The 72,089-nt window shown below is 32.7% G+C and overlaps 2 protein-coding genes across 2 annotated transcripts; both read left to right on the top strand.

The window, feature by feature from the left end:
- Nucleotides 1–45,726: 45,726 nt before the first annotated feature.
- LOC139897764 (uncharacterized) lies at nucleotides 45,727–46,545 on the top strand. The gene has a single exon (XM_071880459.1). It carries the CDS (start codon nucleotides 45,727–45,729, stop codon nucleotides 46,543–46,545), a length of 819 nt encoding a protein of 272 aa, XP_071736560.1.
- Nucleotides 46,546–51,294: 4,749 nt separating this feature from the next.
- On the top strand, nucleotides 51,295–52,113 carry LOC139897749 (uncharacterized). Its single transcript, XM_071880445.1, has one exon. The coding sequence runs from the start codon at nucleotides 51,295–51,297 to the stop codon at nucleotides 52,111–52,113; it is 819 nt and encodes a 272-aa protein (XP_071736546.1).
- Nucleotides 52,114–72,089: the final 19,976 nt, after the last annotated feature.

The raw sequence follows: 72,089 nt of genomic DNA, 5'->3' as shown, positions 1-72,089 counted from the left end.
ATAAAAATTATCGGAACTCCGATTGATAAACGGCCAAAGATAAAAGTTACACATTACCAAAAAAATTAAGCATAAATATTACAGAAGTAAACTAAACCTAGACAACTCGTAGTTGCCAACGCGTTTTCGGCGTTTCAAAGTTAATTTTTCAGCTTTAATAAATTTACAAAAGTGACCGAGTAGCCTACTTTGGAGATTTTTAGAAAATTCCTCAAAACTCGTATTGACAAACGGTCAAAGCCTGCAAATTCTCGTTACCACAAAGATATAACATGATTTTTGGCAAGAGTAAACACATATCAGGCCGACCATGACAACTGATACAAAACTGACATTTTTAAATAAAAAAGTTTCAGCTCTTTTTAGAATTTTAAAATGTGACCAAACTGTCAACTTTGATGATTTTTAGAAAAATCGTCGAGACTCGAATTGACAAACGGCTAGAGTTGTTTATTTGACCTTACAGCAAAGAATTCAGTGGTATTTTTTTTTTATATGAAACAACGCAGATCAGCGAGAATTTCAGTTCCCGTTTCGACATTTCATCAAAATTTGCAAAACTTCTTTTGTCCATAACTTGACAACCGTTCAACGAAACGAGACGTGCTTTATATGAAAATTCATCTACTCGACGAGTAGAATCCAAATAATCACTTTTTATAACCCAGAAAATTAATTCACTAATTATCATCAGCAATTTTAATTACGAAATTAATTATGCAATTTGTTTATTTCATAACTTTCTAACCATTACTTGGATTCAAGTGATTCTTAAACCAAAATTCAACTATTTTTCGCTAGCTTTCTAACGACATGCATATCTTATACCTTATCTCAATCGTATATGTAACTAATTCATTAATCAACATAACCTATCTAATGGCAATATCAAAAGTACAAGCATGCATAATCCTATATACTCGAGCACTAGTCAGGGATACACTATTAGTATGTAAAAATTAAATTATGAGTACTCACATATCAATATTGAGATTCAATATTGCAGGAAAGGTACGTAAACGCAACGAAGATGATAAACACTATATTGACCTCACGTGCATACCCATGAACCATACTTAATCACCTCCATAGCTATAACCCATAATTTCCTTAATCTTATCCTACTCGAAAAAACAACTTCGAAATCACTCGGACAGCACTCCGTCGTAATATTTTATGTATACTAATAATATCTTGAGATAATACGGAGTAAATATATATATGTAAATCGATTGAGAGAGTTTAGAGAAAACTATTTTCAAGTTTCTATGAAATAATGAAACCTATTGAATTCTATTTATAATAGATTTTTGAATTATTAAAGTGAATTATTAAAGTATGAATTATTAAAGTGAATTATTAAAGTATAAATTATTAAAGTGAATTATTAAAGTATGAATTATTAAAGTGAATTATTAAAGTATAAATTATTAAAGTTAAAGTAAAGTAAAAATAAAGTAAAAGTAAAGTTTAAGTATAGTAAAAGTATAAAACTATGTACGTATAATACGCGTATAAATATATATAATATTAATTTAAATCGTTATATATATTTAATAAAATAAAATATAAATATCGTTATCTTTATCATACTAGTTAAGTAATGAGTTGTCAAAAGTGGTTCTAGATATTTATAAAAGTTATATACGTTTTAATAATAAAGTTCTTTTTAAACTGAAAACGTTTTTGTACGTTTGAAACTAAATAGATCAATCGAGTCTTTATGAGATTCAATCTTCCACTATCCTTTGTCTAGTTCTCAATGATTGACAATTTGTTCATATTTATAAATCACTTTACCATTTTCCGAATATTGCTAAAATGAAAAGATTTCTCAAATCAACGTGGGCCTTTCAACAAAGACTTGTAATCATAATTCAATATATCTGATAATTCAATCATTTGATCTTATCTTCTAATTCCATTGATAAACATTTTAAAACAGATACAATCATATAAAGTATTTAATCTAATATTTTGTTTACGTTTCAAGTTATAATATATATACACATATACATATATAATCATATTCGTTTAATGGTTCGTGAATCGTTGGAACTTGGTCGAGGTTGAATGAATGTATGAACATAGTTTAAAATTCTTAAAATTTAACTTAACAAATATTGCTTATCATGTCGGAAACATATAAAGATTAAAGTTTAAATTTGGTTGGAAATTTCCGGGTTGTCACAGTACCTACCCGTTAAAGAAATTTCGTCCCGAAATTTGAGTGGAAAGGTCGTGAATGATAATAAGTATGTTATCATGATGCATACGGGCTGAAAATTAGAGTTTTATCATCAGCGAATAATTTGGATAAACAATCTATTTATATGAAGAATACGAATGAAGCTAACATAGAAGAGTGAAATGAGTAAGTGTAGATTCATCTTATCATTTGACGTAGATATGATTGATTCCCAGATTTTAAGGGATTTGAAGAAAATCTTCTTAATAAGATTTGACTCTCCGGTAATCAAGGAAATTAGGATCCGCTTTAAATGCGATCGTCCATTTTAATTGTTCTGCGGAGATTTTCTTATAAATTCACCTCCTTCATTTCCTTACAACTCACACCATCTGTTGATGCATTTTATGCAAGTCCCTAGACATCTACCCACGTCCATTGCAGGTACAACAGCTTACAGGCCACCATGATTGCTCGTTATTATCCTATCCGTGGTTGTATGTGGTTACAGGAACTACAGGAACGAGATTTAGATGTTTGACTATGTTAGACTTAGTCAGACGTACGAGTGAAGCCTCACTAGTACGGCTGACAGGCTCATACGCATGGTTGATGCTGAGCTAAGTCACAATTACAACCTAAATGATAAGACACGAGTGAGTGATCACCCGTACGGTTGATGAAGCCAACTCGTACGTGTGATGAATGAATCGTATGGGTGTGTCAACAGCAGGGGTATATAAAGTCTTATGTTCTTCATTTTAGGTTAAGCCTCTCATTTGTTACACACACTCAGATCTAGTGAGCTCCTTCGATTCTCTCTCAGTCCAAATCACCCAGGTGGTGAATAATAGCTCTAGGTGTTGATCTAATCACACTTGATTTAGTTGTGGTTTGACTAAATTAATCAAAAAAAAACTTAACCTATTCACTAGAGGGTTTGATTCACTTATTCTGCCATTGTGTGAGTTAAATCTGTTGATTTCTAAGTTCCTAGTCATGTTTCATCACCTTCTATTGTTTCCCCCTCAACTCATATTTTAAAGTATTCATCAATATGCTCCATCCAGTTCTGATTCTCGATATACTTATAACTTTCATATCGGTCATTCTTCTTTTTTTTCATCTACCGCTGGAAGAATCTATTTACTTCTACTATACTCTTGGGTTTATAGTGTTCCTAGTTCTCCCGTGTCTTTATATTGCTATATGCATCGATATATATGGTTTATAATTTCTGGTTTGTCGTTGGGCTTTATATGTTCCCTTATATTTCAAAGTCTCTGCTTCTGTCTTCTATAATCATTATCATTCACAGTTAATGCTCTCTTTTATTTGCTGCAATTTATACCCCAATTTCTATTTCGAAGTTTTGTCCTTTCGTTTCTTCTTCTTGCGATTAAGCACCGCTTGTAATGGTCCAGAATTCACAGATACGAATTTCGAAATGAACATTGTTAATGTTCTAGGAATGAAATTGTGATGGCACGATCTTGACTTGTCAAATTACTAAAATACCATGGAAAAGGCCGAATCATCAAGAAATATTTTCTTGATATTTTAGAGGTTAAATAGAATACAAGAGTCGTATAACATGGCACATGATGATGTTATGATCTGTGAATCATCACGTTCCATTTAGAAACTCAGCATGACTTACTGTAATATAATCACATTGATCAAGTGTCATTATATTATACTAATTCATGCTTCAGTTCCCAACACTACTTCAAAATATTCCTATTTTAAACTTGAATGTTTCAGAATTTAGAAACTAAAATAGTTTCTTTTATGATGTAATACAGATAGCGCGAAGAGGTAAATGATTTCAAATAAGAAAAATTAATATCTTCAGAAATATGGAGGATATTTATAATGAAAGATATGATGATATTTTAGAATTTCTAATATCAGAGGATGATGAAGAATATTGTCGGCAGGGGTTTAGAGTCAGGAGCAAGGTATTCGTTAATGACTTCAGCAGATACTGAATTATTTGGATCATTTGAAGTCAGGTTCAGTCTTTGTAATTTGTCCACAGCCTCCTTCCTACTTTGCTCAATCCATTTTCCAGTTCCAAGACTTCTCTTTTTCTACGCTTTTCCAGCACACCTATTCATTATCATCAAACTTTTACTGTTAAGGTCGTTTATAGTTTTTTTGCTGCTTCATCAGTATTTTTCCATTTTCGGAGAACCAATTCGTAGTTCGAAGTTTTTTCAGAATCTTCACATTCAAATTAAGTCCAGAAGATAGACGTTATATGTACACATATAACTGTTGGAGTAGACATGCTGCGAGATTTCAAAATACTGATTGCTAATTCCCAATGATTCGTATGGAAATTCTAATTACAAGATGCGAATGAGTAAATGATGGGGTTTCAATGAATAATTATAATGACTTTTTGGAGAGGCTAAAGTCAAAGGGTAATGAAGTTGTTGATACATCTGTTAATAATGTGGTGGAATGTAAAAGGTTCCCTGGTAATGATGGTGTATATCTCAAGGTTATAATAAGGTTAGTCTGACTGAAAAGTCGAAGTTGACTTGCTGGAGCTGTGACAAAACTGACTACTTTGAATTGGAGTCGCAAAGTTATTTTTGCTAATAAATGCTAAAGAATCTGACGCGGATACGTTGTTTAAACTTTTACTTTGGTTTCAAGAGTTTTTCAGGTACATAACTGTGGGTAACATGTGGTTGGATCATCATCTCGATTGCTCATCATTCGAAGTGTCTTCAGAAATTTTCGAAGGGTTTGAACACAAATTGTAATCGTTAACATACATTTGATGTTCTAACACAGTTTTGAAGTCAAAATATAGCTTGTGAAAGATGTAAGGATCTAAGAGTGATGATTTTGGTCATATCTCCAGTTGAATTTTGAGATTTCAAAATCAGAATATGAAATTAAATTTTGAATGAGTATGGTTGTTTTGATTTCTATAAAAGAATGTATATTGTTGTGAAAGTAGGGAGTATAATGAATGATTTGCTGAATCAGATTCGAAGAATGTAATATATTAATTGTGAATTTATATATCTCTCGGGTATTACCTACCCGTTAAAAAAAAATTCACAATTAATATTTTGTACAAAAGAATTTTATTACAGTCTTTATGAAAATATATATATGTATATTTTCTTCAGATGTAACATAGATTTAATGAGTTAATGTTAAATTAAACTCATTTGATTTACGGTTGAAACTAGAATTGAATAATCCCTAAAGGCTTTAAAAAGTACATAACTTTTACGCAGTATTTCTTTAATGACATTGAAATTATGAATCAATACTTCGTTATTTGTTGATGTATGATGTTCGGTTCGTGGAATTCTTGTGAATTTCGCAAAGTACGAATGATGTTATCTGAAAAGTTTTGAGTACATCGATGATGAAAGTGAAAAATCAAATATATACTTGATTTATTATGAATTAGAATTTGTTGAATTGCGACAGAGATTGTAGTTAACGCTGGTTAAGTTACGGCCGAAGGACGTACATTATTGCATATTTGTAATATGAATTAACCGAGTAGTTAAGATTCATACACAATAGCTTAGCACGGAAAGATTTATTTTTATTTCAAAATATATAAAATATACATATAATTTCTTCAAAGGGAATGAGTTAATTCTTCATAACTCGTTGATACAATATACGGGTTATTGATTCGTAATGATGTCCATAGTGATTCTTGAGCTGACGGAGTTTGTGATGTTATAGGTGTTGTTGATTCTGATGTTGACTGTACTGATGATGCTGGGGACGCTGACGGTACTGTTGATGCTGTTGGTAAAACAAGTTTAGCTTGTTAATCACACACCATTTTTGTCAGGGTTTCTACTCTTCCTTCTATCATTTTGGTTCGCTTAACTGATTTATGGTTAGGGCTAGATTAGATAATCTCTAAGACTTTAGAGATTACATAATCTGCGCGGAATGTTTCTCCAATGAAGTTATGAATTAATACTTCGTCGGTTATTATTGTTGGTATTCCTTGGTATCTACAGGGAGTATGACATTGGTGCTCGTGGGACAGAGTGTAAAGTTGAGGTTTACGACGTGGTTGTGGTTGGGGTTTTTAATGGTACTATTGGCGTTGATGATGGTGTTACTGGTTATGCTGCTGATGCTGCTGCTGATGTTTGTAATCTTTGCACCATATTCTCCAAAGCCACTACCCGAGCGCGAAGCTCGTTGACTTCTTCTATTACACCGGGGTGATTGTCGGTTCGGACGAGCGGATAAATAAAATCTAAAATTTGATGTAATATATAATCGTGACGAGATACTCTGGAAATGAACGAGAAAATGGTGTTTCAGACAGGTTCGCCGGTAAGTGCTTTAGGTTCTTCGTCAAGAGGGCAATGTGGTGGATGGAAGGGATCACCTTCTTCTTGTCTCCAATGATTGAGGAGGCTACGAACCCATCCCCAATTCATCCAGAATAGGTGATGACTGATTGGTTGATCTATTCCGGTCACACTGCTTTCGGAGCTGGAGTGGGATTCCATTTCGAAATCCAATAAGGATTTTTTTTTTCCGATATGAAATGATTTTCGGTTATCGGATGGTATTCTAATTACATAGAATATCCATATATAGAACAAAAGATTTCATAAATTACGGAGGAATTTACGGGATATATCAGGCAACGTTTATAGTAATAGATACGATAAGATATGATTTAGCAGATACGCTAAGATATGAATTTTTGTCTATACACTATTCATGCAATCAATGCAGCAAGACGTGTCTTAGACTAAAAATGATAAGCAGGTAATTTCCTGAGGATGATAAGTAGTTAATTTTTGACACAAAATGATAAGTAAAACTATTGACATGCAGATACGGTCGAAGTCCAGACTCACTAATGCATCCTATCCACTTATCTGTTAGACACATTAATGCAGACCTGGTTCGCTAAGACCACCGCTCTGATACCAAATGAAAGGACCCGTTCATATACATTATAAACGATTCACAATAGTTGATTACATTGCGATGTATTTGACCTCTATATGATACATTTTACAAACATTGCATTCGTTTTTAAAAGACAATCTTTCTTTGCATCGAAAATTGACAGGCATGCATACCATTTCATAATATCCACTATCCAAATATAAACTGATTTAATAATAATCTTTGATGAACTCAATGACTCGAATGCAACGTTCTTCGAAATATGCTATGAAAGACTCCAAGTAATATCTTTAAAATGAGCAAATGCACAGCGGAAGATTTCTTTAACACTTGAGAATAAACATGCTTTAAAGTGTCAACCAAAAGGTTGGTGAGTTCATTAGTTTATCATAATCATTTATTTCCATCATTTTAATAGACCACAAGAATTTCATTTCCAATTCTCATAAATATACGTCCCATGCATAGAGACAAAAATAATCATTCATATGGTGAACACCTGGTAACCGACATTAACAATATGCATATAAGAATATCCCCTATCATTCCGGGATCCTCCTTCGGACATGATATAAATTTCGAAGTACTAAAGCATCCGGTACTTTGGATGGGGCTTGTTGGGCCCGATAGATTTATCTTTAGGATTCGCGTCAATTAGGGTGTCTGTTCCCTAATTCTTAGATTACCAGACTTAATAAAAAGGGGCATATTCAATTTCGATAATTCAACCATATAATGTAGTTTCGATTACTTGTGTCTATTTCGTAAAACATTTATAAAAATTGCGCATGTATTCTCAGCCCAAAAAATATAAAGGGTAAAAAGGCAAATGAAACTCACCATACTGTATTTCGTAGTAAAAATACATATAACGTCATTGAACAAGTGCAAGGTTGGCCTCGGATTCACGAACCTATATTAATTATATATATTTATATGTTGGTCAATATTTGTATAGCAATTTAGGTCAGGTCATAGTGTAATCCTATCCTATAGCTCGAGTCTAACTCTACAGTATAGTAACATGTTATATTACTCATGCTCAATTAAGATTCTAGTAAAAGGTGACGTGTGAAACAACGTAACACAAATGGTTTCATAATCATAAAATAGTATTTTAGGTTTTTTTTTTTTTTTTTTTTTTTTTTTATAGAGAAAATCAACACAAAAAGTTAACTGAAAAGTTAACAGGAAAAGTCAAAGTTCAAAGTCAAAAGTCAAAGGTAAAAGTCAAAAGTCAAAGGTCAAAGTAAAAATGAGGTCGCATGCAAATATATAATAACTTATACAAAAATGATTTTCGGTCAAACATGACTAAACGGGCCACTTCAGCTATTTTTAGAAAAATTATCGGAACTCCGATTGATAAACGGCCAAAGATAAAAGTTACACATTACCAAAAAAATTAAGCATAAATATTACAGAAGTAAACTAAACCTAGACAACTCGTAGTTGCCAACGCGTTTTCGGCGTTTCAAAGTTAATTTTTCGGCTTTAATAAATTTACAAAAGTGACCGAGTAGCCTACTTTGGAGATTTTTAGAAAATTCCTCAAAACTCGTATTGACAAACGGTCAAAGCCTGCAAATTCTCGTTACCACAAAGATATAACATGATTTTTGGCAAGAGTAAACACATATCAGGCCGACCATGACAACTGATACAAAACCTGACATTTTTAAATAAAAAAGTTTCAGCTCTTTTTAGAATTTTAAAATGCGACCAAACTGTCAACTTTGATGATTTTTAGAAAAATCATCGAGACTCGAATTGACAAACGGCTAGAGTTGTTTATTAGACCTTACAGCAAAGAATTCAGTGGTATTTTTTTATATATGAAACAACGCAGATCAGCGAGAATTTCAGTTCCCGTTTCGACATTTCATCAAAATTTGCAAACCTTCTTTTGTCCATAACTTGACAACCGTTCAACGAAACGAGACGTGCTTTATATGAAAATTCATCTACTCGACGAGTAGAATCCAAATAATCACTTTTTATAACCCAGAAAATTAGTTCACTAATTATCATCAGCAATTTTAATTACGAAATTAATTATGCAATTTGCTTATTTCATAACTTTCTAACCATTACTTGGATTCAAGTGATTCTTAAATCAAAATTCAACTATTTTTCGCTAGCTTTCCAACAATATGCATATCTTATACCTTATCTCAATCTTATATGTAACTAATTCAGGAATCAACATAACCTATCTAATGGCAATATCAAAAGTACAAGCATGCATAATCCTATATACTCGAGCACTAGTCAGGGATACACTATTAGTATGTAAAAATTAAATTATGAGTACTCACATATCAATATTGAGATTCAATATTGCAGGAAAGGTACGTAAACGCAACGGAGATGATAAACACTATATTGACCTCACGAGCATACCCATGAACCATACTTAATCACCTCCACAGCTATAACCCATAATTTCCTTAATCTTATCCCACTCGAAAAAACAACTTCGAAATCACTCGGACAGCACTCCGTCGTAATATTTTATGTATACTAATAATATCTTGAGATAATACGGAGTAAATATGTATATGTAAATCGATTGAGAGAGTTTAGAGAAAACTATTTTCAAGTTTTTATGAAATAATGAAACCTATTGAATTCTATTTATAATAGATTTTTGAATTATTAAAGTGAATTATTAAAGTATGAATTATTAAAGTGAATTATTAAAGTATGAATTATTAAAGTGAATTATTAAAGTATGAATTACTAAAGTTAAATTAAAGTAAAAATAAAGTAAAGGTAAAGTTTAAGTATAGTAAAAGTATAAAACTATGTACGTATAATACGCGTATAAATATATATAATATTAATTTAAATCGTTATATATATTTAATAAAATAAAATATAAATATCGTTATCTTTATCATACTAGTTAAGTAATGAGTTGTCAAAAGTGGTTCTAGATATTTATAAAAGTTATATACGTTTTAATAATAAAGTTCTTTTTAAACTGAAAACGTTTTTGTACGTTTGAAACTAAATAGATCAATCGAGTCTTTATGAGATTCAATCTTCCACTATCCTTTGGCTAGTTCTCAATGATTGACAATTTGTTCATATTTATAAATCACTTTACCATTTTTCGAATATTGTTAAAATGAAAAGATTTCTCAAATCAACGTGGGCCTTTCAACAGAAACTTGTAATCATAATTCAATATATCTGATAATTCAATCATTTGATCTTATCTTCTAATTCCATTGATAAACATTTTGAAACAGATACAATCATATAAAGTATTTAATCTAATATTTTGTTTACGTTTTAAGTTATAATATATATACACATATACATATATAATCATATTCGTTTAATGGTTCGTGAATCGTTGGAACTTGGTCGAGGTTGAATGAATGTATGAACATAGTTTAAAATTCTTGAAATTTAACTTAACAAGTATTGCTTATCGTGTCGGAAACATATAAAGATTAAAGTTTAAATTTGGTTGGAAATTTCCGGGTTGTCACACTGAAGCACTTAGCGGTGAACCTGTTCGAGACACCATTTTCTCTCTCATTTCAAGAGTATCTCGTCATGACTATATACTATCTCGAATTTTAGATCTTATTCATCCGCTCGTCCGAACCTACAATCACACCGGTTTAATAGAAGAAGTCAACGAGCTTCACGCTCGGGTAATGGCTTTGGAGAATATGGTGCAAAGGTTACAAGCACCAGCAGCATCACCGGCATCAACAGTACCACCATCATTAACACCACAGTACCATTACCACCACCACTAACAACATCCACATCCCATGCTTCAACATCACAAACTGCCCCATAAACATCAACGTCATACGCACCATAAATACCAAGGAGTACCAACAACAATAACCGATGAAGTATTGATTCATAACTTCATTGGAGAAACATTCTGCGACAATTATGTAATCTCTAAAGTCTTAGAGATTATCTATTCCAACCTTAATCATAAACCAGATAAGTGGGCAAATAGAAATGATGAAATGAAACCCTGATCGAAATGGTACATGATTTACAAGCTAGACTTTTTTTACCAACAACATCAACAGTACCGTCAACATCACCAACACCGTCAGTGCCGTCAGTATCACCAGCATCAGCAGCACCTACAACATCACAAGCTCCACCAATCACCGTGAACAACATCACTAATCAATAACATGTATGTCATATCAACGAGTTATGAAGTATTAACTCACTTCCACTAAAGAATTTATATGTATATCATATATATAAAAATTTTGGAAACCATAGTATATCTTTTCGTACTAAGCTATTATGTATGAATTGAATAAGGGTAGATACTACTCGGATAATTCATATTACTAATATGTAATGATGTACATCCTTCGTTAAAGACTTAACCATCGTTAACTACAATCTCTGTTTCAACTCAATGAATCCCATTTCATAATAAACCAAGTGTATTAATCAATTACATGTTTGATTTTACACTTTCATCTTCGATGTACTCAAAACTTTCTAGACAACATCATTCGTACCTTGCGAAGTTTACAAGAATTTCACGAACACCAACATCATTCACTAAAGAAATATCAATAGATGAATAATGAAGCATTAATTCATAATTTTATTCAAGTGGAAGAAATACTCAGCAAAGATTACGTAATTTCTAAAGTTTTAGGAATTATTCAATTCTAGTTCTAACTGCAAATCAAATGAGATTAAATTAATATTAACTCATTAAATCTATATTACATCTGAAGAAAATATACATACATATATATTTTCATAAAGATTGTAATAAAATTCTTTTGTAAAAAATATTACTTGTGAAACTTTTAACGGGTAGGTAATACCCGAGAGATATATAAATTCACAATTAATATTTTACATTCTTTGATTCTGATTCAACAAATCATCAACTATACCCACTACTTTCACAACAATATACATTCTTTTATAGAAATAAAAACAACCATTCTCATCCAAATTTGATTACATATTCTGATTTTAACAAATCAAAATTCAAGTCAAGATTTAATAGAAGACATCACTCTTAGATTTCTACATCCTTCAAAGCCATACTTTGAATTCAAAACTGTGCTAGAACATCACTTCTATTCATAACAACCAGAAAAATATTCATGTCGTTCAAAATTCAAAGAACATCATATGTATATTGACGATGACAATCTGCGTTCAAACCCTTCAAAATTCTTGAAAACACCTCAACTAAGGAACAATCGAGATGATGATCCAACCACACGTTAACAACAAAAAGAAGGATTACGCGTATAGCGACACACCTAGAAACTCTCGAAATCAAAGTCATAGATTAACACATATTTGTTTCAGATCCTTTGGCATTTATTACCTAAAATAACTTTGCAATCCCTTTCCAAAGTAGCCAGTTTTGTCAATGCTCCAGCAAGTCAACTTCGACCTTTCAGTCGAAACAGCCTTATTATAACTTTGATATATACATTTCCCTTTTACCATCGTTACCGGCAAACTTTTTACATTCCACCATATTAACAGTAAGCGTATCAACAACTTCATTACCCTTTGACTTAAGCCTCTACGAAAAATCACTATACTTATTCATTGAAACCCTATCATGTACTTATCTGCATCTTGTAACGGTAGTTGTCATACCAAAAAGCTTAAATTATTATTCTTGAATTTCACATCAATTCTACGCCAATAGTTATATATATACATATAACGTTTATCTCCTAGATTACATACTTTGAATGTGAAGTTTCTGAAAAATACCCTAAACTACGAACTAGTTCTCCGAATTCTGGAAAAATGCTGATGAAGCAGCAAAAACTGCAAACGACCTTAACAGTCGGAAGTTTGTTGATAAAGAGTAGTGTGTTGGCAAAGTTCAGAAAAAGAGAAGGTTGGTACTGGAAAACGGATTGAGCAAACTATGAAGGAGGCTGTGGATAAATCACAAAGACTAAACCTACCTTCAAAGAATCCAAATAATTCAGTATCTCCTGAAGTCATTAACCAACACCTTGCTCCTGACTCTAAAACTTTACGGACAAATCTTCTTCATCATCCATCGTTATTAGAAATTCTAAGATATCATCGTATCTTTTATTATAAATATCCTCGATATTTCTTAAGATATTTTCATAATTATTCTTATCTAAAATCACTTATATATTCTTGATATCAGTGTTACATCAGAAAGGAAACGATTTCAGCTTCTAAATTCTGAAGAAAAAAAATCCGAATTTAAAATTTGAATATTTTTGAAGTAGTGTTAGGAACTGAAGCATGAATTAGTATAATATAATGACACTTGATCAACGTGATTATATTACAGTAAGTCATGCTAAGTTTCTAAATGGAACGTGATGATTCACAGACCATATCGTCATCATGTGCCATGTTACACGACTCTTGTATTCTATTTAATCTCTAAAAAAAAAATATCAAAAAAATATTTTGTTGATGATTCAGTCTTTTCAGGATATTCTAGTAATTTGACAAATCAAATCGTGCTATTATCTTTCCTTTCTACTTTTTATATTATGATAATTCGAAACTCCATACCTACGAATTCTGGACCATTACTTGCGAAAAGAAAACAAAAGCATGAAGCTCCGAAATAGAAAGGGGTTATAAATCGCAGCAAATAGAAAAGATCATTAACCGTAGATGTCAATGATTATAGAAAAACAGGAACAAGAACTCCAAAAAATAAGGAAAGATATAAGGCCCGACGACAATACATAAATTACAAACCATGTATATCAATATGTATTGCAACGAAAAGAAACGGGAGAACTAAAAACACTATAAAACTAAGAGTGTAGTAGAAGTGAATAGATTCTTCCGGCGGCAAATGAAAAAGAATAATGACGGATATAAAAGTTAGGAGTATATCAAGAATTAGAACCGGATGGAGCATATTGAAAAATGCTTTAAAGTATAAGTTGAGGGAGAAAGAATAGAGGATGTGAGCTGTGGAAAATAAGGAAACGAAGGGAGTGGATTTATAGTGAAACATCCGACAGAGCAATCGAAATAGATCATTGCATTTAATCAAAGAAGATCCTAATTTCCTTATTTACCGAAGAATCAAATTTTATCAAAAAGATTTTCTCCAAATCCCTTGAACTCTAGAAATCAACCCTATCTACGTCAAAAGATATGACGAAACTTTACTCTTCTCATTTCATTCTTTTGCGATATCTTCACTCGTACTCTTCACAAAAATCAAATTGTTTTATCCATATTACTCACTGATGATAAAACTCTAATCTCCAACTCGTATGAGTCATGAAAACATACTTATTGTCAGCCATGACCATCCCAATCAAATTTCAGGACAAAATTTCTTTAACGGGTAGGTACTGTGACAACCTAGAAATTTCCGACCAAATTTAAGCTTAATCTTTATATGTTTCCGATACGATAAGCAAAGTTTGTAATGTTGAATCTCAAAATTTTGGAACTACATTCATGTAATCAATTACCCTTTGACCGTGCTCGACGATTCACGAACATTTATGTGTATAGATATATATATATATATATATATATATATATATATATATATATATATATATATATATATATATATATATATATATATATATATATATATATATATAATAATATATGGTTAAATTAATTGAAAATGTTAACAAAGTATTATATGTATAATACTTTACATGAACATATTTGTTTCAATATAAGTTTATTATAATTATCAACGAGATTATAAGATGATATCAAATGATTGAATTATTAGATATATTGTGATATGATTACGGGTCTCTGTTGTAAGGTCCACTGAGAATTAAGAAATCTATTCTTTTTAACGGTATTCGAAATAATTGGTAAAGTGATTTACAAGTTAGAACAAATGTGTCAATTAACGGGGACTAGAAAAGGGTTAGTGGAAATTCCTGTTTAAATTCCAATTCATGTTTTATAATATTTTTCTCGTGACCTTGATAAGATAACCATGTTAACTTTCATTTTATTTAATGTGAAAGTAAGAATGTGGAGTGTAAATAACTTAGATGTTGGATATCGACAAGTTAAGTAACTCGACATTTTTCATTAAGATGATTTCATATATTTATTTAACCTTTGGACTTTATTCCATGCTTCACCAACAGACTTTAATTTAAAAACTTGAGACCTATTATGAATATAGATAGTTCTACTTTTCTAAAACGTTTTATGATATAAGGATTTCCATTATTTTAACTTTTTAACAAAATGATTCTTAAATATATTTAGTTTTGGATAACAAAATTATCATATTTATTTGATTTAGTTTTTAAACATACAAAAACGTTTTCAGTTTAAAAAGAACTTTATTATTAAAATGTATATAACTTTTATAAAAATTTAGAACCACTTTTGACAACTCATTTCTTAACCATTGTGATAAAGATAACGATATTTATATTTTATTTTATTAAATATATATAATGATTTAAATTAATATTATATATATTTATACGCGTATTATACGTATATAGTTTTATACTTTTACTATACTTTAACTTTACCTTTACTTCACTTTTACTTTACTTTTACTTTACTTTTACTTTAATAATTCTCTTTAATATTTCATACTTTAATAATTCACTTTAATAATTCATACTTTAATAATTCACTTTAATAATTCAAAAATCTATTATAAATAGAATTTAATAGGTTTCATTATTTCATAGAAACTTGAAAATATATTTCTCTAAACTCTCTCAATCGATTTACATATATATATTTACTCAGTATTATTTCAAGATATTATTAGTATACATAAAATACTGCGACGAAATTATGTTCAGGCGATTTCAAAATAAGTTTTCAAATGGGATAGAGCTAAGGAAATTATGGGTTATAGCTATGGAAGTTATGGGTATTGTTCGGGGGTATAGCTCGTGAGGTTAACCTAGTGTTTATCATCTATGTTGCGTCTACGTACTTTCCTGCAATATTGAATCTCAATATTGATACGTGAGCATTCATATCTTATCTTTTATATATTAATAATGTATCCCTGACTAGTGCTCGAGTATATATGATTATGCATATTTGTATGCTTAGTTTCGTCGTTAAATAGTTTATGATAAATCATGAATTTAATACATATGCTACTAAGATAAGGTATATGATATGCATGTCATTGGAAAGCTGGAGAAAAATTAATAACTTTTCATTTAGAAAGCTTATGGTTTTGATGAACGTATTAAAAGATATGATCAACTGAATTATTATTAATTTTAGTATCATTATTATTAAAATGATGATTATTATTATTATTATTATTACTATCGTTGTTATGATTATCGTTATTATTATTATCTAATAACGATTATTATTATCGTTATCATTATCAATATACGTATTATCATTAAAATTGTTATTATTATTATTAATACTATCGGTATGATCACTAAAATTGTTATTATTATTATTATTATTATTATTATTAATACTATCATTATGATCACTAAGGTTATTATTATTATTATTATTATTATTATTATTATTATTATTATTATTATTATTATTATTATTATTATTATTATTATTATTATTATTATTATTATCATTATAATAATTATTAGTATTATCATTATTATTATTATAATAATTATTATTAGTATCATTATCATTAAAAACTAATATTAGTATCATCTAATTATTATGATTATTATTATTATCACTATTATAAATGCGATATAAGAGATGACTAAAAGCATTTAAACAAATCGATTTAGGAAATAATGAGTATAAGTATCATGATGAAATTAAAATATTGTAAGATATTGAATTAGATAAAAATATCGTTTTCATTATTTTTATCATTATTATTATTATTAAAAGTATCATTAATATTAAAACTATCATTTTTACTGAAATTATCATTTTTAATAGAAATATCATTGTTATTATAAAATATCATTAATATTATCATTTTAGTATTATTATAATTAAAATTATCATTTTGAATAGAATTATTATTTTTATATAAAATATTATTATTACAGTTAAAATTAAAAAGTATTGTTATTACTAAAATTATCAAAATCGGAATTATCATTTCATTATTAGTAAATATAAATATTGTTATTATTATTATTAGTAGAATAATAATTATTAATATTATTATTACAAAATAATACAACCTTTAGTCATTAATATTATTATCAATATTATTTTATCTAATAAATTTGTGATACAAATATATTCTTACCACATGTAATATAATAATACATACCACTATATTTTTATGATATTAACTGAGCTTTATAAATTTTATTTGAGATATATAAAAGAATATTTTTATCATATATAAATTTTAATATAAATTTTTATTTATTAATACATGACTTGTATTATTTACTTTAATAAAACCTGATAAATATATTTAAATATATATATAATGACTATATTTAAGTTATATAATAAACATGTATAGATTTTGGAAGTCATTTTGGGTCAAGATGACTTTTGTTAACTTTTGCATATCAGTCTCGAGCATTAGGATTGTGATACACTACGACTTGACCTAAATTGTTAGACAGATATTGACCTAAATCGTGAATTCGAGGCCAACCTTACATTTGTTCAATGATGTCATATGTATTTTTACTACGAAATACAGTATTGTGAGTTTCATTTGCTCCCTTTTAAATGCTTTTGCAATATATATTTTTGGGAATGAGAATACATGCGATGCTTTTATAAATGTTTTACGAAATAGACACAAGTAATCGAAACTACATTCTATGGTTGAATTATCGAATCGAATATCACCCTTTTTAGTCTGGTAATCTAAGAATTAGGGAACAGAAACCCTAATTGACGCGAATCCTAAAGATAGATCTATTGGGCCTAACAAACCCCATCCAGGTTACAGATGCTTTAGTACTTTGATTTTATCATGTCCGATGAGAGTCCCGGAATGATGGGGATATTCTAGACGCATTTTGTTAATGTCGATTACTAGGTGTTCACCATATGAATGATTTTTATCTCTATGCAGTTTTTGCAAAATGCCTGATATGAGATGATGTTTTTGAGAAATGGAAATAAAAATCTTGTGGTCTATTAAAATTATGGAAATAATAGATTATGATAAACTAATGAACTCACCAACCTTTTGGTTGACACTTGAAAGCATGTTTATTCTCGGGTTTGAAAGAAATCTTCCGCTGTGCATTTGCTTATTTTAAAGATAATACTTGGAGTCATATATGACATATTTTAAAGGACGTTGCATTCAAGTCGTTGAGTTCAATAAAGATCATTATTAAGTAAATGACATACTAAGTCATCTATAGTTTGGATATATTATGAAAGGGTATGCATACTTGTCAACTTTCGATGTAATGAAATGTTGTCTTTTAAAAACGAATGCAATATTTATAAAATGTATCATATAGAGGTCAAATACCTCACAATGTAACCATATGTTATTGTATTCGTCCTTATGGATTAGGATGGGTCATCTCAGTCGAAGTCCAGATCCACTAATGCATCTAAACAACTATCAGTTAGACACACTAATGCAAGACCTGGTTCGCTAAGACCACCGCTCTAATACCACATGAGACGACCCGTCCTAATCCATAAGGACGAGTACAATATCATATGATTATATTGCAAGGTATTTGATCTCTATATGATACATTTTATAAACATTGCATTCGTTTTTAAAAGACAAACTTTCATTACATCGAAAGTTGATGGCATGCATACCATTTGATAATATATCCAACTATAATTGACTTAATAATAATCTTGATGAACTCAACGACTCGAATGCAACGTCTTTTGAAATATGTCATGAATGACTCCAAGTAATATCTCTAAAATGAGCGAATGCACAGCGGAAGGTTTCTTTCATACCTGAGAATAAACATGATTAAAAGTGTCAACCAAAAGGTTGGTGAGTTCATAGGTTTATCATAAACAGTAAAATTCATAATTTTGATAGACCACAAGATTTAAATGTGCATGGTACAATTGGGCCCGAATCCTATACCCACCTGTAATGTACATGCGATATCTTTTAAATACAGTACACATATCTCGTGTACAAAATCATTTTTCAATAATTCTTTATAACCGTACACATATCTCGTGTACAAAATATCATACACATAACCTGTGTATAAAATCATTCTCTCGATACATAACATTCGCCTTTCTTTGCTTGCTTTCGTTGTTTGGTGTGACAACCCGGAAATTTCCGACCAAATTTAAACTTAATCTTTATATGATTTCGACAAGATAAGCAAAGTCTGTAATGTTGAGTCTCAAAAATTTTGGAATTTTAGTCATGTAATCAATTACCCTTTGACTATGCTTGACGATTCACAAACATTTATGTGTATATAGATATGTATATATATATATATATAATATATAGTTATAGTATTGAAGATGTTAACAAAGTATTAGATGAATAATAATTTACATGAACGTATGTATTTCAATATATGTTAATATATTTATCAACGGAATTAAAAGATAATATTAAATGATTAAATTATCAGATACATTGTTATTATAATTACGGGCCTCTGTTATGAGGTCCACTATGATCTAAGAAATCTGTTCCTTTTAACGATATTCGAAAAATGGTAAAGTGATTTACAGGTAAGAACAAATGTATCAATTAACGGTAACTAGACAAAAGTTTGTGGAGATTCCTGTTTGATTTTCAATATATACTCTACAATAATTTCCTCGTGACTTTTGATGAGATAACTATCTAGCCTTCATATTATTTAATGTGAAAGTGAAATTACGGAATGTAGATAATTTAGAAGATGAATATCGACAAGTTAAGTAAATCAGTGTTTTATATAATTTCATGCACTTAACTATCCATTGGACCTTTCCCGGCGATTCACAAACTATTGTGTGTAAATAAATATCTAAATATATATATATATATATATATATATATATATATATATATATATATATATATATAAGTGTATATATAAAATTTTGAATTAATAAAATACACTTTAATCAATTGGAATTATATATATATATATATATATATATATATATATATATATATATATATATATATATATATATATATATATATATATATATATATATATATATATGTATGAATTCTATACATAAGTAATATTAAAAATATTGTAATATATATAGATATAATTGATAAATATTAAAGATTCAATATATTATATAATTGGTAAATATGATATAATTAATAAATTATAATATAATTATAAGTTGAATATAATTATTATATTAATATTATTATAATAATTATTATTATTATTAATATTAATATTTGTATTATTAATATTATTTCTAATATATATATATATATATATATATATATATATATATATATATATATATATATATATATATATATATATATATATATATATATATATATATATATATGTGTGTGTGTGTGTGTGTGTGTGTGTGAAATTTGATATGTATAAGTTGTTATATTATTATTATTAATATTATTATTATCATTAATAATATTAATAATATTATAACTAATATTATTATTAGTATCATTAATAATATTATATTATTATTATTATCACTTTTATTATTATTATCAATATTATTAATTATGATTAAACTTAGTAAGATTATTATTATTAAGTATATGTGATATCATTATATTATTATTATTATTATTAATATTATTACTCTTATTAATATATTATTATTAATATATTATTATTATTATTATTATTATTATTATTATTATTATTATTATTATTATTATTATTATTATTAATATTATTATTAATATCTTTATATTAATTAATAAAATTAATTATATATAAGTATATAACAAGGACAGGTAACAAAATTTATTTGATTGTATATGTCTGTTCTATTCTTTTTATTCGTTGATTGAAAACTGAGTACTTCTTGTCTATAAATCGATTCCTGTCAATTTCACAAGTCAATTAGGATCTAGTTTAACAGTTAAATCATGTACTAAACACATTATATATAATACTAATCTTCACTGCAAATCAAAAAGAAAAACAGAAATAAAAAGGAAATAAAAGTCGACCTCTATTCTTGATGGATTTTATCAAAACCTCAAATTCGAGTTCCATTTCAAAATCTATTAATGCAAGATTGTTAGGAATCATCTAACTAAACTATCTATAAGTTTCCAATCATCGATTCTTTCTATTAAAATCGAATTTTGAAATCAAAGTTTATTTACAAAAAGTCAAATGATTTGTTCATCTTAAAATTCGAATTCAGTTTGATGTTTAAGAATCAATTGATGATTCATAAATTTTCTATTAATGATTTCCAACATAATTCATGTTGTAATTATAAACTAAAACACTCAAAAAGTTAAAATTCGATTCAGTGTTCATATATACTCTTGACTGTGATGAGTATTAGCTTGAAATTGAATGAATTTTTAAAATGTAAAAATACAGATACATTAGGAATCTTTTATTAAAACTTTCTTCAAAATCCCAAGTACCAAATCTCTATATCGAGCTCTAATTTGGAAGTCAAAGTTAAATTTTTCAAAAGTCAATGAATGTGTTCATCAAGAAATTCGAACTCTGTGTGTTGTTTCTAGATCAATTAATGCTTCAGAAATTTTCTAAGGGTGATTTAGGACCTTTTTTATGTTATAAGTATAGTCTAAAACTTTCAAAAATTTTGAATTTGATTTAGAGTTCATACGAGTTCTTCAGTACCTGTTTCCAGCTTCTGTTTTCCTTTATTTGTTTTAAATAATTCCAGCAATCACATAAAGCTTCTGTTTAGATTTTAAATCCAAAAAAAAAACAAATTCAATACGTTATGGTTGTAGTTGAATCGATCCCTGGTCGACTAGAAATTTAAGAAGAAGAAGTGTATACAGAAAGATGATAGATATACAGATAAAGAATGGATATAAATTCAGGAAAACATGAATGGAGTAATGGTTAAGGGGTGTTGTGGGTAAGCGAGAGGTCTTGGGTTCGAGCCCGGGCAAGGGCATCTATTTTTTTTTTTTTGAACTCTCTCTTTGTGAGGTATTTTTCTTATTATTTCTTATTATTATTATTATTATTATTATTATTATTATTATTATTATTATTATTATTATTATTATTATTATTATTATTATTATTATTATTATTATTATTATTATTATTATTATTATTGTTATTGTTATTGTTAGTATTGCTATTTTTAGTATTGTAATTATTATTAGTACTAATATCATATTTATATTTATAAGTATTAGAAACATTATTATCATTAGTATTTTCATAAGTATTATTAATATTATTATAAATTTTATCATTTAAGTATTATTATTATTATTATGATTATGATTATGATTATTATTATTGTTATTATTATTATTATTATTATTATTATTATTATTATTATTATTATTATTATTATTATTATTATTATTATTATTATGAAACTAATAAAATTTATTATTATTTTCATTAATATTAGTATTAGTATCATTTTATAGTTATTAGAATTATTATTAACATTATTAACACAAGTATCATTATAAATATTATCATTATTATTATTAATATAATTACCATTATTAGTATTGTTATTAATAAGAATTTTTATCATTATTAACAATTATCATTTTATTATCACTGAAACTATCAGTATTATTATTATTAGTATTATCAATATTATTAACATTAAAATTATTATGAAAATAAAAGTTTTAAAGATATTATTAATGTTAGAAGTATGTATTAATCATATTAACAATTTTTATATAAATATTCATAAATAACAAGATAGGTATTTTTAAATATAATACTAATCAGATATATATATTAATATAACTATATATTTAATATATATATATATATATATATATATATATATATATATATATATATATATATATATATATATGTATATATATATGTATATGTATATATATATATATGTATATATATATATATGTATATATATATATATATATATATATATATATATATATATATATATATATATATATATATATTAAATATGATAGGATTGAAGCTGAAGCTAAGGTTGTTGCTGCTGCTGCCAATGCTGAAAAAGAAGGAGAAAGCAGCAGTAGTAGCTCAGATAGTGAATCTGATTCTGAGCGGACAACGGACGACACCACTACTGAGCAAGAAACAACTGGCTCAGTGGATATTATTGGTGATACGCTCCCCAGCCCTCCTGTGATCAAAAAGACACCCAAGAAAGGTAAAGCCTCTAAGAGTGCACAAAATGTGGAGGGGAGCCCTAAGCCAAAACGTCGAAGACGTATGCCAACATTGCCTTTTCTTAATATCGTATATACCTTTATTCATAACTGTTACGTCTGTTCATAATGCTAACTTATTTGATATGTTAGTGCGCTTAATAGATTCAGATGACGGCCAAGGAAAAACCGTTGAAGGCGGTGAGCGGAGGACGGAGGAAATCCACGAAAGTCAAGTGGAGGAAATTCTGAAAACCCCTGACCGGAATTTTACTCCGTTTGATGAAACTGATTTTCAGGAGCTGAGGCTGAAAGACGACTCCTCTTATCATTCTCCACCCCCTATTACCACTATCCCTGCTGTCACATCCACAAATGTTCCAAATCCACCAATTCCTGCTCATGTGAGCGCTCTGCAGGCGTTTATTGATGACCCTGCTACTAAGTGCACAGATTTCTTGACTCTACTTCAGGCACTAATGATAAAACAATTTGTACTTTATGTGCTTACGCATTTATATGAATTGTTGATATTGAACGTAACGTTCTTCTTTTGCAGGGTTGTGCTGTTCAAAGCTGAATCTACAATTCACCACTCTCCGTTCTGAACAACTTAGGCAGTCAACTGCTGCAGCTGCTGTGTTGTTGATGAACCACCTACGGTCTTCTTTGCAATTGCACCTACATCATGAGTCCATTCTTAAGATAGCCCGTACTGAAAGGGCTGAAGGTGCAAATGCTCGCAAAAGAGCTACTGAAGTTGAACGTGCCTTGACCAAAACTCAAGAAGCTTTGAAAGCTAAAGAAGCTGAGTTAAAAGGTGCTCAAGATGTTACTGCTATCTTGCGAGAGGAGAAGGAGAGAGTGGTAGAAGTTGAGAAGAAGAAGGTTAGTGAACTGGAGAGTCAGCTGAATGCCCTAAAGCTAGAGTTGAATGTTGAGAAAGAGAAGGCTGCTGAACTCCTACGCAGGGCAGAGGCCGGTGAAGGTAATTTTGTTGAACTGAAGAAGGGGATACCGGGTGTAATAGCTAAGGTTCTTGGATCTCAACTTGTTGGGAATCCTTACAATGATTATGTTGATGCTATGGTCACTCATTCCATTTATGATGTTATCAACAAAGTAACCAAAAGCCTTGCCCCAAACCAGCCTCTTCCTCCTGCCATTGCTAACCTGATGCGTCCCGGAATCCTGGAGAGAGTCAATGAGACAAGGGATAAACTGATAAACCTTAAGATTGACATTTTTGATGATGTGTGTAATAGGGAAGAATCGTCCGCCAAGGATGTTCTTGGTGTTGAATTTGCATGAACTCTTGTAATAACTTATGAACAATGATTGTAATAAATTTTTCTGTCTTATGTAAACCTTCTATGTTGCCACTTTTATGATTATGTTTGGCTTTATGCTCACCCCAAATACTTGGATTTTTCTTGCTAAAAAATAAACCTGTTGTGCACCAAGCATATGATAAATTCTCTATGTATGATTGTGTATTGCATAACTTAATAAGATATATGAAAAAGTGTTTGATATAAATTTTATGAAGATGCCTTGCAGTGTTAATTTCTTCTGAATTAACAACATATACAATATTGAATTTATGCTTTGCAAATATCATGCCTTCAACTAATTTGCAGGACATTAGAGTCCATCATACGCTTTCCGTCGTGAAATTAATGATGAACAGTCATGAAGTATTTTTGAAGAGTAGTTGCAAATTAATGACTTTTCCGCCATACGCCTTCCGTCATAAAGTTTATGAGGAAGAGTTGTGAAATATTTTTGCCTTCATATAGTATAGGAACTTCTTTCGTTTTGTGAAGTAAGTCTTTATAATATTTGTCATGACAAGTATCTAGTTTTTCATTTTGCCTCGGTGCGTTCTAGTAAAATCTTAACATTTTCTAGCCGATCCCTTGCACCTTTTGCTATCCAGCACAAGAGCATCCGCCATCAGAAGTATAAAAATACTTTCCTTCTGTGGGCACGATATAAATGCAATGTTTTACATTTGTCACAGGCAGCACTTTGTATAAGAAAAAGATAAAATTTTATTTATTGATAGTGCGCATTACATAAACAATTCATTATGAATTTAGGTGGATCAGGCCTAATTAGTACATTATGAAAGTTTAATGTATGCTGTTGTAAACATATGCATTGTAGCGTAACTATAATGGTGTACAATAAAATGATAGAATTTGCTCTTCATAAAATGCTAAAATTTGCTCTTCATACGCCAAGCGCCGAGCGCTGTCTGAACTGAATAGTTGATTACGGTATAAAAAACTCCTAAACTTCATCATCTCTGAACAACTGATTATGCCTTCTCTGATTTGCCCTGTCCTCTGGCAAATTTGCAAATGTAGACCGTTCTCTAGTTGGGGCTACATACTGTGAATGTATGGCAGCCACTCCATTAGGAGATGGAAATCTGATCTCCGCATGAGCAGTTGATGCAATTGCTCCAAACTTTGCCAACGCTGTCCTTCCGAAAAGGACATTAAATCGAGAAGTGCCTTCCAAAATAGTGAAATCAATTGTTTTAGTTCTCAGCAATGGGAATGTTCCCATAACAACCTCTAAACAAATTCGCCCCATGGCGTTCACCGGTGTTCCTGTCAATCCTGAAACCTTCAAATTTGTTCGCCGAGCCCTATTCTGTATGTGCCTCGGGAAAGTTCTCAAACAATGCCAATAGATGATGTCGGCTTCACTGCCTGTATCCGTGTAGATACGGCTGATGAACTTGTTTGCAATTTCTGCTGATATGACCACTGGCTGGATGGATAAAGTACAATTTTGAATTGGTTGAAAAATGATTGGAGCATATCTCCAGCCTTCCACATTGTTTTTTGATTGCTCACCATCTTCATAGCAACTATCATTGAACCACACCATTTTGATTACCACTTCTGGAGTTGGTTCACATTCTCCGTATTGGTTTCTATTTTCTCTTCTGCCATGCTGTTCCCTTCTTCTATGATGTCCTCTTCGACCATCACTTTTCTGCCATGCAAATTTCTTTTTAGGATCATTTCTTCTGTATTGCTTTCCTGGTAATAAGTAATTTAACTCCCCTACCTTAATCTTTGCAATGATTTCCCTCATCAAAGACTTCCAATTATCTCTGTAATGACCCCACGCCTCATGAAAGTCACACCATAGTTCACTTCTTGGTCCATCTCTTTCCTCCATAGGTGCTGGAAGATTGAAAGCAGGCCGAATAGGTTCAGTGAAAAGAATCACCTTAGGAGTTTTGGTTAACGCCATTATCAATGGATGTCTCTCTAAGGGCCTCCTGGTATGATGAAAATCATTGGGATGATTGTTGCCTCTCTACCTGCCATTAGAATTGTCATTTCTCCTTTGGTTTCAATCAAAATACCGTCCTCTGTTGTGTGGTTTGGAACTGTTGTTACCATCAAACTTGCCTGGTCCTCTCGCACCGACTCGGACATGCTTTTGTGCAACTTCCAATGCTTGGTACAGAGTTTTTGGCAGGTCATACCTTAACGTATGAACAAGTGCACTAAACCTTCGCTGATCCAAACAGAAAATAAAACCAGATACTAGTTGCGACTCTGGACAGTCAGGTATTTTTTGTGCTTCAAGCGTGTATCTCTTCATGAAATTACTCAAGGATTCATGATGATGCATCGTTATTTAATGTGCATCAAGATGTGTCAAAGTGCAGCTACGAAGATTTTGATATTGCATAACAAACTTTGCACGAAGGTCCAAATAACTTGTTATACTTCTTGACGGTAAACTAGCAAACCATTCCCTTGCCATTTTCTGCAACACCATAGGAAACATATGACAAGCTACCTCATCATCCCAATGCTGCAACCTCATTGCACCTTCAAACATGGTAAGAAAATTTTCCGGATCTGTAGTACCATCATATACTCCAATTGCCGGTATGCCAATATTTCTGGGTAACAGATAGTTAGCAATTCGATCAATGAAGCATTGAGTGGATTGTGCCATAGCTGGTGGCTTTGTAGCTTGCTCTCCAGTAATTAGAGCGAAAAAATTATCTACAGCCACAGCGCGGACGGCGGGTTGCGCTAAGCGTTGCTTATATTTTGCCAGAGCTGTCTGCTTAAGCATTCCATTTGAAAGTAATGTTGCTTTCTTCTCAGACATGAACTCCTCTTTCTCATCATTTTCTTCTTCAGAATCACTGCCAATATAGCTTAATTCATTATCATCTTCAGAATCATCAAGAAGACTGCCCAACTTGTCAAGTATTCTGGATAACTTGTACTTTGATATAGATTGCTTCTTTATGATTTGCTTGTCTTTACCATCCGTCGTCCGTCGAAAAGATGTAAATGGTATACATCGTCGTGGTTGCATCAATGGTCGTTTCTCTGGATTAAGAACGAAATTTTGACGCCTTTTGGCACTTTTGGTTGTTGTTTCCTCGATTATTGGCATTTCCTGGATTAGTGGCCAAATGTTTAAGCCTTTATGCAGTTTCAGTTACTGTTTCTTCAATTGTGCCTTCCGGTGGCTGAACAGGTGCATCTTCTTCAGGCATTGGTGGATAAGTTATCATGCTTTCTGTTAATGGATTGTTGAATGTTTCGAGTACGCTTGTGGATGGGGCTTCAGTTGTTTTTGTTCCTTTTTCGTTCTGCGTGTTCTTAACATTAGTAGATGGCGCCATTGTTAACACCTATTTCCTTATGAGGTAAGGCTTAGTGTGTCAGCACAAATACTAGAAGTATCTAGCTAAAAGTGGGGGAATGTTGCCGATTGATATTTACCCTCGGGAAATAATCCCTGCAGACCCGGTACACAGGTATAGAAACCTGTGGGGTGGCTTAATCAATCTTAGTCCGCTGAGCACTGAGCTACTAGCTAGATGACTTCTAGTGAGAGAAAATACTATGTGAGAGAGAAAGGTGAAATCTCTAGTCACAAGTTATCAGAGTGTCTGAATGTGTAAAATGACGACCCAAGGGGTCTATTTATAGTGATAGATCCACCAGAGTACTCGGGGACACGTGTCAGATGATGCTGCATTCTGTTATTCGTGATTCGATATTTACACTGAATATGACGCTCTCCGGTCAGGGCTTAAAAGCTAGGCGGCCTTCAGGGCTTACCCATGATGGATGCAGCCTGCAAAGCGAAGAATGCTGGACGGACAGTTTCACAAAAACTATTATTCTGAGTGTTCCTGATGCTAATTTCATGCGAATATCATGCATTTATGCGTGTATACGATAGGATACACCATTAGTATTGTTATTAATAAGAATTTTTATCATTATTAACAATTATCATTTTATTATCACTAAAACTATCAGTATTATTATTATTAGTATTATCAATATTATTAACATTAAAATTATTATGAAAATAAAAGTTTTAAAGATATTATTAAGGTTATAAGTATGTATTAATCATATTAACAATTTTTATATAAATATTCATAAATAACAAGATAGGTATTTTTAAATATAATACTAATCAGATATATATATATATATATATATATATATATATATATATATATATATATATATATATATATATATATATATATATATATATATATATATATATATATATATATATATATATATATATATATATATATATTAATTATGGGGAATATATACACAAATTAAATATATAATTTAAGATATAATATATAAATTTGTTCAACTACGATTACATGTTTTAATATATATATATATATATATATATATATATATATATACAAATGATATAGGTTCGTGAATCCGAGGCCAACCTTGCACTTGTTCAATGCCGTCATATGTATTTTTACTACGAAATACAGTATCGTGAGTTTCATTTGCTCCCTTTTTAAATGCTTTTGCAATATATATTTTTAGGACTGAGAATACATGCGCTTTTATAAATGTTTTACGAAATAGACACAAGTAATCGAAACTACATTCTATGGTTGAATTATTGAAATCGAATATGCCCCTTTTAGCTTGGTAGCCTAAGAATTAGGGAACTGGCCCCTAATTGACGTGAATCCTAAAGATAGATCTATGGGCACTAACAAGCCCCAGTCAGAGAATTTGAACTGCTATAGTACTTCGAATTTATCATGTCCGAAGGGAGTCCCGGAATGATGGGGATATTCTATATGCATCTTGTTAATGTCGGTTACCAGGTGTTCACTATATGAATGATTTTTATCTCTATGTATGAGAGATATATATATTTATTTATGAGAAATGGAAATGAAATCTTTTGGTCTATTAAAAATGATGGAAATGAATATTGATGATAAACTAATGAACTCACCAACCTTTTGGTTGACACTTGAAAGCATATTTATTCTCAGCTATTAAAGAAATCTTCCACAGTGCATTTGCTCATTTTAAAGATATTAATTGGAGTCATTCATGGCATATTTCAAAAGACGTTGCATTCAAGTTGTTGAGTTCAATAAAGATTATGATTAAGTAAATGACAGATTAGGTCATTTATAGTTGGATATTATGAAATGGTATGCATGTCTGGTAAACTTTCGATGTAATAAAAGTTTGTCTTTTAAAACGAATGCAATGTTTGTAAAATGTATCATATATGAAATGTCCCGTTCTTATTGATTAAAAACGTTCCATATTAATTGATTTTGTTGCGAGGTTTTGACCTCTATATGAGACGTTTTTCAAAGACTGCATTCATTTTTAAAACAAACCATAACCTTTATTTCATAAATAAAGGTTCAAAAAGCTTTACGTAGATTATTAAATAATGATAATCTAAAATATCCTTTTTACACACGACCATTACATAATGGTTTACAATACAAATATGTTACATCGAAATCAGTTTCTTGAATGCAGTTTTTACACAATATCATACAAACATGGACTCCAAATCTTGTCCTTATTTTAGTATGCAACAGCGGAAGCTCTTAGTATTCACCTGAGAATAAACATGCTTTAAACGTCAACAAAAATGTTGGTGAGTTATAGGTTTAACCTATATATATCAAATTGTAACAATAGACCACAAGATTTCATATTTCAATACACATCCCATACATAGAGATAAAAATCATTCATATGGTGAACACCTGGTAACCGACATTAACAAGATGCATATATAAGAATATCCCCATCATTCCGGGACACCCTTCGGATATGATATAAATTTCGAAGTACTAAAGCATCCGGTACTTTGGATGGCGTTTGTTAGGCCCAATAGATCTATTTTTAGGATTCACGTCAATTAGGGTGTCTGTTCCCTAATTCTTAGATTACCAGACTTAATAAAAAGGGGCATATTCGATTTTGATAATTCAACCATAGAATGTAGTTTCACGTACTTGTGTCTATTTTGTAAATCATTTATAAAACCTGTATGTATTCTCATCCCAAAAATATTAGATTTTAAAAGTGGGACTATAACTCACTTTCACAGATTTTTACTTCGTCGGAAAGTAAGACTTGGCCACTGGTTGATTCACGAACCTATAACAATATATACATATATATTAAAGTATGTTCAAAATATATTTACAACACTTTTAATATATTTTGATGTTTTAAGTTTATTAAGTCAGCTGTCCTCGTTAGTAACCTACAACTAGTTGTCCACAGTTAGATGTACAGAAATAAATCGATAATATTATCTTGAATCAATCCATGACCCAGTGTATACGTATCTCAGTATTGATCACAACTCAAACTATATATATTTTAGAATCAACCTCAACCCTGTATAGCTAACTCCAACATTCACATATCGAGTGTCTATGGTTGTTCCAAAATATATATAGATGTGTCGACATGATAGGTCGAAACATTGTATACGTGTCTATGGTATCTCAAGATTACATAATACACAATACAAGTTGATTAAGTTATGGTTGAAATAGATTTGTTACCAATTTTTACGTAGCTAAAATGAGAAAAATTATCCAATCTTGTTTTATCCATAACTTCTTCATTTTAAATCCGTTTTGAGTGAATCAACTTGCTATGGTTTCATATTGAACTCTATTTTATGAATCTAAACAGAAAAAGTATAGGTTTATAGTCGTAAAAATAAGTTACAAGTCATTTTTGTAAAGGTAGTCATTTCAGTCGAAAAAACGACGTCTAGATGACCATTTTAGAAAACATACTTCCTCTTTGAGTTTAACCATAATTTTTGGATATAGTTTCATGTTCATAAGAAAAATCATTTTTCTAGAAGTATAGTTTTTAAATCAAAGTTCTTCTTAGCTTTTAATTATCCCAACCAAAACAGCCCCCGGTTTTACTACGACGGCGTATATCCAGTTTTATGGTGTTTATCGTGTTTCTGGGTTTTAAATCATTAAGTTAGCATATCATATAGATATAGAACATGTGTTTAGTTGATTTTAAAAGTCTAGTTAGAAGGATTAACTTTATTTGCGAACAAGTTTAGAATTAACTAAACTATGTTCTAGTGATTACAAGTTTATAACGTTGAATAAGACAGCTTTTTATGTATGAATCGAATGATGTTATGAACATCATTACTACATCAAGTTCCTTGGATAAACCTTCTGGAAATGAGAAAAATGGATCTAGCTTCAAAAGATCCTTGGATGGCTTGAAAGTTCTTGAAGCAGAATCATGACACGAAAACAATTTTAAGTAAGATTTCCACTCGAAATAAGATTGTTATAGTTATAGAAATTGAATTAAAGTTTGAATATGATTATTACCTTGTATTAGAAAGATAACCTACTGTAAGTAACAAAGGTTTCTTGATCTTGGATGATTACTTGGAATGGATTTAGAAAACTTGGAAGTAAATTTGCAATCTTGGAAGTATTCTTGATTTTATGAAACTAGAACTTTTGGAATTTATGAAGAACACTTAGAACTTGAAGATAGAACTTGAGAGAGATCAATTAAATGAAGAAAATTGAAGAATGAAAGTGTTTGTAGGTGTTTTTGGTCGTTGGTGTATGGATTAGATATAAAGGATATGTAATTTTGTTTTCATGTAAATAAGTCATGAATGATTACTCATATTTTTGTAATTTTATGAGATATTTCATGCTAGTTGCCAAATGATGGTTCCCACATGTGTTAGGTGACTCACATGGGCTTCTAAGAGCTGATCATTAGAGTGTATATACCAATAGTACATACATCTAAAAGCTGTGTATTGTACGAGTACAAATACGGATGCATACGAGTAGAATTGTTGATGAAACTGAACGAGGATGTAATTGTAAGCATTTTTGTTAAGTAGAAGTATTTTGATAAGTGTCTTGAAATCTTTCAAAAGTTTATGAATACATATTAAAACACTACATGTATATACATTTTAACTGAGTCGTTAAGTCATCGTTAGTCGTTACATGTAAGTGTTGTTTTGAAACCTTTAGGTTAACGATCTTGTTAAATGTTGTTAACCCAATGTTTATAATATCAAAAGAGATTTTAAATTATTATATTATCATGATATTATGATGTACGAATATCTCTTAATATGATATATACATTAAATGTCGTTACAACGATAATCGTTACATATATGTCTCGTTTCAAAATCATTAAGTTAGTAGTCTTGTTTTTACATATGTAGTTCATTGTTAATATACTCAATGATATGTTTAATTATCATAATATCATGTTAACTATATATATAACCATATATATGTCATCATATAGTTTTTACAAGTTTTAACGTTTGTGAATCACCGGTCAACTTGGGTGGTCAATTGTCTATATGAAACCTATTTCAATTATTCAAGTCTTAACAAGTTTGATTGCTTAACATGTTGGAAACACTTAATCATGTAAAATAACAATTTCATTTAATATATATATAAACATGGAAAAGTTCGGGTCACTACAGTACCTACCCGTTAAATAAATTTCGTCCCGAAATTTTAAGAAGTTGGAGGTGTTGACGTATCTTCTGGAAATAAATGCGGGTATTTCTTCTTCATCTGATCTTCTCATTCCCAGGTGAACTCGGGTCCTCTACGAGCATTCCATCGAACCTTAACAATTGGTATCTTGTTTTGCTTAAGTCTTTTAACCTCACGATCCATTATTTCGACGGGTTCTTCGATAAATTGAAGTTTTTCATTGATTTGGATTTCGTTCAACGGGATAGTGAGATCTTCTTTAGCAAAACATTTCTTCAAATTTGAGATGTGGAAAGTGTTATGTACAGCCGCGAGTTGTTGAGGTAGCTCCAGTTGGTAAGCTACTGGTCCGACACGATCTATAATCTTGAATGGTCCAATGTACCTTGGATTTAGTTTCCCCCGTTTACCAAATCGAACAACGCCTTTCCAAGGTGAAACCTTAAGCATGACCATTTCTCCAATTTCAAACTCTATATCTTTTCTTTTACTGTCCGCGTAGCTCTTTTGTCGACTCTGGGCGGTTTTCAATCTTTGTTGAATTTGGATGATTTTCTCGGTAGTTTCTTGTATTATCTCCGGACCCGTAATCTGTCTATCCCCCACTTCACTCCAACAAATTGGAGACCTGCACTTTCTACCATAAAGTGCTTCAAACGGTGCCATCTCAATGCTTGAATGTTAGCTGTTGTTGTAGGAAAATTCTGCTAACGGTAGATGTCGATCCCAACTGTTTTCGAAATCAATAACACAAGCTCGTAGCATGTCTTCAAGCATTTGTATCGTCCTTTCGATCTGCCCATCAGTTTGTGGATGATAGGCAGTACTCATGTCTAGACGAGTTCCCAATGCTTGCTGTAATGTCTGCTAGAATCTTTAAATAAATCTGCCATCCCTATCAGAGATAATAGAGATTGGTATTCCATGTCTGGAGACGACTTCCTTCAAATACAGTCGTGCTAACTTCTCCATCTTGTCATCTTCTCTTATTGGCAGGAAGTGTGCTGACTTGGTGAGACAATCAACTATTACCCAAATAGTATCATAACCACTTGAAGTCCTTGGCAATTTAGTAATGAAATCCATGGTAATGTTTTCCCATTTCCATTCCGGGATTTCAGGTTGTTGTAGTAGACCTAATGGTTTATGATGTTCAGCTTTGACCTTAGAACACGTCAAACATTCTCCAACATATTTAGCAATATCGGCTTTCATACCTGGCCACCAAAAATATTTCTTAATATCCTTGTACATCTTCCCCGTTCCAGGATGTATTGAGTATCTGGTTTTATGAGCTTCTCTAAGTACCATTTCTCTCATATCTCCAAATTTTGGTACCCAAATCCTTTCAGCCCTATACCGGGTTCCGTCTTCCCGAATATTAAGATGCTTCTCCGATCCTTTGGGTATTTCATCCTTTAAATTTCCCTCTTTTAAAACTCCTTGTTGCGCCTCCTTTATTTGAGTAGTAAGGTTATTGTGAATCATGATATTCATAGATTTTACTCGAATGGGTTCTCCGTCCTTCCTGCTCAAGGCGTCGGCTACCACATTTGCCTTCCCCGGGTGGTAACGAATCTCAAAGTCGTAATCATTCAATAATTCAATCCACCTACGCTGCCTCATATTCAGTTATTTCTGATTAAATATGTGTTGAAGACTTTTGTGGTCGGTATATATAATACTTTTGACCCCATATAAGTAGTGCCTCCAAGTCTTTAATGCAAAAACAACTGCGCCTAATTCCAAATCATGCGTCGTATAATTTTGCTCGTGAATATTCAATTGTCTAGACGCATAAGCAATCACCTTCATCCGTTGCATTAATACACAACCGAGACCTTGCTTTGATGCGTCATAATAAATCACAAAATCATCATTCCCTTCAGGCAATGACAATATAGGTACCGTAGTTAGCTTTTTCTTTAATAATTGAAACGCCTTCTCTTGTTCATCCTTCCATTCAAATTTCTTCCCTTTATGCATTAATGCAGTCAAGGGTTTTGCTATTTTTGAGAAATCTTGGATGAATCTTCTGTAGTAACTAGCCAATCCTAAAAATTGACGTATATGCTTCGGAATTTTTGGGGTTTCCCACTTTTCAACGGTTTCGATCTTTGCCGGGTCCACCTGGATACCTTCTTTGTTCACTATGTGACCGAGGAATTGAACTTCTTCCAACCAAAATGCACACTTTGAAAACTTAACGTACAGTTTTTCTTTCCTCAATACTTCTAGCACTTTTCTCAAATGTTCTTCGTGCTCTTGATCATTCTTTGAGTAAATAAGTATGTCATCGATGAAAACAATGACAAACTTGTCAAGATATGGCCCACACACTCGGTTCATAAGGTCCATGAACACAGCTGGTGCGTTAGTCAATCCAAACGGCATAACCATAAACTCGTAATGACCATAACGCGTCCTAAAAGTAGTTTTTGGAATATCATCCTCCTTTACTCACATTTGATGATATCCAGAACGTAAATCGATCTTCGAATAAACCGACGAGCCTTGTAGTTGATCAAATAAGTCGTCAATTCTCGGCAGTGGATAACGGTTTTTGATGGTAAGTTTATTCAACTCTCTGTAGTCAATACACAACCTAAATGTACCATCCTTCTTCTTGACAAACAAAACAAGAGCTCCCCATGGTGATGTGCTTGGTCGAATGAAAACACGTTCTAATAGTTCTTGCAGTTGACTTTGCAGTTCTTTCATCTCTCTGGGTGCGAGTCTATAAGGAGCACGAGCTATTGGTGCAGCTCCTGGTACATGATCTATTTGAAATTCAACAGATCGATGTGGAGGTAGTCCCGGTAATTCTTTCGGAAATACATCGGGAAATTCTTTTGCGACGGGAACATCATTGATGCTCTTTTCTTCAGGTTGTACTTTCTCGACGTGTGCTAGAACAGCATAGCAACCTTTTCTTATTAGTTTTTGTGCCTTCAAATTACTAATAAGATGTAGCTTCATGTTACCCTTTTCTCCGTACACCATTAAGGGTTCTCCTTCTTCTCGTACAATGCGAATTGCATTTTTATAACATACGATCTCTGCTTTCACCTTCTTCAGCCAGTCCATGCCAACTATTACTTCAAAACTCCCTAACTCTACTGGTATCAAATCAATCTTAAATATTTCGCTACCCAGTTTAATTTCTCGATTTCGGCATATATTATCTGCTGAAATTAATTTACCGTTTATTAATTCGAGTAAAAATTTGCTATCCAACGGCGTCAATGGACAACTTAATTTAGCACAAAAATCTCTACTCATATAGCTTCTATCTGCACCCGAATCAAATAAAACGTAAGCAGATTTATTGTCAATAAGAAACGTACCCATAACAAGCTCCGGGTCTTCCTGTGCCTCTGCCGCATTAAAATTGAAAACTCTTCCGCGACCTTGTCCATTCGTGTTCTCCTGGTTCGGGCAATTTCTAATAATGCGGCCCGGTTTTCCACATTTATAACAAACTACATTGGTATAACTTGCTCCGACACTACTTGCTCCGCCATTACTCATTCCGACATCATTTGTTCCTTTCGTTCTGTTAACCCCTGGTCCGTAGACATCACACTTCACTGCGCTATGACCATTTCCTTTACACTTGTTGCAAAATTTGGTGCAGAACCCCGAGTGATACTTTTCACACCTTTGGCATAGCTGCTTCTGATTGTTGTTGTTGTTGCGGTTATTATTGTTGTTGGGATGATTGTTGTAGTTGCTGTTGTTGTTGTTGTTGTAGTAGTAGTTGTTGTTGTTGTTGTTGTTGTTGTTGTTGTTGTTGTTGTTGTTGTTGTTGTTGTTGTTGTTGTTGTTGTTATTGTTGTTGTTGTTGTTGGGCCGTTTGTTGTAGTTGCGATTGATGTTGCGATTGTTGGGATAATTGTTGCGATTATTATTGTAATTGCTGTTGTTGTTGTATTGGTGATTCTTATCACCGTTTTCCTTCCACTTTCTTTTGACTTGCTTCACATTGGCCTCTTCAGCCGTCTGTTCTTTAATTCTTTCCTCAATCTGGTTCACTAGTTTGTGAGCCATTCTACATGCCTGTTGTATGGAGGCGGGCTCGTGTGAACTTATATCTTCTTGGATTCTTTCCGGTAATCCTTTCACAAACGCGTCGATCTTCTCTTCCTCATCTTCGAACGCTCCCGGACACAATAGGCACAATTCTGTGAATCGTCTTTCGTACGTGGTAATATCAAATCGTTGGGTTCGTAACCCTCTAAGTTCTGTCTTGAGCTTATTGACCTCGGTTCTGGGACGGTACTTCTCATTCATCAAGTGCTTGAATGCTGACCACGGTAGTGCGTACGCATCATCTTGTCCCACTTGCTCTAGATAGGTATTCCACCATGTTAACGCAGAACCTGTGAAGGTATGCGTAGTGTACTTCACTTTGTCCTCTTCAATACACTTACTTATGGCAAACACCGATTCGACCTTCTTGGTCTACCGTTTCAATCCGATCGGTCCTTCGGTTCCATCAAATTCCAAAGGTTTGCAGGCAGTGAATTCTTTGTAGGTGCATCCTACACGATTTCCTGTACTGCTAGATCCAAGGTTATTGTTGGTATGTAGCGCAGCCTGTACTGCGGCTATGTTTGAAGCTAGAAAAGTACGGAATTCCTCTTCATTCATATTCACGGTGTGTCGAGTAGTCGGTGCCATTTCCTTCAAAATAGTCAAATGGAACAAGTTAATCATACAGAATATTAAGAGTAGTTAATAGTATTTCGTAGCATAATATGAACTCATTTATAAAAGCTTTTTCTTCATATTAGCGTTTTATAAGTTTAAATTCGGGTAGTACCTACCCGTTAAGTTCATACTTAGTAGCTAATATACAATTCAACTACTACAATTCTATATGAAAAACTGATTATAATAATTTTTCGCGTTCAAACTTTTATACAATATTTTACAAACTTACAATACCGCTTATTTTACATAAAGCATGAAATATAGCACACAATAACTTTGATACAAGATAGTTGTGAAGATAATTCTAACTAGTACACAAGTCGTTCAGCAAAGGCAATAAAGACACGTAATTCATACGTCCAGAAACAAGTCATGCATTCTGGTATTACTAGGACTACATCTCATCCTTGGTCTTGTGGAACATAACCGTTATGGCCGTTGATAAGACAGCGTGTTGTAACGTCGTCAAAGGGACGAGGGTTATGTAATGACCAACAGTCTCGTAATAACCTAAAAACCTCATTTCTTACCCCAATTACCGACTCCGTCACTTGTGGGAACGTTTTGTTTAATAGTTGTAGCCCGATGTTCTTTTTCTCACTTTGGTGAGAAGCGAACATTACTAACCCGTAAGCATAGCATGCTTCTTTATGTTGCATGTTAGCCACTTTTTCTAAATCATGAAGTCCTATATTCGGATACATTGAGTCAAAATAATTTCTTAACCCGTTGCGTAAAATAGCATTTGGGTTCCCGCAATATATGCATCAAAGTAAACACATCGTAACTTATGGGTTTCCCAATGTGATATCCCCCATCTTTCAAACGAAAGTCTCTTATAAACCAAGACATTCTTGGAACGTTCTTCGAATGTCTTACAAACTCATTTCGCCGTAAATAGTTGTGCCGAAGAATTCTGACCGACTCTAGACAAGATTTCATCAATCATGTCTCCGGGTAGGTCTCTTAGAATATTGGGTTGTCTATCCATTTTGTGTTTTTATACTGTAAAATAGACAAGAGTTAGATTCATAAAAAAAATACTTATTAATACAAACAATTTTTACATATATCATAAAGCATAAGCACATTATATTACATATATTACACCACAAGAATACAACTATCTTATTCTGACTCGCTCGTTTCTTCTTCTTCAGTTTTGGTTCGTTTTGCCAAGTTTCTAGGGATATATGATGTTCCCCTAATACGAGCTGTCGTTTTCCACAACGGTTTAGAAAAACCTGGTGGTTTAGAGGTTCCCGGGTTATTGTTACAACTTAAGAAATACGGGTGTTGACGATACATATAAAGTTCATCGGGGTTGGAATCAGATTTCTCTATTTTTATGCCCTTTCCCTTATTGTTCTCTTTTGCCTTTTTAAATTCAGTTGGGGTAATTTCTATAACATCATCGGAATTCTCGTCGAAATCCAATTCATCGGAGAATTGGTAATCCTCCCAATATTTTTCTTCCTTGGCGGAAACACCATTGACCATAATTAATCTTGGTCGGTTGGTTGAGGATTTTCTTTTACTTAACCGTTTTATTATTTCCCCCACCGGTTCTATTTCCTCCTCCGGTTCCTGCTCTTCCAGTTCTGATTCTTCTTCCGGTTCTGATTCTTCTTCCGGTTCTTCTTCGGTAACTTGTGAATCAGTCCAATATATATTCGACTCTTCGTTATTATTACGTGAGTCAATGGGATTTGTGCTAGAGGTAGACATCTATCACACAATATCAAACATGTTAAGAGATTAATATATCACATAATATATACATGTTAATAATATATAGTTTCCAACAAAAATGTTAAGCAATCATTTTTAAAGAAAACACGGTCGAAGTCCAGACTCACTAATGCATCCTAACAAACTCGATAAGACACACTATTGCAAATTTTTTGGTTCTCTAAGACCAATGCTCGGATACTAACTGAAATGTCCCGTTCTTATTGATTAAAAACGTTCCATATTAATTGATTTCGTTGCGAGGTTTTGACCTCTATATGATATGTTTTTCTAAGACTGCATTCATTTTTAAAACAAACCATAACCTTTAATTCATAAATAAAGGTTCAAAAAGCTTTACGTAGATTATTAAATAATGATAATCTAAAATATCCTGTTTACACACGACCATTACATAATGGTTTACAATACAAATATGTTACATCGAAATCAGTTTCTTGAATGCAGTTTTTACACAATATCATACAAACATGGACTCCAAATCTTGTTCTTATTTTAGTATGCAACAGCGGAAGCTCTTAGTATTCACCTGAGAATAAACATGCTTTAAACGTCAACAAAAATATTGGTGAGTTATAGGTTTAACCTATATATATCAAATCGTAACAATAGACCACAAGATTTCATATTTCAATACACATCCCATACATAGAGATAAAAATCATTCATATGGTGAACACCTGGTAACCGACATTAACAAGATGCATATATAAGAATATCCCCATCATTCCGGGACACCCTTCGGATATGATATAAATTTTGAAGTACTAAAGCATCCGGTACTTTGGATGGGGTTTGTTAGGCCCAATAGATCTATCTTTAGGATTCACGTCAATTAGGGTGTCTGTTCCTTAATTCTTAGATTACCAGACTTAATAAAAAGGGGCATATTTGATTTCAATAATTCAACCATAGAATGTAGTTTCACGTACTTGTGTCTATTTTGTAAATCATTTATAAAACCTGCATGTATTCTCATCCCAAAAATATTTAATTTTAAAAGTGGGACTATAACTCACTTTCACAGATTTTTACTTTGTCGGGAAGTAAGACTTGGCCACTGGTTGATTCACGAACCTATAACAATATATACATATATATCAAAGTATGTTCAAAATATATTTACAACACTTTTAATATATTTTGATGTTTTAAGTTTATTAAGTCAGCTGTCCTCGTTAGTAACCTACAACTAGTTGTCCATAGTTAGATGTACAGAAATAAATCAATAAATATTATCTTGAATCAATCCACGACCCAGTGTATACGTATCTCAGTATTGATCACAACTCAAACTATATATATTTTGGAATCAACCTCAACCCTGTATAGCTAACTCCAACATTCACATATAGAGTGTCTATGGTTGTTCCGAAATATATATAGATGTGTCGACATGATAGGCAGAAACATTGTATACGTATCTATGGTATTTCAAGATTACATAATACACAATACAAGTTGATTAAGTTATGGTTGGAATAGATTTGTTACCAATTTTCACGTAGCTAAAATGAGAAAAATTATCCAATCTTGTTTTACCCATAACTTCTTCATTTTAAATCCGTTTTGAGTGAATCAAATTGCTATGGTTTCATATTAAACTCTATTTTATGAATCTAAATAGAAAAAGTATAGGTTTATAGTCGGAAAAATAAGTTACAAGTCGTTTTTGTAAAGGTAGTCATTTCAGTCGAAAGAACGACGTCTAGATGACCATTTTAGAAAACATACTTCCACTTTGAGTTTAACCATAATTTTTGCATATAGTTTCATGTTCATAAGAAAAATCATTTTTCCAGAAGTATAGCTTTTAAATCAAAGTTCTTCTTAGCTTTTAATTATCCCAACCAAAACAGCCCTCGGTTTTACTACGACGGCGTATATCCAGTTTTATGGTGTTTATCGTGTTTTTAGGTTTTAAATTATTAAGTTAGCATATCATATAGATATAGAACATGTGTTTAGTTGATTTTAAAAGTCTAGTTAGAAGGATTAACTTTATTTGCGAACAAGTTTAGAATTAACTAACCTATGTTCTAGTGATTACAAGTTTATAACGTTGAATAAGATAGCTTTTTATGTATGAATCGAATGATGTTATGAACATCATTACTACCTCAAGTTCCTTGGATAAACCTACTGGAAATGAGAAAAATGGATCTAGCTTCAAAGGATCCTTGGATGGCTTGAAAGTTCTTGAAGCAGAATCATGACACGAAAACAATTTTAAGTAAGATTTCCACTTGAAATAAGATTGTTATAGTTATAGAAATTGAATTAAAGTTTGAATATGATTATTACCTTGTATTAGAAAGATAACCTACTGTAAGTAACAAAGGTTTCTTGATCTTGGATGATTACTTGGAATGGATTTAGAAAACTTGGAAGTAAACTTGCAATCTTGGAAGTATTCTTGATTTTATGAAACTAGAACTTTTGGAATTTATGAAGAACAATTAGAACTTGAAGATAGAACTTGAGAGAGATCAATTAGATGAATAAAACTGAAGAATGAAAGTGTTTGTAGGTGTTTTTGGTCATTGGTGTATGGATTAGATATAAAGGATATGTAATTTTGTTTTCATGTAAATAAGTCATGAATGATTACTCATATTTTTGTAATTTTATGAGATATTTCATGCTAGTTGCCAAATGATGGTTCCCACATGTGTTAGGTGACTCACATGGGCTGCTAAGAGCTGATCATTGGAGTGTATATATCAATAGTACATACATCTAAAAGTTGTGTATTGTACGAGTACAAATACGGGTGCATACGAGTAGAATTATTGATGAAACTGAACGAGGATATAATTGTAAGCATTTTTGTTAAGTAGAAGTATTTTGATAAGTGTCTTGAAGTCTTTCAAAAGTGTATAAATACATATTAAGTCATCGTTAGTCGTTACATGTAAGTGTTGTTTTGAAACCTTTAGGTTAACGATCTTGTTAAATGTTGTTAACCCAATATTTATAATATCAAAAGAGATTTTAAATTATTATATTATCATGATATTATGATGTACGAATATCTCTTAATATGATATAGATACATTAAATGTCGTTACAACGATAATCGTTACATATATGTCTCGTTTCAAAATCATTAAGTTAGTAGTCTTGTTTTTACATATGTAGTTCATTGTTAATATACTTAATGATATGTTTACTTATCATAATATCATGTTAACTATATATATAACCATTTATATGTCATCATATAGTTTTTACAAGTTTTAACGTTCGTGAATCATCGGTCAACTTGGGTGGTCAATTGTCTATATGAAACCTATTTCAATTAATCAAGTCTTAACAAGTTTGATTGCTTAACATGTTGGAAACACTTAATCATGTAAAATAACAATTTCATTTAATATATATATAAACATGGAAAAGTTCGGGTCACTACAATATAGAGGTCCAATACTTCACAATGTGATCATATGTTATTGTATTCGTCCTTATAGATTAGGACAGGTCATCTCATGTGGTATCAGAGCGGTGGTCTTAGCGAACCAGGTCTTGCATTAGTGTGTCTAACTAATAGTTGTTAGGATGCATTTGTAAAGACCCGTCCTAATCCATAAGAACGAATACAATATCATATGATTACTAATGGTGTATCCTAGGAGATACACGCATAAAAACATCATTTGTATATAGAAAACTCGATCAAAGAGCACAAAACATAATGAAATTTGGCAGTTTTCAGAGTTTGCCGCCCAGCATCAAGCGTAAGCCCTGCAGGCAGCTTCTATGCATAAGCCCTTTAACTCAGCACGTGAACGGCATGCAGCCACGTCAGGACACGCCACCGACATTCCAGATACTTCATGTAACAGAACCATTCAGTGATTGACATGTGTATCCCGTGAATTTCGGACATTCTACGCCTATAAATAGACCCCCTGGGTCACCACATTTGACATCATTCTGATCCAAACTTCAGTCAGAGAGAAGTACACTTTCTCTCTCACACAGTTCTTTCTCACTCTAAAATAACATTAGCCGCTTAGCAGCAGTGCGCTAGATGGATCATTACAGAGTGATCCAAAGATTGATTGAGGCCACCCCACAGATCTTACATCTGTGTTTCGGGTCTGCAGAGATTATTTTTCGAGGGCAAACAATAATCAACAGTATACGCCACACGCTGAGCAGCTAATTTTCTGTACTAGTACCTTACAGCCGCTATACGGATTATCATACTAACAGATGGCGCCACCCGTTCTAAAGAACCACTAAACTTTCAAGAGCACCAAAAGGCGTAACTGTCAGATAACACCCATTGAAGCAAACATGATACATTCATGGCAAGCCGGACAAGAAAAGCAGAAACATTAGGAGATAAGAAATAGGATATGATTGCTTTTCCTTCCATGTTTAACACAAATCCATCTGACGCTCCTGTAGTGATTGAAGCTCGAATAGAAAATTGTGTTATTGGAGGAATATATACTGATACCGGAGCAGTAGCAGATATCATGTATGAACATTGTTTTATACAACTACCAGACAGAGTTAAGGAAAAGCTGAAGGACACATTTGTTCCCTTAGCAAGCTTTGCTAATGATCCGTCATGGTCAGAAGGAAGCATAGTTTTAGAAGTCGTATTGGGAAAAACGCCATTTAAAAGAACTTGCCATATTGAATTTTTGGTTGTAAAAGCAAATTCGTAGTATAACGTCATTTTAGGACGATCAGCCATGATGGCATTCGGAGCTGTAACATCAACGGTGCACGGAATAATGAAATTCCCCACACCGGCTGCATCGCCACGCTATACACAGAACGGAGAAGACCAATAGAATGTGTACAAATAAACAGAACATCTGTTAACCTAATCATTCATGAAGATGGGTCTATATCACCAAATCCAGAGTTTCCAGATCAGAAAATCATAATTGGAAATACAATCACAAAGGCAACAAGAGAAAAGCTTTACAAAATTTTAGACATAAATTTGGATGTTTTTGCATTGCAAGATTCTGATATGACTGGAGTACCACGTCATGTGGCTGAACATAAGCTTGGTGTGAATCCTAATATTCCACCAGTGTGTCAGAAGAAAAGAGGCATGGCTCCGGATTGAACAAAATTTTTCAAAGAAGAAGTAAAAAAATTGGTGGATGCTGGAATATTGAGAGAAGTAAAATACCAGACATGGGTAGCAAACCCGGTTATGGTAAGAAAGCAGATAATTCATGGAGGATGTGTGTCGACTTCACAGATTTAAATAAAGCATGTTCAAAAGACAATTATCCTTTACCAAAAATTGATTGGAAAGTGGAGTCTGTAAGTGGGTATCAGTTTAAATCCTTTTTGGATGCATTCAAGAGATATCATCAAATACCAATGGCAATACGTGATCAAGATAAAAAAGCATTCCACACACCAGATGGAAGTTTCTGCTATATTATGATGCCTTTTGGATTAAAAAATGCAGGGGCAACTTATCAACGCGTAATTAATAAAGCATTTAAAGATCAAATAGGTAAAAATGTAGAAGCCTATGTTGATTACATTGTTATCAAGAGCCATACAGAAGATAGCATGCTCATAGATAATCTTGAAACGTTTGAATTATTAAGAAAGGTCAATATGAAATTGAATCCTAAGAAGTGCAATTTTGGTGTAGAAGAAGGCAAATTCTTAGGTTATATTGTTACAGAGAGAGGAATCAAGGCTAATCCAAAAAAGATTCAAGTAATTGAAAATATGGTATCTCCTGAAACAAAGAAAGAAGTTCAACGCCTGAATGGACGATTAGCAGCTTTAACAAGGTTTCTATCAAAAGCAGCAGATCGATCGTTACCATTTATGAAGGTTTTAAAAAGCTGTTTGAACAAAAGAGATTTTAAGTGGACAGAGGAAACAGAAAAAGCATTTCAGGATATTAAGCAACTCTTGAAAGAATTACCTACTTTAACTGCACCAATAGAAGGAGAAACGTTAATTTTGTATTTGGCTGCTTCCACAGAGGCCATCAGTTCAGTCTTGATCGCATAACGAAAGTGAATACAAATGCCTATATACTTTGTCAGTAAAGTATTGCAACAGAGTGAAGTTAACTATCCACCAATTGAAAAATTGGTGTATGTTTTAACACACACAGCTAGGCGACTCAGGCGATATTTTCAGGCACATTCAATCCTGGTAATGACAGACCAGCCGATAAAGCATATTTTGAGAAATCCAGAGTCATCAGGACGACTAGCGAAATGGGCAATTCAATTGGGAGAATATGAAATAAATTTTTCGCCTCGACAAGCAGTCAAAGGTCAAATTTTGGCAGATTTTTTATTAGAAACAACAGAAAAGGTCGATCATTCGCCAAACGTTACAGCTAGTAATCATGTTTGGGAGTTGCACACTGATGGTGCATCAAGTGAGCAAGGTGTTGGTGCAGGGTTAGTACTTACTAGCCCAGAGGGTGAGGAGCATACGTATGCATTGAGGTTTTACTTCTATGCATCTAATAATGAAACAGAATATGAAGCATTGCTTTCTGGCCTCCGCATAGCGTCAGAAATAGGAATAAAACATTTGCGTGCATATGTCGATTCTCAAATTGTAGCAGAGCAGGTTAATGGAGCGTTTGAAGCCAAAGACGCCTCTATGAAACAGTATTTGCAATTAGTTGAGAAAATATCAAAACATTTCGAAAGCTTAGAGGTCGTGCAGATACCAAGAAATAAAAACAAGAAGGCAGATGTTTTGAGCAAATTAGCAACATTAACATTTAATCATTTGCATAAGAAATTTTTGGTGGAGGTCTTAAAAGATAAATCGGTTGATGAAAATATAGTGGTTGCAACAGTTGAAGAAAAGGAATCATGTTAGATAACCCCCTATGTGAAATATTTGTAGGATGGAACATTGCCAACAGATGCCATGGAAGCAAGACGGATAAGAGTTAGTGCACCACTTTACGTCCTGGAAAATGGAATACTTTATAGAAAATCCTTCAGTGGACCAAATTTAAGGTGTTTAACACCACAACAAGCAGTTGATGTAGTCAAGGAAATGCATGAGGGATTATGTGCACAGCATTCCGGTTATAGAACTATTGTTGGACGGATTATGCGACAAGGGTATTATTGGCAGTCAATTTACAAAGATACAGCAGACGTAATTAAGACATGTGATGCCTGCCAGTGGCATGGAACCGTACAGTGTTTACCCAAGTATGATTTAATTTCAGTATCATCAGCATGTCCATTTTGTAAATGGGCAATTGATATAGTAGTCATTTCAGTCGAAAGAACGACGTCTAGATGACCATTTTAGAAAACATACTTCCACTTTGAGTTTAACCATAATTTTTGGATATAGTTTCATGTTCATAAGAAAAATCATTTTTCCAGAAGTATAGCTTTTAAATCAAAGTTCTTCTTAGCTTTTAATTATCCCAACCAAAACAGCCCTCGGTTTTACTACGACGGCGTATATCTAGTTTTATGGTGTTTATCTTGTTTTCAGGTTTTAAATCATTAAGTTAGCATATCATATAGATATAGAATATGTGTTTAGTTGATTTTAAAAGTCTACTTAGAAGGATTAACTTTATTTGCGAACAAGTTTAGAATTAACTAACCTATGTTCTAGTGATTACAAATTTATAACGTTGAATAAGACAGCTTTTTATGTATGAATCGAATGATGTTATGAACATCATTACTACCTCAAGTTCCTTGGATAAACCTACTGGAAATGAGAAAAATAGATTTAGCTTCAAAGGATCCTTGGATGGCTTGAAAGTTCTTGAAGCAGAATCATGACACGAAAACAATTTTAAGTAAGATTTCCACTTGAAATAAGATTGTTATAGTTATAGAAATTGAATTAAAGTTTGAATATGATTATTACCTTGTATTAGAAAGATAACCTACTGTAAGTAACAAGGTTTCTTGATCTTGGATGATTACTTGGAATGGATTTAGAAAACTTGGAAGTAAACTTGCAATCTTGGAAGTATTCTTGATTTTATGAAACTAGAACTTTTGGAATTTATGAAGAACAATTAGAACTTGAAGATAGAACTTGAGAGAGATCAATTAGATGAATAAAATTGAAGAATGAAAGTGTTTGTAGGTGTTTTTGGTCGTTGGTGTATGGATTAGATATAAAGGATATGTAATTTTGTTTTCATGTAAATAAGTCATGAATGATTACTCATATTTTTGTAATTTTATGAGATATTTCATGCTAGTTGCCAAATGATGGTTCCCATATGTGTTAGGTGACTCATATGGGCTGCTAAGAGCTGATCATTGGAGTGTATATATCAATAGTACATACATCTAAAAGTTGTGTATTATACGAGTACAAATACGGGTGCATACGAGTAGAATTATTGATGAAACTGAACGAGGATATAATTGTAAGCATTTTTGTTAAGTAGAAGTATTTTAATAAGTGTCTTGAAGTCTTTCAAAAGTGTATGAATACATATTAAGTCATCGTTAGTCGTTACATGTAAGTGTTGTTTTGAAACCTTTAGGTTAACGATCTTGTTAAATGTTGTTAACCCAATATTTATAATATCAAAAGAGATTTTAAATTATTATATTATCATGATATTATGATGTACGAATATCTCTTAATATGATATATATACATTAAATGTCATTACAACGATAATCGTTACATATATGTCTCGTTTCAAAATCATTAAGTTAGTAGTCTTGTTTTTACATATGTAGTTCATTGTTAATATACTTAATGATATGTTTACTTATCATAATATCATGTTAACTATATATATAACCATTTATATGTCATCATATAGTTTTTACAAGTTTTAACGTTCGTGAATCACCGGTCAACTTGGGTGGTCAATTGTCTATATGAAACCTATTTCAATTAATCAAGTCTTAACAAGTTTGATTGCTTAACATGTTGGAAACACTTAATCATGTAAAATAACAATTTCATTTAATATATATATAAACATGGAAAAGTTCGAGTCACTACAATATAGAGGTCCAATACTTCACAATGTGATCATATGTTATTGTATTCGTCCTTATAGATTAGGACGGGTCATCTCATGTGGTATCATAGCGGTGGTCTTAGCGAACCAGGTCTTGCATTAGTGTGTCTAACTAATAGTTGTTAGGATGCATTTGTAAAGACCCGTCCTAATCCATAAGAACGAATACAATATCATATGATTACTAATGGTGTATCCTAGGAGATACACGCATAAAAACATCATTTGTATATAGAAAACTCGATCAAAGAGCACAAAACATAATGAAATTTGGCAGTTTTCAGAGTTTGCCGCCCAGCGTCAAGCGTAAGCCCTGCAGGCAGCTTCTATGCATAAGCCCTTTAACTCAGCGCGTGAACAGCATACAGCCACGTCAGCACACGCCACCGACATTCCAGATACTTCATGTAACAGAACCATTCAGTGATTGACATGTGTATCCCGTGAATTTCGGACATTCTACGCCTATAAATAGACCCCCTGGGTCACCACATTTGACATCATTCTGATCCGAACTTCAGTCAGAGAGAAGTACACTTTCTATCTCACACAGTTCTTTCTCACTCTAAAATAACATTAGCCGCTTAGCAGCAGTGCGCTAGACGGATCATTACAGAGTGATCCACAGATTGATTGAGGCCACCCCACAGATCTTATATCTGTGTTCCGGGTCTGCAGAGATTATTTCTCGAGGGCAAACAACAATCAACAGTATACGCCACACGCTGAGCAGCTAATTTTCTGTACTAGTACCTTACAGCCGCTATACGGATTATCATACTAACAGATGGCGCCACCCGTTCTAAAGAACCACTAAACTTTCAAGAGCACCAAAAGGCGTAACTGTCAGATAACACCCATTGAAGCAAACATGATACATTCATGGCAAGCCGGACAAGAAAAGCAGAAACATTAGGAGATAAGAAATAGGAAATGATTGCTTTTCCTTCCATGTTTAACACAAATCCATCTGACGCTCCTGTAGTGATTGAAGCTCGAATAGAAAATTGTGTTATTGGAGGAATATATACTGATACCGGAGCAGTAGCAGATATCATGTATGAACATTGTTTTATACAACTACCAGACAGAGTTAAGGAAAAGCTGAAGGACACATTTGTTCCCTTAGCAAGCTTTGCTAATGATCCGTCATGGTCAGAAGGAAGCATAGTTTTAGAAGTCGTATTGGGAAAAACCCCATTTAAAAGAACTGGCCATATTGAATTTTTGGTTGTAAAAGCAAATTCGTAGTATAACGTCATTTTAGGACGATCAGCCATGATGGCATTCGGAGCTGTAACATCAACGGTGCACGGAATAATGAAATTCCCCACACCGGCTGGCATCGCCACGCTATACACAGAACGGAGAAGACCAATAGAATGTGTACAAATAAACAGAACATCTGTTAACCTAATCATTCATAAAGATGGGTCTATATCACCAAATCTAGAGTTTCCAGATGAGAAAATCATAATTGGAAATACAATCACAAAGGCAACAAGAGAAAAGCTTTACAAAATTTTAGACATAAATTTGGATGTTTTTGCATTGCAAGATTCTGATATGACTGGAGTACCACGTCATGTGGCTGAACATAAGCTTGGTGTGAATCCTAATATTCCACCAGTGTGTCAGAAGAAAAGAGGCATGGCTCCGGATTGAACAAAATTTTTCAAAGAAGAAGTTAAAAAATTGGTGGATGCTGGAATATTGAGAGAAGTAAAATACCAGACATGGGTAGCAAACCCGGTTATGGTAAGAAAGCAGATAATTCATGGAGGATGTGTGTCGACTTCACAGATTTAAATAAAGCATGTTCAAAAGACAATTATCCTTTACCAAAAATTGATTGGAAAGTGGAGTCTGTAAGTGGGTATCAGTTTAAATCCTTTTTGGATGCATTCAAGAGATATCATCAAATACCAATGGCAATACGTGATCAAGATAAAACAGCATTCCACACACCAGATGGAATTTTCTGCTATATTATGATGCCTTTTGGATTAAAAAATGCAGGGGCAACTTATCAACGCGTAATTGATAAAGCATTTAAAGATCAAATAGGTAAAAATGTAGAAGCCTATGTTGATGACATTGTTATCAAGAGCCATACAGAAGACAGCATGCTCAGAGATACTTTTGAAACGTTTGAATTATTACGAAAGGTCAATATGAAATTGAATCCTAAGAAGTGCAATTTTGGTGTAGAAGAAGGCAAATTCTTAGGTTATATTGTTACAGAGAGAGGAATCAAGGCTAATCCAAAAAAGATTCAAGCAATTGAAAATATGGTATCTCCTGAAACAAAGAAAGAAGTTCAACGCCTGAATGGACGATTAGCAGCTTTAACAAGGTTTCTATCAAAAGCAGCAGATCGATCGTTACCATTTATGAAGGTTTTAAAAAGCTGTTTGAACAAAAAAGATTTTAAGTGGACAGAGGAAATAGAAAAAGCATTTCAGGATATTAAGCAACTCTTGAAAGAATTACCTACTTTAACTGCACCAATAGAAGGAGAAACGTTAATTTTGTATTTGGCTGCTTCCATAGAGGCCATCAGTTCAGTCTTGATCGCAGAACGAAAGTGAATACAAATGCCTATATACTTTGTCAGTAAAGTATTGCAACAGAGTGAAGTTAACTATCCACCAATTGAAAAATTGGTGTATGTTTTAACACACACAGCTAGGCGACTCAGGCGATATTTTCTGGCACATTCAATCCTGGTAATGACAGACCAGCCGATAAAGCATATTTTGAGAAATCCAGAGTCATCAGGACGACTAGCGAAATGGGCAATTCAATTGGGAGAATATGAAATAAATTTTTCGCCTCGACAAGCAGTCAAAGGTCAAATTTTGGCAGATTTTTTATTAGAAACAACAGAAAAGGTCGATCATTCGCCAAACGTTACAGCTAGTAATCATGTTTGGGAGTTGCACACTGATGGTACATCAAGTGAGGAAGGTGTTGGTGCAGGGTTAGTACTTACTAGCCCAGAGGGTGAGGAGCATACGTATGCATTGAGGTTTTACTTCTATGCATCTAATAATGAAACAGAATATGAAGCATTGCTTTCTGGCCTCCGCATAGCGTCAGAAATGGGAATAAAACATTTGCGTGCATATGTCGATTCTCAAATTGTAGCACAGCAGGTTAATGGAGCGTTTGAAGCCAAAGACGCCTCTATGAAACAGTATTTGCAATTAGTTGAGAAAATATCAAAACATTTCGAAAGCTTAGAGGTCGTGCAGATACCAAGAAATAAAAACAAGAAGGCAGATGTTTTGAGCAAATTAACAACATTAACATTTGATCATTTGCATAAGAAAGTTTTGGTGGAGGTCTTAAAAGATAAATCGGTTGATGAAAATATAGTGGTTGCAACAGTTGAAGAAAAGGAATCATGTTAGATAACCCCCTATGTGAAATATTTGTAGGATGGAACATAGCCAACAGATGCCATGGAAGCAAGACGGATAAGAGTTAGTGCACCACTTTACGTCCTGGAAAATGGAATACTTTATAGAAAATCCTTCAGTGGACTAAATTTAAGGTGTTTAACACCACAACAAGTAGTTGATGTAGTCAAGGAAATGCATGAGGGATTATGTACACAGCATTCCGGTTATAGAACTATTGTTGGACGGATTATGCGACAAGGGTATTATTGGCAGTCAATTTACAAAGATACAGCAGACGTAATTAAGACATGTGACACCTGCCAGCGGCATGGAACCGTACAGTGTTTACCCAAGTATGATTTAATTTCAGTATCATCAGCATGTCCATTTTGTAAATGGGCAATTGATATAGTAGGCCCATTTCCAAGAAGTATAGGAAATGCAAAATTTTTGGTTGTTGCAATTGACTTCTTCAGTAAGTGGGTTGAAACGAAAGTGTTGGCAAAAATAACTGGTGAAAACATAAAGATATTTGTTTGGAATGACATTGTATGTAGATATGGTTTACCAAATGAAATTGTCAGTGATAACGGTAAGCAGTTTGCAGATAACCCCTTCAGAAGTTGGTGTGAAGAGCTAAACATTAAATAAACATTCACCTCAGTTACTCACCCACAGGCCAATGCGCAGGTCGAAGTGACGAATAAAGAAATCGTAGCCGGCATAAAGGCTAGGTTGGGTTTGAGTCAAACTAAATGGGTAGATGAAGTGCCATATGTATTGTGGGCTCACCGCACAACGCCAAAACAGAGCACGGGTGAAACACCATTCAGTTTGGTATATGGCACTGAGGCAGTGATACAATCTGAAATCCGTGTACCAACACAAAGGATTTTGGCATTTGATACAGAAAATAATTCATCCATCTTACGTGAAAACTTGAATTTATTGGAAGAAAGGCGAATCATGGCCGCCATCCGTCAAACGGATGCAAAAAAGAAAATGGCAAAATATTATAACAAGCGGGTCAGATATGTGCAATTCAAAGAGGGAGATTTGGTGTTACGAGATAATGAGGCGAGTAGGCAAGAAAAACAAGGGAAGTTAGGGCCACTGAAATGTCCCGTTCTTATTGATTAAAAACGTTCCATATTAATTGATTTCGTTGCGAGGTTTTGACCTCTATATGAGACATTTTTCAAAGACTGCATTCATTTTTAAAACAAGCCATAACCTTTATTTCATAAAAAAAGGTTTAAAAAGCTTTACGTAGATTATCAAATAATGATAATCTAAAATATCCTGTTTACACACGACCATTACATAATGGTTTACAATACAAATATGTTACATCGAAATCATTTTCTTGAATGCAGTTTTTACACAATATCATACAAACATGGACTCCAAATCTTGTCCTTATTTTAGTATGCAACAGCGGAATCTCTTAGTATTCACCTGAGAATAAACATGCTTTAAACTTCAACAAAAATGTTGGTGAGTTATAGGTTTAACCTATATATATCAAATCGTAACAATAGACCACAAGATTTCATATTTCAATACACATCCCATACATAGAGATAAAAATCATTCATATGGTGAACACCTGGTAACCGACATTAAAAATATGCATATATAAGAATATCCCCATTATTCAGAGACACCCTTCGGATATGATATAAATTTCGAAGTACTAAAGCATCCGGTACTTTGGATGGGGTTTGTTAGGCCCAATAGATCTATCTTTAGGATTCGCGTCAATTAGGGTGTCTGTTCCCTAATTCTTAGATTACCAGACTTTAAAAAAAAGGGGCATATTCGATTTCGATAATTCAACCATAGAATGTAGTTTCACGTACTTGTGTCTATTTTGTAATTCATTTATAAAACCTGCATGTATTCTCATCCCAAAAATATTAGATTTTAAAAGTGGGACTATAACTCACTTTCACAGATTTTTACTTCGTCGGGAAGTAAGACTTGGTCACTGGTTGATTCACGAACCTATAACAATATATACATATATATCAAAGTATGTTCAAAATATATTTACAACACTTTTAATATATTTTGATGTTTTAAGTTTATTAAGTCAGCTGTCCTCGTTAGTAACCTACAACTAGTTATCCACAGTTAGATGTACAGAAATAAATCGATAAATATTATCTTGAATCAATCCACGACCCAGTGTATACGTATCTCAGTATTGATCACAACTCAAACTATATATATTTTGGAATCAACTTCAACCCTGTATAGCTAACTCCAACATTCACATATAGAGTGTCTATGGTTGTTCCGAAATATATATAGATGTGTCGACATGATAGGTCGAAACATTGTATACGTGTCTATGGTATCTCAAGATTACATAATATATAATACAAATTGATTAAGTTATTGTTGGAATAGATTTGTTACCAATTTTCACGTAGCTAAAATGAGAAAAATTATCCAATCTTGTTTTACCCATAACTTCTTCATTTTAAATCCGTTTTGAGTGAATCAAATTGCTATGGTTTCATATTGAACTCTATTTTATGAATCTAAATAGAAAAAGTATAGGTTTATAGTCGGAAAAATAAGTTACAAGTCGTTTTTGTAAAGGTAGTCATTTCAGTCGAAAGAACGACGTCTAGATGACCATTTTAGAAAACATACTTCCACTTTGAGTTTAACCATAATTTTTGGATATAGTTTCATGTTCATAATAAAAATCATTTTCCCAGAATAACAACTTTTAAATCAAATTTTATCATAGTTTTTAATTAACTAACCCAAAACAGCCCGCGGTGTTACTATGACGGCGTAAATCCGGTTTTACGGTGTTTTTCGTGTTTCCAGGTTTTAAATCATTAAGTTAGCATATCATATAGATACAGAACATGTGTTTAGTTGATTTTAAAAGTCAAGTTAGAAGGATTTACTTTTATTTGCGAACAAGTTTAGAATTAACTAAACTATGTTCTAGTGATTACAAGTTTAAATCTTCGAATAAGATAGCTTTATATGTATGAATCGAATGATGTTATAAACATCATTACTACCTCAAGTTCCTTGGATAAACCTACTCGAAATGAGAAAAATAGATCTAGCTTCAAAGGTGAAATGTCCCGTTCTTATTGATTAAAAACGTTCCATATTAATTGATTTCGTTGCGAGGTTTTGACCTCTATATGATACGTTTTTCAAAGACTGCATTCATTTTTAAAACAAACCATAACCTTTATTTCATAAATAAAGGTTCAAAAAGCTTTACGTAGATTATTAAATAATGATAATCTAAAATATCCTTTTTACACACGACCATTACATAATGGTTTACAAAACAAATATGTTACATCGAAATCAGTTTCTTGAATGCAGTTTTTACACAATATCATACAAACATGGACTCCAAATCTTGTCCTTATTTTAGTATGCAACAGCGGAAGCTCTTAGTATTCACCTGAGAATAAACATGCTTTAAACGTTAACAAAAATGTTGGTGAGTTATAGGTTTAACCTATATATATCAAATCGTAACAATAGTCCACAAGATTTCATATTTCAATACACATCCCATAAATAGAGATAAAAATCATTCATATGGTGAACACCTGGTAACCGACATTAACAAGATACATATATAAGAATATCCCCATCATTCCGGGACACCCTTCGGATATGATATAAATTTCGAAGTACTAAAGCACCCGGTACTTTGGATGGGGTTTGTTAGGCCCAATAGATCTATCTTTAGGATTCGCGTCAATTAGGGTGTCTGTTCCCTAATTCTTAGATTACAAGACTTAATAAAAAGGGGCATATTCGATTTCGATAATTCAACCATAGAATGTAGTTTCACGTACTTGTGTCTATTTTGTAAATCATTTATAAAACCTGCATGTATTCTCATCCCAAAAATATTAGATTTTAAAAGTGGGACTATAACTCACTTTCACAGATTTTTACTTCGTCGGGAAGTAAGACTTGGCCACTGGTTGATTCACGAACCTATAACAATATATACATATATATCAAAGTATGTTCAAAATATATTTACAACACTTTTAATATATTTTGATGTTTTAAGTTTATTAAGTCAGCTGTCCTCGTTAGTAACCTACAACTAGTTGTCCACAGTTAGATGTACAGAAATAAATCGATAAATATTATCTTTAATCAATCCACGACCCAGTGTATACGTATCTCAGTATTGATCACAACTCAAACTATATATATTTTGGAATCAACCTCAACCCTGTATAGCTAACTCCAACATTCACATATAGAGTGTCTATGGTTGTTCCGAAATATATAGATGTGTCGACATGATAGGTCGAAACATTGTATACGTGTCTATGGTATCTCAAGATTACATAATATACAATACAAGTTGATTAAGTTATGATTGGAATAGATTTGTTACCAATTTTCACGTAGCTAAAATGAGAAAAATTATCCAATCTTGTTTTACCCATAACTTCTTCATTTTAAATCCGTTTTGAGTGAATCAAATTGCTATGGTTTCATATTGAACTCTATTTTATGAATCTAAACAGAAAAAGTATAGGTTTATAGTTGGAAAAATAAGTTACAAGTCATTTGTAAAGGTAGTCATTTCAGTCGAAAGAACGACGTCTAGATGACCATTTTGGAAAACATACTTCCACTTTGAGTTTAACCATAATTTTTGGATATAGTTTCATGTTCATAATAAAAATCATTTTTCCAGAATAAAAACTTTTAAATCAAAGTTTATCATAGTTTTTAATTAACTAACCCAAAACAGCCCGCGGTGTTACTACGACGGCGTAAATCCGGTTTTACGGTGTTTTTCGTGTTTCCAGGTTTTAAATCATTAAGTTAGCATATCATATAGATATATAACATGTGTTTAGTTGATTTTAAAAGTCAAGTTAGAAGGATTAACTTTTATTTGCGAACAAGTTTAGAATTAACTAAACTATGTTCTAGTGATTACAAGTTTAAACCTTCGAATAAGATAGCTTTATATGTATGAATCGAATGATGTTATGAACATCATTACTACCTAAAGTTCCTTGGATAAACCTACTGGAAATGAGAAAAATAGATCTTGCTTCAAAGGATCCTTGGATGGCTTGAAAGTTCTTGAAGCAGAATCATGACACGAAAACAATTTCAAGTAAGATTTCCACTCGAAATAAGATTGTTATAGTTATAGAAATTGAATTAAAGTTTGAATTAAAGTTTCTTGATCTTGGATGATTACTTGGAATGGATTTAGAAAACTTGGAAGTAAACTTGCAATCTTGGAAGTATTCTTGATTTTATGAAACTAGAACTTTTGGAATTTATGAAGAACACTTAGAACTTGAAGATAGAACTTGAGAGAGATCAATTAGATGAAGAAAATTGAAGAATGAAAGTGTTTGTAGGTGTTTTTGGTCGTTGGTGTATGGATTAGATATAAAGGATATGTAATTTTGTTTTCATGTAAATAAGTCATGAATGATTACTCATATTTTTGTAATTTTATGAGATATTTCATGCTAGTTGCCAAATGATGGTTCCAACATGTGTTAGGTGACTCACATGATCTTCTAAGAGCTGATCATTGGAGTATATATACCAATAGTACATACATCTAAAAGCTGTGTATTGTACGAGTATGAATACGGGTGCATACGAGTAGAATTGTTGATGAAACTGAACGAGGATGTAATTGTAAGCATTTTTGTTAAGTAGAAGTATTTTTATAAGTGTCTTGAAGTCTTTCAAAAGTGTATGAATACATATTAAAACACTACATGTATATACATTTTAACTGAGTCGGTAAGTCATCGTTAGTCGTTACATGTAAGTGTTGTTTTGAAACCTTTAGGTTAACGATCTTGTTAAGTGTTGTTAACCCAATGTTTATAATATCAAATGAGATTTTAAATTATTATATTATCATGATATTATGATGTATAAATATCTCTTAATATGATATATATATATACATTAAATGTCGTTACAACGATAATCGTTACATATATGTCGCGTTTCAAAATCATTAAGTTAGTAGTCTCATTTTTATGTATATAACTCATTGTTTAAATACCTAATGAGATACATACTTATAATAAAATCATGTTAACTATATATATAACCATATATATGTCATCGTATAGTTTTTACAAGTTTTAACGTTCGTGAATCACCGGTCAACTTGGGTGGTCAATTGTCTATATGAAACCTATTTCAATTAATCAAGTCTTATCAAGTTTAATTGCTTAACATGTTGGAAACACTTAATCATGTAAATAACAATTTTATTTAATATATATATAAACATGGAAAAGTTCGGGTCACTATAGTACCTACCCGTTAAATAAATTTCGTCCCGAAATTTTAAGCAGTTGGAAGTGTTGACGTATCTTCTGGAAATAAATGCGGGTATTTCTTCTTCATCTGATCTTCACGCTCCCAGGTGAACTCGGGTCCTCTACGAGCATTCCATCGAACCTTAACAATTGGTATCTTGTTTTGTTTAAGTCTGTTAACCTCACGATCCATTATTTCGACGGGTTCTTCAATGAATTGAAGTTTTTCATTGATTTGGATTTCGTCCAACGGAATAGTGAGATCTTCTTTAGCAAAACATTTCTTCAAATTTGAGACGTGGAAAGTGTTATGTACAGCCGCGAGTTGTTGAGGTAGCTCCAGTTGGTAAGCTACTGGTCCGACACGATCTATAATCTTGAATGGTCCAATGTACCTTGGATTTAGTTTCCCCCGTTTACCAAATCGAACAACGCCTTTCCAAGGTGAAACCTTAAACATGACCATTTCTCCAATTTCAAACTCTATATCTTTTCTTTTACTGTCCGCGTAGCTCTTTTGTCGACTCTGGGCGGTTTTCAATCTTTGTTGAATTTGGATGATTTTCTCGGTAGTTTCTTGTATTATCTCCGGACCCGTAATCTGTCTATCCCCCACTTCACTCCAACAAATCAGAGACCTGCACTTTCTACCATAAAGTGCTTCAAACGGCGCCATCTCAATGCTTGAATGGTAGCTGTTGTTGTAGGAAAATTCTGCTAACGGTAGATGTCTATCCCAACTGTTTCTGAAATCAATAACACAAGCTCGTAGCATGTCTTCAAGCGTTTGTATCGTCCTTTCACTCTGCCCATAAGTTTGTGGATGATACGCAGTACTCATGTCTAGACGAGTTCCCAATGCTTGCTGTAATGTCTGCCAGAATCTTGAAATAAATCTTCCATCCCTATCAGAGATAATAGAGATTGGTATTCCATGTCTGGAGACGACTTCCTTCAAATACAGTCGTGCTAACTTCTCCATCTTGTCATCTTCTCTTATTGGCAGGAAGTGTGCTAACTTGGTGAGATGATCAACTATTACCCAAATAGTATCATAACCACTTGCAGTCCTTGGCAATTTAGTAATGAAATCCATGGTAATGTTTTCCCATTTCCATTCCGGGATTTCAAGTTGTTGTAGTAGACCTGATGGTTTCTGATGTTCATCTTTGACCTTAGAACACGTCAAACATTCTCCTACATATTTAGCAATATCGGCTTTCATACCTGGCCACCAAAAATGTTTCTTAAGATTCTTGTACATCTTCCCCGTTCCAGGATGTATTGAGTATCTGGTTTTATGAGCTTCTCTAAGTACCATTTCTCTCATATCTCCAAATTTTGGTACCCAATTTCTTTTAGCCCTATACCGGGTTCCGTCTTCCCGAATATTAAGATGCTTCTTCGATCCTTTGGGTATTTCATCCTTTAAATTTCCCTCTTTTAAAACTCCTTGTTGCGCCTCCTTTATTTGAGTAGTAAGGTTAGTGTGAATCATTATATTCATAGATTTTACTCGAATGGGTTCTCTGTCCTTTCTGCTCAAGGCGTCGGCTACCACATTTGCCTTCCCCGGGTGGTAACGAATCTTAAAGTTGTAATCATTCAACAATTCAATCCACCTACGCTGCCTCATATTCAGTTGTTTCTGATTAAATATGTGTTGAAGACTTTTGTGGTCGGTATATATAATACTTTTGACCCCATATAAGTAGTGCCTCCAAGTCTTTAATGCAAAAACAACTGCGCCTAATTCCAAATCATGCGTCGTATAATTTTGCTCATGAATCTTCAATTGTCTAGACGCATAAGCAATCACCTTCGTCCGTTACATTAATACACAACCGAGACCTTGCTTTGATGCGTCACAATAAATCACAAAATCATCATTCCCTTCAGGCAATGACAATATAGGTACCGTAGTTAGCTTTTTCTTCAATAATTGAAACGCCTTCTCTTGTTCATCCTTCCATTCAAATTTCTTCCCTTTATGCGTTAATGCAATCAAGGGTTTTGCTATTTTGGAGAAATCTTGGATGAATCTTCTGTAGTAACCAGCCAATCCTAAAAATTGACGTATATGCTTCGGAGTTTTTGGGGTTTCCCACTTTTCAACGGTTTCGATCTTTGCCGGGTCCACCTGGATACCTTCTTTGTTCACTATGTGACCGAGGAATTGAACTTCTTCCAACCAAAATGCACACTTTGAAAACTTAGCATACAGTTTTTCTTTCCTCAATACTTCTAGCACTTTTCTCAAATGTTCTTCGTGCTCTTGATCATTCTTTGAGTAAATAAGTATGTCATCGATAAAAACAATGACAATCTTGTCAAGATATGGCCCACACACTCGGTTCATAAGGTCCATGAACACAGCTGGTGCGTTAGTCAATCTAAACGGCATAACTATAAACTCGTAATGACCATAACGCGTCCTAAAAGCAGTTTTTAGAATATCATCCTCCTTTACTCGCATTTGATGATATCCAGAACGTAAATCGATCTTCGAATAAACTGACGAGCCTTGTAGTTGATCAAATAAGTCGTCAATTCTCGGCAGTGGATAACAGTTTTTGATGGTAAGTTTGTTCAACTCTCTGTAGTCAATACACAACCTAAATGTACCATCCTTCTTCTTGACAAACAAAACAGGAGCTCCCCATGGTGATGTGCTTGGTCGAATGAAACCACATTCTAATAGTTCTTGCAGTTGGCTTTGCAGTTCTTTCATCTCGCTGGGTGCGAGTCTATAAGGAGCACGAGCTATTGGTGCAGCTCCTGGTACAAGATCTATTTGAAATTCAACAGATCGATGTGGAGGTAGTCCCGGTAATTCTTTCGGAAATACATCGGGAAATTCTTTTGCGTCGGGAACATCATTGATGCTCTTTTCTTCAATTTACTATCCAACGGCGTCAATGGACAACTTAATTTAGCACAAAAATCTCTACTCATATAGCTTCTATCCGCACCCGAATCAAATAAAACGTAAGCAGATTTATTGTCAATAAGAAACGTACCCATAACAAGCTCCGGGTCTTCCTGTGCCTCTGCCGCATTAATATTGAAAACTCTTCCGCGGCCTTGTCCATTCGTGTTCTCCTGGTTCGGGCAATTTCTAATAATGTGGCCCGGTTTTCCACATTTATAACAAACTACATTGGCATAACTTGCTCCGACACTACTTGCTCCGCCATTACTCGTTCCGACACCATTTGTTCCTTTCGTTCTGTTAACCCCTGGTCCGTAGACCTCACACTTCGCCGCGCTATGACCATTTCTTTTACACTTGTTGCAAAATTTGGTGCAGAACCCCAAGTGATACTTTTCACACCTTTGGCATAGCTGCTTCTGATTGTTGTTGTTGTTGCGGTTGTTATTGTTGTTGGGATGATTGTTGTAGTTGATGTTGTTGTTGTTGTTGTTGTTGTTGTTGTTGTTGGACCGTTTGTTGTAGTTGCGATTGATGTTGCGATTGTTGGGATAATTGTTGCGATTATTATTGTAATTGTTGTTGTTGTTGTATTGGTGATTCTTATCACCGTTTTCCTCCCACTTTCTTTTGACTTGCTTCACATTGGCCTCTTCAGCCGTCTGTTCTTTAATTCATTCCTCAATCTGGTTCACTAGTTTGTGAGCCATTCTACATGCCTGTTGTATGGAGGCGGGCTCATGTGAACTTATATTTTCTTGGATTCTTTCCGGTAATCCTTTCACAAACGCGTCGATCTTCTCTTCCTCATCTTCGAACGCTCCCGGACACAATAGGCACAATTTTGTGAATCGTCTTTTGTATGTAGTAATATCAAATCCTTGGGTTCGTAACCCTCTAAGTTCTATCTTGAGCTTATTGACCTCGGTTCTGGGACGGTACTTCTCGTTCAACAAGTGCTTGAATGCTGACCACGATAGTACGTACGCATCATCTTGTCCCACTTGCTCTAGATAGGTATTCCACCATGTTAACACAGAACCTGTGATGGTATGCGTAGCGTACTTCACTTTGTCCTCTTCAGTACACTTACTTATGGCAAACACCGATTCGACCTTCTCGGTCCACCGTTTCAATCTGATCGGTCCTTCAGTTCTATCAACTTCCAAAGGTTTGCAGGCAGTAAATTCTTTGTAGGTGCATCCTACACGATTTCCTGTACTGCTAGATCCAAGGTTATTGTTGGTATGTAGCGCAGCCTGTACTGCGGCTATGTTTGAAGCTAGAAAAGTACGGAATTCCTCTTCATTCATATTCACGGTGTGTCGAGTAGTCGGTTCCATTTCCTTCAAAATAGTCAAATGGAACAAGTTAATCATACAGAATATTAAGAGTAGTTAATAGTATTTCGTAGCATAATATGAACTCATTTATAAAAGCTTTTTCTTCATATTAGCATTTTATAAGTTTAAAATCGGGTAGTACCTACCCGTTAAGTTCATACTTTGTAGCTAATATACAATTCAACTACTACAATTCTATATAAAAAAATGATTATAATAATATTTCGCGTTCAAACTTTTGTAAAATATTTTACAAACTTACAATACCGCTTATTTTACATAAAGCATGAAATATAGCACACAATAACTTTGATACAAGATAGTTGTGAAGATAATTCTAGCTAGTACACAAGTCGTTCAGCAAAGGCAATAAAGACACGTAATTCATACGTCCAGAAACAAGTCATGCATTCTGGTTTTACTAGGACTACTTCCCATCCTTGGTCTTGTGGAACATAACCGTTATGGCCGTTGATAAGATAACTCGTTGTAACGTCGTCAAAGGGACGAGGGTTACGTAATGACCAACAGTCTCGTAATAACCTAAAAAACCTCATTTCTTACCCCAATTACCGACTCCGTCACTTGTGGGAACGTTTTGTTTAATAGTTGTAGCCCGATGTTCTTTTTCTCACTTTGGTGAGAAGCGAACATTACTAACCCGTAAGCATAGCATTCTTCTTTATTTTGCATGTTAGCCTCTTTTTCTAAATCATGAAGTCCTATATTCGGATACATTGAGTCAAAATAATTTCTTAACCCGTTGCGTAAAATAGCATTTGGGTTCCCCGCAATATATGCATCAAAGTAAACACATCGTAACTTATGGGTTTCCCAATGTGATATCCCCCATCTTTCAAACGAAAGTCTCTTATAAACCAAGACATTCTTGGAACGTTCTTCGAATGTCTTAGAAACTGATTTTGCCGTAAATAGTTGTGCCGAAGAATTCTGACCGACTCTAGACAAGATTTCATCAATCATGTCTCCGGGTAGGTCTCTTAAAATATTGGGTTGTCTATCCATTTTGTGTTTTTATACTGTAAAATAGACAAGAGTTAGATTCATAAAAAAAATACTTATTAATACAAGCAATTTTTACATATATCATAAAGCATAAGCACAATATATTACATATATTACACCACACGAATACAACTATCTTATTCCGACTCGCTCATTTCTTCTTCTTCGGTTTTGGTTCGGTTTGCCAAGTTTCTAGGGATATATGATGTTCCCCTAATACGAGCTATCGTTTTCCACAACGGTTTAGAAAAATCTGGTGGTTTAGAGGTTCCCGGGTCATTGTTACAACTTAAGGGCTTCGGGGGTTGACGATACATATAAAGTTCATCGGGGTTGGAATTAGATTTCTCTATTTTTATGCCCTTTCCCTTATTATTTTCTTTTGCCTTTTTAAATTCAGTTGGGGTAATTTCTATAACATCATCGGAATTCTTGTCGGAATCCGATTCATCGGAGAATTGGTAATCCTTCCAATATTTTGCTTCCTTGGCGGAAACACCATTGACCATAATTAACCTTGGTCGGTTGGTTGAGGATTTTCTTTTACTTAACCATTTTATTATTTCCCCCACCGGTTCTATTTCCTCCTCCGGTTCCTCCTCTTCAGGTTCTGATTCTTCTTCCGGTTCTGATTCTTCTTTCGGTTCTTCTTCGGGAACTTGTGAATCAGTCCAATATATATTCGACTCTTCGTTATTATTAGGTGAGTCAATGGGATTTGTGCTAGAGGTAGACATCTATCACACAATATCAAACATGTTAAGAGATTAATATATCACATAATATATACATGTTAATAATATATAGTTTCCAACAAAAATGTTAAGCAATCATTTTTAAAGAAAACACGGTCGAAGTCCAGAATCACTAATTGTAACGACCCGGATTTTTCCGATCGTTTTACACTTATAAGATTAATATTTACATAAATTAAAACTTACCAACATCATAAGCAATCTAAATTGTTGAGATTTATGATTTTGAAAAGAGTTTTACATAACGTTTAACCGTCTAGTTTGACCGATGATATCACGAACTATACAATATATGTTAATTATACGTTTGTGTATATATATGTATATATACATATTTAACATGATTTAAGGATGTTTAAATATCTCATTTTGTATTAATAACAATAAGTTATAAGTATATTTTGAAACTACTAACTTAAGCTTTCAAAACGATAACTATACGTAACGTTATTTGACATAAATACTTACGACCTATAATGTTTATACATATATCGTATATATAATGTATTTAATCACTTTTAAAGACTTAAATACATAAAACAATATAAGTATATTCACAAAAGATAGCTATATTTGAATCCTCATTCCATTTTTCACAAGATTTCTATACGTATATCTAGAGTATATGTACTCGTATCATACCTAGCTTCTATACGTATTTACTATTGGTATATACACATCAAATCACCACCAACCAGCCCTTGTTCATGCCTTATGTATAAGGTAACTACTTTTGTTATTTAGTATGACAATTTCACATGATTAAAAGATCTTTTCACAAAATTACAAATTTATACACCTTTTACACCACCATAAATACATGCATCCATTTTCAATTTTTGGAACATCATTTCTCTAGCTAAACACACACACTTACTAGCCTCATGTCTCTCTAAGAACTCCAGCAAAAATCCTCTCAAGAATCACCTTAAACACCACCATAAAAAGATCAACAAAAACACTACAAAAATACAACTTTCAATTCAAGTTTATGTCTTAAGTTGCTTCCAATCTTTCATCCAATTTCATCACTCTTTTGGTTCTAGGTTTTTACTCCTCTTTTACAGCAATCTTGTCCAAGTAACTTGAGGTAGTAACTTTGTTCATAACCTTATTCGATTCATATATATATAGCTATCTTATTGTATGGTATACAATTTTAACAACAAAAACATAGTTTGAATGATTTCAAACTTGTTTGCAAACTAAATAGATCCTTCTAACTTAACTTTTAAAATACTTCAAGACCTGTAATATAACTTAAATATATGCTAATTTAACAAGGTATAACTTGGTTTTTCAAAGAATACCTTAAAAAACTGTTTTTATGACGTCAGAGTGCAACCGGGGGCTATTTTGGGTTGGATAATTAAAAACCATCTTGAACTTTGAATTGGAGGTTTATATTCTGGAAAAATGATATTTCTTATGAATATGTTAACACATAAAAATTTCATGATTTAATTCATAGTATAAGTATTTTTAGAAAAATGGTCATTAAATGATGTTTTTGTAACAAAAATGATTAACTTCATAAGTTTCACCAAAATTTGACCTATGACCTATGATTTCGAATACAAACTAAGGTATTTACAGTTCATATTCTTAAAGAGGGACTCGATCCAAGGAAGTGGAAAGTTGAATCAACGAAAACGGAGTTGTAACGAAGAAATTATGACCAAAACAAAATCGGATATCCAAGACTAGTTTAGCCACGAAAATAATTGGAGAAAATTAAATAAATCACATCTTCCTAAAGTAACATGATATTTTATACATATGTACTCATAATTTAAATTTATATGGTTCAGGATCACCCGTAAACAATACGAGAAGATTAATCATAAGATCCCATGATTGTACGCAACACGTCATTTGACAACACCGGTACTTTATGTACGCAACACGTCATTTGACAACACCGGTACCATGGGTCAAGATTAATCTCGACGAATACATATACGATGGGGGTTTTATTTATTTCATTGGGGGTTTATTAAACAACTAAATATGAACCATTAAAATTGAATTACTAACATCGGACTGCTAACTACGGACTAAGGAATTATTAAAAGTATTAAAAGTATTATAAGTATATATATGTGACGATTGTTTAAAAAGAAAAGGTATTGATATATTATATATGGATAGGTTCGTGATATCAATCGGAGACCAAGTCGAAATTACATATCTTCAAGACAAAAGTGAGTATATAGTCCCACTTTTAAACTCTAAATATTTCGGGATGAGAATACATGTATTTTATGTTTTACGCTATGGACACAAGTAACTGAAAAATATATTCTACGTTGAGTTGTACCACTGGCATACTTCCCTGTAGCTTGGTAACTAATATTTACAGCGGTATTGTAAACGTGAATCCTGTTGATAGATCTATCGGGCCTGACAACCCCAACCGGACTGGACGACCAGTATTCAACGGTTGCACAGTACTTCGTTTCGTGACTACACCTTGGTACGGTGTAGTAAGATTTCATAATAAAGGGAATATGCGACGTGATTAAATGTTAAGTATGGTTACCAAGTGCTCAACCACTTAGAATATTTTTATTAAAATGTTTATATATGAAATCTTGTGTTCCATTGTTATAACGCTGTTAGCATCAAACCTATATATCTCACCAATTTTATGTTGACGTTTTAAAGCATGTTATTCTCAAGTATGAATTAAGTCTTCCGCTGTGCATTAGCTCATGTTAAGGATACTACTTGGGACCTTTTAAGCCATGATACAAAGACGTTGCATTCGAGTCATTGGAGTTCAATAGAGAATATAAATAAGTAAATGACAGATTAGGTCATTTGGATATTATGAAATGTTAGACGAAAATGTCAAATATTGATGTAATGATAGTTTGCCTTTTAAGAATAAATGCAACGTTTGTAAAATGTATCATATAGAGGTCAAGTACCTCGCAATGTTATCATATGTTATTGTATTCGTCCCTATGGATTGGGTCGGGTCGTCTCATGTGGTATCAGAGCGTTGGTCTTAGCGAACCAGGCCTTGCATTAGTGTGTCTAACTGGTAGTTGTTAGGATGCATTAGTGAGTCTGGACTTTGACCGTGTCTACATGTCAAAAGTTTTGTTTATCATATCTAGTCGAAAATCATCTGCTTATCATCCTTAAGAATTGCCTGCTTAGTATTCTTAAGTCTAGACACGTCTTACTGCATTTGGTGCATCGATAGTGTATAGACAAAATTCGTATCCTAGCGTATCTGTTGCTATAGACATTGCCTGACGAATTTCAAAGATTCTCCGTAATTCACGGGATTTTGAGTATTATAAATACATATGTAAATTATGTATTGAAGAATACCAAACCCAACTCCTATAATCTATTCCAAACCAAAAATTCATTTCCCCGACTGTACAAGATGAACTCCGCGTCCAGTTCGAATTCCTCCGACTCCGACAGCTACGCTGATATGGATTTCCATTCGGGCTCCGAAGGCAGCGTCACTGGAATGGATCAACCAATTTCTCATCATCTATTCTGGATGAATTGGGGATGGGTTCGTAGTATACTAAATTATTGGAGACAAGAAGAAGGTGATCCCTTTCACCCACCGAATTGCCCCATTGGCGACGAACCTGAAGCACTTACCGGCGAACCTGTTCGAGAAACCATTTTCTCTCTCATTTCTCGAGTATCTCATCACGATTATATCCTATCCCATATTTCGGATCTTGTTCATTCGCTCACTCCAACCGCCAATCATCCTGGTGTACTAGCAGAAATTAACGAACTTCGCGCTCGTGTGACGGCTTTGGAGAACACGGTGCGAAGGTTACAAACACCAGCAGCAGCACCAGCAGCATAACCAGTACCGTTAACAACATCAACCTCGCAATATTCAGTACCAGTAGCATCATCGACGTCAACGACATCATCAGCATCAACACCAACCGTATCATTACCACCACCAACAATCACATCCGCACCACGTACCTCAACATCATCATCTGAACTTCGAATATGATCTTTGTTCTACATATCATTCTACACCGATTACCTCTTCTTTACGTATCGTTCTTCGTTCGACATGACGATTATGTAATCTCTAATGTTTTGGAGATTATGTAATCTAGTAATAACGATAAATCAAATGAGTTGAATATTTTATTGACTCATTAAATTCATAGTTACCTCCGAAGAAAATATATATGCAAATATATTTTCATAAAGATTGTAATTAAAAATTTCATTCGTACAAACTGTTAATGATGAAAATATTTTAACGGGTGGGTAGTACCCAAGGAATATTTAGAATTCACATTAACAAGTTATACTGTACATTCTTCGAATCTGATTCAACGATCATTTATTATCCTACTTACAATTACCGATATACGTATCCGTTCACCCCAGATTAACCATTTCCATTTAAATTTCATATTTGGATTTTTACCTATCCGAATCCAACAAGTGGCATAATGAAGAAACATTGGCAAAATAAAAATTGTTAGAAACAGATGAATTAATTAATTGAAATTGTGATAGGATTACACGCTAACTGTTCCGGCTAACTGTTCCCAGCTAACTGATTAATATTTAATTTATTGCAATTTACATTCTTGCAATTTTAATTTCTGTACTTTACATACCGTCGGGACACATGTACAACAACACGTCGGATTAATTCTGAGACAACACGTTGTATAATGGGTCATGATATATATTTATTTATTTTACGCATTTTAAATAACGGGACACGTATACAAGGTTTCGACTTATCATATTGATCCATCTATATATATATTTCGGAACAACCATAGACACTCTATATGTGAAGGTGGGAGTTGGCTATACAGGGTCGGAGTTGATTCCAAAATATATATATACTTTGAGTTGTGATCGACACCAAGACCAGTACACGGGTCACGATACGTATTAAGTAATTCGAATATTATATATTTAGTTCATATATGAATTTATTGAACCATTGGACAATCAGACTATTGGACTGCTAACTTTGGACAATTAAAAATGAGTTAAAATGATGATTATTACATATGAAACTAAACAATCCTTCAAGTTTGCCACTTGATTCTATTTTAAACCTCATTTGTATCTTGACGATTACAATTCGCATTCACAACTTTTCATGATTCTTGAAAACATCTCGATCGAGAAGTTCAACCAGCCACACCTCGTCTACGGAATAAAGATTTATGCATACAGTTATGCACCTAAAAATTTTTGAACTCGAAGTTATAGTTAAAACGTATCCGCATCGAATTCCTTATCATCCATTAGCAAAAACAATCACGCGATTCCTTTTCAATTAACTAATTTTGTCACAGCTCCACTTCGATATCTCAGTAAGACTACTCTTATTACAATCTCGATATATATATATACGTTGTTCTTTCGCCATCGTTACCGGAGAACCTTTTATATTCCATCATATTACCATCAGCGTTTAATCATCTAAAAATACAATTCTCCTTAAACCATCTTGGTTTGATAACCAATGACCCAGATCCGATAACTTTGAAAATACTGACGAAGCAGCATGTTGTAGAAGGTCTTAATGACCAAATGTTGATGATAAAAGAAGGAAGTGTTAGGAACGCTCGATAGAAAATTGGTACTGAAAACCGGATTGAACAAACCATGAAGGAGACTCTGAACAAGTTACAAGGACTAAACTTGTACATAAAGAATTATGACGATTCTGTAGCAAACACCTTGCTTCTGAATCTAAACCCTTATGGGTCAATCTTCATCATCATCCTTCGACATTAGAAATTCCAAGATATTATCATATCTTTCATTATAAATATCCTCAATATTTCTGAAGATATTTTCACCACTATCCTTATCTGAAATCATTTATCTCTCTGTAATATCTGCGTTACAATATAAAGGAAACTGTGTTAGTTTCTAAATCCTTCAAGTTTAAAATAGGAATGTTCTGAAGCAGTGTTGGGAACTGATGCATGAACTAGTATAATATAATGAAACTTGATCAACTTCATTATATTACAGTAAGTCATGTTAAGTTTCTAATGGAATATGATGATTCACAGTACCGTCATCATGTGCCATGTTACACGACTTTTACATTCTATCCAATTCCGAAACATATTAAGAACAAATCATCTTGATAGTTCTATTTTCCTGGATATTCTTGTAATTTGACAAATCAAAATCGTGCCATTACCATTCCTTTCTTAGAGCATTAGCTATGTTCATTCCGAATTTTATACCTACGAATTTCGAACTATTGATCGCTTGACTCAAGGACGGGAAGAAGAAACGAAGGGACAAAGTCTCAAAATAGAAATTGGGGTATAGATTACAGCAAATAGGAGAGAGTATTAACTATGGATGACAATGATTATGGAAAACAGAAGTAGGAGCATCGAAATATAAGGAAAGATATCAAACCCAATAACCACCCAGAAACTACAAACCGTGTGTATCAATACGTATGGCGACGTAAAGACACGGGAGAATTAGAAACATTATAATTCCAAGAAAATCATAAAAGTGAATAGATTCTTTTAGCGATAGATGAAAGAGAAGAATGAAAGATATGAAAGTTAGAAGTATAACAAAAATCAGAACGGGATGAAGCATTTTAAAGGATACCTTAAGGTATGAATTAGAGGAGGAAGAGTAAGAGATGTGAGGTATGGAAGTAAGAAAGGGAAGGAGGTGGATTTATAGTGAAATATCTGACAAAGAAATCGAAACAGATTATCGCATTAAATCAAAGGAGATCCTGTTTTCTAAATCATCGAAGAACCAAATCTTATTACATAAGATTTTCTTTAAATCCCTTAAATTCTGGAAATCAATCCTAATCTCGACATCGGTTAAAATAATTCTATATTCACTCATTTCATTCTTTTGTGATAGCTTCACTCGTGCGCTTCACATGACCGAATCGTTTTATCCATATCTTCCAATAATGATAAAACTCTATTAATACCTCATATTCGTCATGAAAACATTCCTATTGTTATTTATGACAACCTCTACCAAATTTCGGGACGAAATTTCTTTAACGGGTGGGTACTGTAACGACCCGGATTTTTTCGATCGTTTTACACTTATAAGATTAATATTTACATAAATTAAAACTTACCAACATGATAAGCAATCTAAATTGTTGAGATTTATGATTTTGAAAAGAGTTTTACATAACGTTTAACCGTCTAGTTTGACCGATGATATCACGAACTATACAATATATGTTAATTATACGTTTGTGTATATATATGTATATATACATATTTAACATGATTTAAGGATGTTTAAATATCTCATTTTGTATTAATAACAATAAGTTATAAGTATATTTTGAAACTACTAACTTACGCTTTCAAAACGATAACTATACGTAACGTTATTTGACATAAATACTTACGACCTATAATGTTTATACATATATCGTATATATAATGTATTTAATCACTTTTAAAGACTTAAATACATAAAACAATATAAGTATATTCACAAAAGATAGCTATATTTGAATCCTCATTCCATTTTTCACAAGATTTCTATACGTATATCTAGAGTATATGTACTCGTATCATACCTAGCTTCTATA

The sequence above is a fragment of the Rutidosis leptorrhynchoides genome, chromosome 1, assembly GCF_046630445.1.
Source record: "Rutidosis leptorrhynchoides isolate AG116_Rl617_1_P2 chromosome 1, CSIRO_AGI_Rlap_v1, whole genome shotgun sequence".
Classification (NCBI taxonomy): domain Eukaryota; kingdom Viridiplantae; phylum Streptophyta; class Magnoliopsida; order Asterales; family Asteraceae; genus Rutidosis; species Rutidosis leptorrhynchoides.
Note: the sequence above shows the minus strand (reverse complement) of the source record. Positions and strands in the feature narration are given on the sequence as shown.

Bases quoted from the DNA above. Each gene is read 5' to 3' on its own strand.
- LOC139897749 (XM_071880445.1), top strand. From the start codon at position 51,295: ATGCCTATATACTTTGTCAGTAAAGTATTGCAACAGAGTGAAGTTAAC.
- LOC139897764 (XM_071880459.1), top strand. From the start codon at position 45,727: ATGCCTATATACTTTGTCAGTAAAGTATTGCAACAGAGTGAAGTTAAC.